General features: G+C 38.0%; 1 protein-coding gene and 2 non-coding genes across 3 annotated transcripts; 1 reads left to right on the top strand and 2 right to left on the bottom strand.

Annotated features, from left to right (window-relative positions):
• Positions 1-27,082: 27,082 nt before the first annotated feature.
• LOC148555435 (small nucleolar RNA R71) lies at positions 27,083-27,186 on the bottom strand. The gene has a single exon (XR_015886743.1). It is a non-coding gene; the product is annotated as a small nucleolar RNA R71 (small nucleolar RNA).
• A 10,712-nt stretch (positions 27,187-37,898) lies between these two features.
• LOC107646745 (protein ANTAGONIST OF LIKE HETEROCHROMATIN PROTEIN 1-like) lies at positions 37,899-39,281 on the top strand. Its single transcript, XM_021105794.2, has 3 exons — positions 37,899-38,411; positions 38,498-38,723; positions 38,818-39,281. Exons 1-3 carry the CDS (start codon positions 37,899-37,901, stop codon positions 39,279-39,281), a joined length of 1,203 nt encoding a protein of 400 aa, XP_020961453.2.
• Positions 39,282-52,819: 13,538 nt separating this feature from the next.
• On the bottom strand, positions 52,820-52,927 carry LOC148555434 (small nucleolar RNA R71). Its single transcript, XR_015888248.1, has one exon. It is a non-coding gene; the product is annotated as a small nucleolar RNA R71 (small nucleolar RNA).
• Positions 52,928-72,089: the final 19,162 nt, after the last annotated feature.

Raw genomic sequence — 72,089 nt, 5'->3', positions numbered from 1 at the left:
ATTTTTCCGAGTCGGAAGACATAATTTTCTGCGTAAAAGCGCGCAGTAGAATTTTGACCGGCAGTACCGGCTGAGACCTGTCTGGTACTGCAGCTGAGAAAATTGATTATGAGTAAGTAGGATTAAGAAATGAGGAATTATAATTAGGGGAGGAAGAAATATTTGAAATGCGATTTAGAGCGCTAATCTTAAAGGTTTTGGTCCAAAATTGGGCCAACGGACAAAAATAAGTGAACCGGGCCTAAGTGGGCCCAAGACCCAACATATATAAACATTAGTTATGAGCATTTCAGCTCATTTTGCCCTAAAGAAGGGGTGTTGGGCGCTGAAATTGGGAAGAGAGAAGAGAAGAGAGAAAACCTAACTCTCTTTGATCTTCAAACCACCATAACTTGAGCTACGGAGCTCCGATTGACGAGCCGTTTGTGGCCACGCGTCGCTCTTCTCATCCTCTACAATTCTATCTAAGTTTGGTGGTGAGTATTTCATTCATCTCTGTCCAGTTTTCGAAATTTCCCACTATTACACGTTTTTGGGTAGTTAGTGTTGAAATCTTGTGATTTTGGGTGTTTAGGGATACTCCAACATGGATTCTAAGTGGGTTCTATCCCTACTTCATATGGGCTAAGTGTATTTGGTGATGTTGGTGCACAATTGGGAGATTGGTATTGCTTGAGGAGCTTTGGTAAGGCTTGGAGCTAAGGTTGGTGAAGAATTCCAAAGAAGAGGCTCAATTGGTTTGGCTACAAGAGGTACGGTTTAAGTTTCATTTAAATACCGTGTGTTGTGATGAGAATTCCTAGGCTAGATGCCCCTAGGATTAAGTTTGGATTGTGTAAATGGTTGGTGCTAATATGCATAGTTGATATGTAATGTGGATTAATGATTGGGTTGAGAATTGTGTGACCTTGTATGCTTGGTGTATTGAGAATTTGATGTATTGGGTAATGAGTATTGATTTGTGGTTTATGCATTTAAATTGTGAAAATTGGGCCGGAGGCCGTGAATTTTGGGCCGGAGGCCGGAAAGAGGTAAGAAAGGTAAGTCGATGTGTGCATTGTATGATGGCACAAGTGATTGGATGAATTTCAGATAATGAATATATGAATGATTAGGTTGGTTATTGAATAATAAGGTTTGAGAAGTTGAAGTGTGGAATTTGGTAATTTTGGGTGAAATTATGTAGACGAGGTATGTTTGGTTCGGTTGAGATATATTATGTGATCATATATGTGATTATGATTATTGATGCCTTGATGGTATGATGATGCATTAGAGATATGTAGTTGTGATATATGCTTGGGGAATGATTAAGGTTGATTTGTGGGTGAAATCACGTGATAGTGAGTATGATATTGATTACGTATAATGATGGTTGATTGGAAATGGTATTATTGGAAATTGGGAAGAGGAAGGATGTATGACATGATATTGTGTTTGTCCTTTAGCCATTTGATTGAAAAGTGTTAAAATGGTTAGATGTGGTTTTGGGAATTTTTGGTAAAGTGTCAATGTGTGAGTTGAGGATGGCTTGATGTGGATTTTGGTACATTTTGATTGATTTCAAAAAGGGTTGAAATTGGCATGTTTTGGTTGATTTTGAAAAGAGTTGAAAATGGCTTGTTTTGAAAATGGCACCTAGTGGTTTTGTATGAAAACATGGTTTTTGGGCATACTTTGACGGGACATAACTTGGACTACGGATCTCTGTTTTGTACCAAATCTGTTTAGAAATAAAATTGGATCCGGGATGTCCATGCCGTTTGAAGAACAGGTGAAAAATGATTTAAAATGAGAAAGTTATGTCCATCGGAAGATTGGGGGTTGAATTTGTAAATTCTGCAGCTTTTAACTTAGAAAATTTTTAGCTGAATGACCCTTCACGCGTAGGCGCACTTGGCGCGTACGCGTCGTTCTTCAAGAAGGCACTATCCACGCGTGCGCGTGGTGTGCACGGGCGCGTCGATGCGCTGCACCAAATGCCCAGCTATTTTCCCGAGAGTTGTGCCAGTTTTGTGCCTGGGGCGCAAGAGCACCCACGCGTACGCGTGGCTGACGCTTGCGCGTCGTTTGGCTATTTTTCAACCCGCGCGTCCGCGCGTATGACGCTTGCGCGTTGATGAGTTTTGTGGCCATCCACGCGTGCGCGTGGAGTGCGCGTACGCGTGGCCCTGTTTTCATGCCAAAGTTGATTTTTGAGTTTTAAAAGCCAAATCTCATACTTCTAAGCCTCCGATCTCACCTCTTATGTATTAAATCATTCTGATATGCCTAGCAATGAGCTAGGGGATGTGGTAACTTGCGAGTGAAGCAAGGGGAAAAGTTATGATCAATGATGATCAAAGATGATTATATGAGATATGGAGGATGACGGTGGAAGTACCGTGTATGCCATGAGCCGGAGGGCTATATTTATTGATAAATGGCCCGTTCTTGATTGGACCATGATCCGGATGGCTGAGTTATTGCCGGGTTACGGCAAAGCCATTATTGTTTATGGCTGAGTATAAATGCATATATGATTAATGAATGAATATGTTAAATGGATAATAATGAAAAAATATTGAAATGTGATGTGCGACCCCGGGTAGTAGGCAGTGGCGTTGTCCACTTGCTCCGGGTATGAGACGGGAAAGGAGGATTATGATAAACGAGTTTAATCGTGGGGTTTTGAATAAATGTGTATTTGTGATACCTGGGTAGTAGCAAGGGTCGTGGTTCGTCCCGCTTGCTCCGGGTCATTGTCTGAGGATTGATAATAATGAAGGGTGATTATGAATAAATGTTTATTTGTGATACTTGGGTAGTAGCAAGGGTTGTGGTTCATCCCACTTGCTCCAAGTTAATGTTTGAGATTTGGTAACAATGAATGTTGATAATATGAATTGAGATTGAATGAATATATGTTTGAGATGCCTGGGCAGTAGCAAGGGTTGTGGTTCGTCCCACTTGCTCCGGGCCAATGCTTGAGATACCTGGGTAGTAGCAAGGGTTGTGGTTTGTCCCACTTGCTCCAGGTTAGAGATTGCGACGCCTGGGTAGTAGCGGCAGTAGTGGTGAATCCACCGCTCCAGGTTGAGCTTTTAGACACCCGCCTGGGTAGTAGCCGCAGTAGTGATTATTTCACTGGCTCTGGGTTGAGCGGGCAGTAGCAAGGGGGTTGTAGCTCAAACCTACTTGCTCCGCAAGGGGTGTTTCTGTCCAATGGTTAGCTACCAGGACATGTCGGGTTGGCTATATAATCGACAGATGATATCATCAGCCATAGGGCAGGCATTCATCATTTGCATATGTTTGAATTGTTTGGGTTTTCCATTTGTCTTGGATTTCTACATCATATATGCCATGTTACCTGACTATATGCTACTTGTTCTACTTGTATCATGTTTGTGTATTACCTGCCTGTATTGCTTGTGTTTGTACAACTGAGAGGCCCCTCATGCTGGTGTCGGTGGGTGTGAGGGTTGTTCTTGATGGGATGAATTGATGATGCGATTGCATGATGATGTATTGATATAGAACTGCTGAGGCAGAACAACTGGTAATGGTTTTGCTTATGATTCTGAGTCTGATTCGTGGAAGAGTCAGCGAGTTGGGAAACATGTGAAACATGAATTGAATTTAGCACTCCCTTATGACAGTTGCCTATTCATGGATTAGCGAGAACCTAGGATGAATAATTGGTGAAGAAGTTTAGGATGCTTAGTGAGTTTTTGTTGCAGTACATTGAATTTATTTGGCACTTTTACCGTACTGGGAACCCATGGGCCCGGGGTTCTCATTCCGTATATATCTCTTGTTTTTCAGATACAGGTCCAGATGCTCAGAAGTGAGTTGTGGGTCGTCTGAGAGACGGCGAAGATCTTTATTTCCTCTACTTTGTGTTTTGATTAGAATCTCTCCACCTTTGTTTTGGAAAGTTTATATTATGTATTGAACTCTTTGAATTTGTCTATAGAGGCTCTTATGTTTCCTTCGGGAGAGATTAGGATATACTGTTGTCAACTAATTTCATAATGTACTCTAGCCGACCTAAACTTCGCGGGTCGCGACTAGTAGCTATTTACTTATGTTATATATATCTATCTGTTATCTATCTCTTAATCTCCTCTACGCCTTGTCCGTATATCGTTTTCGGCTTCACGGTTTATCTTTTGTTGTCGAAACGTGAGAGATACGTCTTCGGGATTTTATTTCTACTCTTTTCAGGCTTCTCGATTAATACTCCTTTCGAAATTACCTATATTTATTTATTAAAAATCCACCCGAGAGTCGTACCACCGTAATATCATTGACTTATGACTCGAGCATAAGGATTTGAATATTAGGGTGTTACAACAAACGTAGCAGCAGTAGCCGCAAAATCCCCTTCCTCCCAAAAGACGCAGACACACACACTATTCCTTGAGAAACAAAGAAACAAAGAACAAAGAACGGGAAAATCAGAAATGGAGACTGGGCCAGAAGGAGAGAAGGAGGGGGGAAAGGATCGGCGCTACCGGCTGGGTACTGCCGCCGTGACCAACGGACTGCAGCACGCGAGGAGGACCGCCGTCGAAGCCGCCCCGTTCATCCCTGCCCAGTCGCGGTTCTGCCACCCATCACCCCATTACGTCGCCTGAGGAGTGTCACGAAGGCGAGAGAGAGAGCTCGTGCACGCAGAGGAAAGGAAGGAGGTGCTGGTTGGCCGCCGCACCTAGCCGCCGTCACTGGAGATCTCGGAGCCGCCGCGCCTTCACCACCACCGCGTCCACGCCGTGCGCCGTCACTGCCAGCTCCCACCTCCATCATGGTTGACTATGGATGAGGGTGGAGGAAACTGCCTCCCTCTCTGCCGCCGAGGTCCTCCGCCGCTGTGTACAGAGAAGAGCAGCGCCGCGCGGATCAGGGAAAGGAGATGCCTTTCGGCCTCTGCTCCTGGGTTTTGGTATCCGACTAAACGCTGCTGCCGCTGTTGGAGTTGATGTTGCCCTGGCCTTGCCCTGGCTCCATCTTGAACCGTGAGAACCGCTACTGTGGGGTAAGCTTTACCCTGTTTCTGATTTCCTCTTGTTCCATCAATCCATTTCTATCTAGAAGCATTGTTGCTGACACTAGTTATATCGACTAAAATGGTTGTAGTAAGTTGCATTGCCACTGCCCTTACCGGAGGTAGTTGCTGGCTGCGTTTAAAGATTTCAGTTGCAACTAGCGTTCATTCTGGGACTGCTTCATCTGTTGCTAGAACCACTAACTGAACAGGCTGAGTCACGGTGATTCTAGCTGCCAAGGGCGGTTCTGTGGCTGTCGGAACCACCGCTGAGGCTTCTGTTATTTGGTTCAGACGATATTCTTTAGTTACAGTAAGTATCTTTGTATTGAAACTTCTCCGTTCATATCCCGTTATGTGTTTTAAGGCTTTCGCTATAATAATGTTTTCTAGGATTAAGTTATCGGAGCCGCGTGTTACGCGTAAGGGTTGTCCTTGTTGCGGCGAAAGTGAACAAAGCTGTGATGTAAGCTGCCGTTAGTTCGGGTTGAGGCGTAAAGGGCTCTGTGAGATGCTGGGGTTATGGAATTTGCGTTGAGGTAGGGGCGCTTTCCGAGAACTATAGTTTATTATTGGAATTATTACATATGGGTACTGATGTGAGATATTGTGTATTTGGTGATTGTATCTGCCTTATGTATTATTTGATTGACTCGAATGACTATGGATGTTGGTTTGGCTGAATTGTTGTGTGGCTTATGAAATGTAATGTTTGAAGTTGGTTCTTTAAAGATTTGAAATGAGTTTAATCTATCGAGGATTGGTTTGAATTGAGTTAATTATTTTGATGATGTGAAAGATAGAATACTCTTGAAATTCAGCCTGGGTTGCTTTAACTAATTTGGTTTTGATAAATGATTTATTGCTGAACCGATTCTTTAAAGCTTTAGAAATGAGTTAAATCGGTTGATATTGAGTTGATTTCTGAAATGGTTTCCTTGAGATATGCCACTGAGGCGACTGTTGGATTTAGCTTGCTTTTGAATTGATTTCTGGTTTTGAACTGTTGAAAAGGAATGAGAAACGGTTTAGTTGGGACCCGAACCGGGTGGCAAAAGTCCAAGTTTTAGGGGAGGTGCTGCCAAAATTTCTATAAAATCCGAGTCTTTATTGAAATGTTGCCTGGAAAATGATGAGTTAAAGACTTCTACTATTTTATTTGAATTATCGAGAAAAGGATGATTCATGCTTTCGAAATGAATTAATAAAGAGGAAATTGTGATTTAGTCTTGCTTCTTAAGAAAGGCATTGTATCTCTTTCAGGAGAAGGTTATTTAGATGAAACTTGTGTTTTAAAGCTGTTTGGATGTGAAAAGGGTTTATGTCTTTAATTTGACTTGGGGGTTTCAATTAAAGAAGTTTCAATGACTTTGAAAGAACCTGAATGTCTATTGACAAGTTTCATTTTGAAATGTTTTGAGAAAGGTTTTAAGTACTCTTTGAATTCTGAATTCTTGCAAGACTAAAACAATTTTGAACAGTTGAAACGTTCTAGAATTTATCATGGGGGTTGAAGTTGGTTTTGCCTAAGTAAAGGAAACAGCTTTGAAAGAAGTAAATGATTACATGACTCGGTTTGGCTTAGATCCTATTTGCTTACTCAAATCAGAAAGCCAATGTTTTAATGATTTTAAATGAATTTGGCGAAATGAGTTATGTTATTCTCCCCTAAAGACTTGGGACTCTGCCGAGAAACTTTTGTTATGAAATCCCATTGTTGTATGGGTGATTTTGAATACTTTGAAATAAATCCTTAACTTGCCATGGTTTTGGAAGTTTTGGAAAGAGAATGCCGAGAGTGGCTTTGTTTTAAAAAGGGAACTCACTTTGAGTAAATTTGGCTTATGAGCCTGAGATGATTTGAGAAACGAGATTTCTAAAGCCAAGGCTGAAAAGAGTTGAAACTTGATTTCAAAGTGAAGCGATTTGAGAAAAAGTGATTTATGGCTTAAATGCCGGTTTTATGAATTTGATGATGTTGGATGGAGGATGTGCTGTTTTGTTATGGGTCGGAATGGCTGTGTATGATTATGAATATTGACTGGTTCTGGATTGAACCGTGAGCCGGAATGGCTGTGTATGATATTGATTTATGGCTGATTGCCGAATGAGTTATGGGCCGTATGGCTGACTATGAATTATGAATTTAAGCCGGATGGCTAAGATGGATGTTGATCCACGGTTGGGACTGAATGAATATATGCTTGAGATACCTGGGTAGTAGCAAGGGTTGTAGTTCGTCCCACTTGCTCCAGGTCAGAGATTGTGACGCCTGGGTAGTAGCGGTAGTAGTGGTGATTCCACTCGCTCCAGGTTGAGCTTTTAAACACCCGCCTGGGTAGTAGCCGCAGTAGTGGTTGTTCCACTGGCTCTGGGTTGAGCGGGTAGTAGCAATGGGGTTGTAGCTCAAACCTACTTGCTCCGCGAGGGGTGTTTCTATCCATGGTTAGCTACCAGGACGTGTCGGGTTGGCTATATAACCGACAGATGATATCATCAGCCACTAGGGACAGGCATGCATCATATGCATTTATGTGACATCGTTTGGGTGTGCATATTATACTTGGTTTGCCTATATGACTAATTGCTAATTGTTCTACTTGCAATAACTATTTGTTTGTGCCTGCATCCTTCTATTTGTGTTTGCATCTGGGACTCTGTTGGATTGTGGTGATTTGGTTGATGGTTGGATTGTTTGGGCCTAGCGCCGTGGTTGGATTGTTTGGGCCTAGGGCCGTGGTTGGATTGTTTGGGCCTAGGGCCGTGGTTGAATTGAGATGGACCGATGGTTGGTTTTGGTTTGGTGTTTCTGTTTGGAAAAATATGAAAGTTTATTTTGGTTCAGCATAGATAAACCTTTCTGAAAGGCTTTTGAGTTTTTGAGAATTGAACAGTTCCTCTTTCAGAAAAGATTTTCGACTTTACTTTTATTGTAAACTGCTGTTTTTGAAAAGAGGCATAAGACGGTTATTAATCACTGGTGCGGTTATCTTCACATATCCTATTACAGTAATTCCTAAAACCCCTCTACTGAGAACCCTTTCGAGGATGATGTTCTCATCCCCCCTACATTTTTCCCCTTTCAGGATATGGGCGCAGAAGTTATGAAGAGTTTATTTAGTTATTGAAATGTTCTGTATTGATGTAGATTATTTATTGTACCCTCGCCTTTATCTTGATATATTTCTGTAAGAGGGATAGGGATTGTATTGGTTAATGCTTGTAATAATACTTATATATATGTATGTACTCTTTATGAGTTTCTGTAAGTTGTATGGTATGTATTGATGTACGTTGTATAGCAAAAGTATTTTTGGGAGCGGTATTATGGTATAAAGTTTCAAACAGGCTCATATTTTAGTATTAAATAGTATAAAAGTCATCGTAATGTCCGAGCTATCAGAGTCGCGCAGCCGGAAGCGTGAGCTTTGGTAGTTAGGGTGTTACAAAGTTCATAGACAATCTTCAACAAGATGAAGAACATGCCACTGATGCTGAAGAGGAAGCTGATTTGAAGGGAACTGGTTCAGATACCTAGATTTGTCTCATGATGCTACTACTGTCTGCTCATTTTTTGTCTCATGAATACTGTCTCTTTTGTTGCCTTTGAACTACTTGTGATATTTCGGATGACTATAATACCTTAACAACTGCTGCACTTATTTTAAATTAATCTGGTGTTTTTAGGCTATGCATTAACATTTTTTGCAGGTTATATGGTGCGGTTTTTTGCTTGAATTTGCCTATTTCCACCCTTGATGACAAAAGGGGGAGTAATAGCGCATGAGTAGCAGGATTGTGAATCTTTGAAATTGTTGCTGCTATTTTGAATGTTTGAATGTCAATTGCTGCTGCTATAATATTGTGTGATTTCTTGGCATAAGATCTGGAAATTGAGTTTATGTTATATTAATGCTAGTCTTAATGTCATATCTTGATCAAAGCATGATCATTTTCTGAAATAATCTTTGTCAAAAAGTGCTGACATGACATGTTGTATTTTGGGCTGGTTTGGTGTTGCTGGTTACATAAACTCCCTTAGTCAAAGTTGAATTATATGCAGATCTTTATTGTTCACTCTATAAGTATAATGTAAATAGGAACAAAAAGAAGAGCATAAATCTAGGGGGAGCTACCCTTGAAAAGGAAAGGGGGAGCAACACAAAAGCAAGCAATATCATTCAAAGGGAAGTTTCTTAACCTTACTAAAATTCATTTCCTTTGATCAGTGTTTAATTATGTTTGTCATCAAGGGGGAGATTGTTGAGTTAAGAAATTAACTAACATAATTGATGATGACAAACATTAGATTATTGGGTTAATTACCCAATTAGTTTTTGATTATTTTGGTTTAGTGATGCAGGCCAAAAATCAATACAACAGCAGCCCAATTGGATGGAAAATAAGAAACAAGGCTGGTGGGCTATAAATTATTAAATAGCCCAAAAGGATTCAAAGCAAATAAAACTAGCTGAGCCAAAGAAATCAATCGGGTTGCTTGATGGATATTCGATCCAAGCCCATTAGCAAGAAAATCCCTCCAAGTTGCTTCTCTCATAGCAACGTTCACTTTTTCTTGTCTCAGTTAGAAATCAGAGAAAGAGAGAGAGAAAGCTTAGGCCCTAAGTTGTTAACCAAAGAAGCAAGAAAGAGAAGGTTTAAGCAAAAATGTTAAAGTCTAATCACCCATATCAACCTGTATCAAGAAGAGGTCAGAAGCTAAGGGTGATTTTATTTCCTTCTACATGCATCTCATTTTTTTCTCTTCATCTTCAACTCTCTGCCACTCCATATTAGGATACATGGGAAAGATAATCTCTGCTCTTCACTGCTGTGCATCCACGGTCACAAGTGTATCTTGGGGACCAAGTTAGTTTTAAATGGCTGAGATAGGGTTTTATCATTGGAAAGATTTGTTTATGATGACTTGTGGCTTTCGGTCAATTAAGGAGGTCAGAACCAAAGTTCCTAATTTGAGAAAAAATGGAAGACAGTGAAAAAGTGAGTTGGTGAAGCACAATGCTCAAGGTTTGACCTTGGAGAGAGCAATTGAGCAACATGCAAGGAGATACAAAAGAAGATTTCTCACCATTCAGAAGCTAAGAAGAGATAACCAGTGTTCTTGAGGTGTATGTTCTGAGAAGAGCTCTCTGAAGAAGTTCATCTACTTGGACAGTGCTTCCTAGTCAAAGGAGCATTCTGCCAGAATGAAGAACTGAATCAGAAGAGGCTAGCAAATCTGGTTTATCACAGAGCAAAGAGGCTGTTGTAGAGTCAATCTCCTTCATGTTTAGCATATTGTAATTTACTTTTCAATGTTTATATTTCTGTAATTTCCTGAGGTTAAAAGGCTGAATGAGAGAATTATTGAAAGAGCCAAGAGAGAAAAAGGCAGAGAGATACACATGAGTGAAAAAGCCTAGAGTTATTTCAGATTTCTTTAGGTTAAGTTCGTGTCTTGTATCTTGTACCTGTGAGGTACCCCTTTCTTAGTTGGGTTAACACTAAGAGGAAGAGTTAGGTATTAGCATAACCAAGTCAAGTTAGGTTAGAACTTGAGTGTGAAGGGATTGTGTTAATCCTGTGGAATTGGTGTTTGTAATACTTTAACTATAGTGGAAATTCCACCATTATTGTGGTGGAGACTAGACGTAGGTTGCATTGCACAAGGGCAACCGAACCAGGATACATGATGGTGTCAGTTTTTCTCTTCCCTGGTCTGTTATGTTTTCTGATATTTATGTGACAAAACGAAATTGTCTCATAAATTTTCTGCTGCTGAGTTCAAACAAAATCAGAATTGAAAGCTTGCATTAAAGGGTTATTTCAGTAATATAAAAGAAGGTTATAGATTTAACCCCCCCTTCTCTAAGCCTTCTACAACCTTCAATTGGTATCTAGAGCCAAGGTCTCAAGAATCAAGCTTCACCGCTTGGAGCAAAGGTCCAATGGTGAACAACTTGGGTACAACCACAGTTGCCTATACTCTAACTGAAGGCCAGTCAAACAACAGGCCACCCTTCTTCAATGGGAAGAACTATGCCTACTGGAAAGAGAGGATGAGGATCTTCATCCAATCCATTGACTACAACATATAGAAGATTATTGTGAGCGGCCCCAAGATTCCAACAAAAACAAGTGCTGATGGAGTGGTGACTCCAAAAGAAAAAGCTGAGTGGAATGAAGACGATAAGAAAAAAAATGGAACTGAATGCTAAAGCAATCAACCTTCTTCATTATGTTATCAGCTTTGAAGAGTACCAAAAGGTGTTTAGATGCAAGATAGCCAAAGAAATTTGGGAGAAACTCCAGGTTACACACGAAGGCACTAAACAGGTCAAAGAAATGAGGATTGATATGCTGCGAAAAGAGTACGAGATGTTTAATATGAAGAATGGAGAAAGCATTGATGAAGTTTTTAAGAGATTCTCAATCATAATCAACAACCTTGATGCTTTTGGTTAAAACTACTCAGAACAAACCCTAGTGAGAAAACTCCTTAGAAGCCTCACAAAAGAATGGGAAACCACTGCCACTGTCCTAGCTGAGAGCAATAACCTAAGCCCTATAACCTATGATGAGCTGAGAGGAAAATTTCTTGCCTATGAAACCACACACACAAATCCAGACTCAAACAAAAAGGGAATAGCCCTCAAGTCAAAAATAGAATCAAAAGAGAGTGAGTCTAGTGATGGTATTTCAGATGATGAGCTTATGTTTTTTGTTAGGAGATTTAGAAGAATGATGAAAAACAAGGGCAAGTACAAGGGTTCAAGCTCAAAGGAACACAAGATGGACTTGAGGAAAGTGACGTGTCACCATTGCAAGGAGGCTGGACACTTCAAGCTAAACTGTCCAAAGCTCAAGAAGGAGGACAAAGGAAAGAAAGAAAAGAAGAGAGTGCTCATGGCAGCTTAGGAGGATCTTGAGAACGACTCTAATGAGGAAGAATATTCTAAAGGTGAAGATAAAACCTGCTTCATGGCTGGAAATAATCATCTTGATGAGGTAAATTACTATGACTTGTCTATAGATGATTTACATGCTATTATTGATGATCTTACTCTAAACACCTCAAAACTGCTAGATAAGTACAATAAATGCATATCTAAAAAAGATGTGTTAAAAGCTGAAAATAATTTTTTAAAAGAAAAAGTGAAGGAAACTAAATATTCTTTGGACATTATTGAAGAAAACATATTTCTAAAATATAAACTTGAAAAATTAAAAGGAAAGTACATTGTGGATCCTTCTCAAGAGTTAATTGCTGAAAATGAAAGATTAAATGATATGATTAAAAGGCTGAATGGTGACTTAGCAAAATTTGCTCAAAGTTCTAATAACTTGGACAAATTACTTTCAAGCCAAAGACCATTGTTTGAAAAATCTGGTTTAGGTTATATAACCAAGGAAAGTGTAGCTTTTAATGATTCCTCTATAAAATTTCTGGCTTCTTCATCAAATACTAAATCCACATCCAACAAATCTGGTATTGGATATGTTCTCACATTTGAGGAGAAATTTGATGAAGTTTACTCCTGCATTTTTACAATAACTATAAAAAAAGTGGTTATAACCTTTTAACAATTTGTGGTAGTATAAAAGATGTTTATTTATACTAGATTAAGGCACAGTCAAAGAAAGATTGAGAGTAGATGGATTATATATTTTTTGCATTCATATGGTTTACATAGAAAATTAAGAATGAAGCAATTTTTAAGGGGAAAAAAGTATACTTTAGAAGGAATGAAGACAAGGAAAAAAATAGTCTTAATTTATATGGTTTAGTACTCACTACGTATTCTGACTTGTGATTCGCCCTCAACTTTTAAAAAATGATATTATGAAATAATAAATTAAAATTTTATTTATAATATTATTTAATTGATATATATCATTAATCATTTCTTTTGTAACTTTTTTACATGGGCTACTTCACTGGTACAGTAGATAGTTAAGAAAGAGAGCTTAAGGTGCTAACATCTAATCTCTTCTATGTAATGTAAAGGCGTTAGCTCCCCTCGCTTCGCTCGAGGACTTTACGGGCTTAGATGAGAGTGGAGTTGAAGTAAGTTCGGCTGGATCGAGAAAATATGGATAGGCATGATCGAAATAGGGGACAACTCCAAGATAGTTGGAAAGAACTGGCTCTCTGGCTTTGTTGTAAGGAGCACGAGATTGCCGACTATCGAGCTCCCCTAAACACAAAGGAGCCGGAGTAGTCCTCAACATCTCGTATCACATAAACAACACTCCATAACGGTTTGGTTTTCATATATAATATATTTAAAGATAAATTCAAAGTGTTCCATACAATATTAATTGGTAACATCTTTTATTCATAACATCTTTTATTTTGTTAGGTCACATTCAATTTTACATGATTTTTTATTCTATTATTTGACCACAAATTAGTCATTTTTTTTGTTTTGTTTTAAATCTTAGTTTAGAATCTTAATTTTTGTAATTTTTGTTTACTTTATTTTTAACTAAACTTGATTTATTTATTTATGCTAAAGTATTGTTATTATATTTTTAAAATTCTTATATGTAGTTGATTTTTGTAGTAGCTAGGATTATGGTACTAATGTTTGAAAATAAAAATGTAGCGAGGAGAAGGAGAGAAGGAATTGTAGCAAAAAATCAATATCAAGGATTAAGTTGTAATTTCAATCAAAGTTTTATTTTTTTTAATGTCTTTTTTTTTGCATAAATAACAGTTAAAAATTGTAAAAATGTAATTTAAATTTTTTAAATGAGTAACTAAGTCTAATATTTCAACTGAGAGTTTTCTTCTCCTCGCATTTTTTCTCTGTAACCTACTTTTATATTTTTGTTAAATACAACCAAATCACAACATTTATAAAGTGAAACCGTGCAGGTATATTTATATTTATTTTTAAAAAAAATAATTGTTGATTGGTTTTATGTAGGTTATAAATCAAGATATTGTAACATTTGATTGTTTTACTAGAATTATTTTAATATTTTTCTGTTAATACTTAATTTGTTATTTTTTTATATTTAAAATAACAAATCATATTACTTCTTTATTCATGTGTAAAATTATTTTTATTTTAGGTTCTTTACATATTGAAATGACAATTTTATTATTATGTCTATACTTCAGCATATGTTTGAGGGTAATAATCTATTTCTTCTCGGTGACATAACATAATTATGAATAAATAACTTCAATTTTAAAAAGTGATTTTTGATTACTTACTTGCATTTCATCTGTTTAATTTTTATTTAATTGTTTTTAATATTATTTGTTTATTTATTCGAGGATTCTCTTCAAAAACTATCAATTTAGTATTCAAATTGTGTTTAATTTTGTCTTTACATTTTTTCAATTCTATCATATTCAAGAGGAATAACCCAATAAATATCTAACTTTTTCTTCCTCATTTTTTTTACTATTTCAACTTTTAGAATTTACAATTATTTTTTATTCTTCCGTAATTACTTGTTAACTATCCTAATGTTCATAGTTATCTTCACATAAGATTTTTGAATTTTTTTTAGTTATTTTTAAGTGTTATTCACTTTTAAGTGTAACTAAGATTAATAATTTAATATAAATTGATAAATTATTTTACTTTATTAATTAAATTTATGATGTGATCGTTATTATTTCTCCATTTAACTAATTATAATAATACAAAAAGGTAGCGTTTGTTTTGAGGTACTGAGACGGAGATTGGGGGACTCCGTCTCAGTATCATGTTTGTTGGCCTAGAGACTGGTACTAAAATTTCAGTCTCTGTTTTAAAAATTTCAGTATTTCAGTACTTCCAAAAAGTAGGGACACAGAGATAGAGACGGAGACAGAAATTTAAATAACAATTTATGTCCAAAATACCCTCATTCTAATTATCTAATTCCTAATTTGCCCTTTTGACCAAATTAAATAATCAGGGTTGAGTTCTTCTAATATCATGTCAATCAGACCTTGAAGCTAACCCTGAAGCTGTTTCCGCTGCCCATCGCCGCCTGCAAGACCACTACTTCGTCGTCGAAATCGTTGAACCACCGTGAGCAAGGTTAGTCGCCGTCACACCTTCATCTTCGTAGGCATGTTTTTCAATTCATGGTACCCTAGTGAAGCTTCTATTTCTCTTCTCTTCTCCTCCATATTTGCATTTTGTTTGTCGTCTCTTCGTGTATCTTAAGCATTTGTGTTACTTTTTATTGCAGTTTTATAGTTGTATGGAGTTATATGATTTTTTATTCAAAATTTCTGCTGCTCTGCTTGTTGAAAATTTTGGTAAATTTCAGCGCCTTCTGCAGATTATCTTCTATTTCAATATTTTCTCTTTTTGTTAAATGTATTTGGGAAGTGTGTTTTATGTGATATGTGTATTTAGTTCATAAACCATGATCTGTGGAGTGTGGACCAGTCATGATTTTTTCTTATCTTATTTAGAACTGATTTTGTATTTTCTCTAACCTATATGTTAGTGAAATCAAATGCAATGTGTGAAGTATTATCAGAAAAGTGTGCTGAATCTTGTTCTCTGGTACTATATATATTGCCGTGGATCATATGTGTTGTTGTAAATTGGGTTGGTGCTACTGAAAGGGTTAGTTAATTCGTTCATATAATAATAGAGTTGAATTGCTTGAATAGGACAAATTTATTTTCCTCCATTTAATAATGCCAATGCCTTGCATGTATAAAATAAAATCTTTTCTGATTAATACATCTCTTAATTATTGTGTTATATAATCTGCATTCAACATTTGCCTCAACTTTATTTTAGCATATATAATGAAATGAAAATTAAATGATTCTGCATTTAATTTTTAATATCTAGCTCGTATGGTACTCGATTTACATCTCACAAATTATTCTGCATTTATTTGCAAGTTGGAAACTTTTCTGTAATAACCAACGAAAATTTTTGAAGCTAACTTTTTTATTTCAGATCTAGAATTGCAATGCACAGGGTATCTAATTAATTCATGGTCTATGCAAACTGCAAATGCATGAATTTTTCTAAACTGTGTTGCTTCTGATTTTGTTTTTTATTTTTATTTTTCCCCTTTTGACCCTTTTTGATAATAAAGCTGGCTTTATTTGCGGGGGACAATGTTTTGATGCTCAAGGGGAGCACCATAGTAATGACCCATTTGAGTATATTACAATTCAGAACTTGAAAAAGTAGACAGCTGCAAAATATGCATCAAATATTAGAGGATGTTTGCAGTTGATGGCACTTATTTATTTATTTAACATCTTTTACCAACAAAAGAACCAAATATATGAGTTTTATGATTTGGTAGGTTACTTACTTTTTGAGCTGAATTTGTGCTCTATGATATTCCAATCTTCACTCTCTGATCTTTGGAGCCAGAAATGCTAGTTGTGTTTGTCTTTAGCAGAAAAGTAAGTTGGTAGTTCATATAAATATTGGGAAGATGGTGCACGAATTGTGAATCACACTTTTCACAACTCGTACCACTAACCAGCAAGTGCACTGGGTCGTCCAAGTAATACCTTACGTGAGTAAGGGTCGAATCCTACGGAGATTGTTGGTTTGAAGCAATCTATGGTTATCTTGTAAATCTTAGTAAGGAAGTCAACTATGTTTATCAATTGAATTGTGAGTAACCAGTAGAGCATAAATTAAAAGTTACTTGTTGTGCAGTAATGGAGAATATGTTGGAGTTTTGGAGATGCTTTGTCTTCTGAATCTCTGCTTTCCTCTGTCTTCTTGTTCACGCACGCACGTCCCCCTATGGCAAGCTGTGTGTTGGTGGATCACCGTTGTCAATGGCTACCTTCCATCCTTCCAGTGAAAACTACGCTCACGTGCTCTGTCACAGCACGGCTAATCACCGGTTGGTTCTCGATCCGGTTGGAATAGGATTTACTATTCTTTTGCGTCTGTCACTAACGCCCAGCCTTCAGGAGTTTGAAGCTCGTCACAGTCATTCAATCCTTGAATCCTACTCGGAATACCACAGACAAGGTTTAGACTTTCCGGATTCTCATGAATGCTGCCATCAGTTCTAGCTTATACCACGAAGATTCTGATTAAGGAATCTAAGAGATACTCATTCAATCGTATATAGAACGGAGGTGATTGTCAGGCACGCGTTCATGGTTTGAAGAAGGTGATGAATGTCACGGATCATCACCTCCATCACAGTTAAGCGCGAATGAACATCTTAGATAGGAGCAAGCGTGTTTGAATGGAAAACAGAAATACTTGCATTAATTCATCGAGACACAGCAGAGCTCCTCACCCCCAACAATGGGGTTTAGAGACTCATGCCGTCAGAGAATACAAAGTTTAGATCTGAAATGTCATGAGATACAAAATAAGTCTCTAAAAGTTGTTTAAATACTAAACCAGTAGCCTAGGGTTACAAAATATGAGTGGACTATGATGGATGATGCAGAGATCCACTTCTGGGGCCCACTTGGTGTGCTGGGGCCCACTTGGTGTGTGCTGGGGCTGAGACTTTAAGCAATTCACGTGCAGAGGCCATTTGTGGAGTTGAACGCCAGTTTTTGTGCCAGTTTGGGCGTTCAACTCCAGTTTTTGATCCTTTTCTGGCGCTGGACGCCAGAATTGGGCAGAGGATTGGCGTTGAACGCCAGTTTACGTCATCTATCCTTGTGCAAAGTATGGACTATTATATATTGCTGGAAAGCCCTGGATGTCTACTTTCCAATGCAATTAGAAGCATGCCATTTTGAGTTCTGTAGCTCCAGAAAATCCAATTTGAGTGCAGGGAAGTCAGAATCCAACAGCATTAGCAGTCCTTTTTCAGCCTGAATCAGATTTTTGCTCAGCTCCTTCAATTTCAGCCAAAAAAATACCTGAAATTACAGAAAAACACACAACTCATAGTAAAGTCTAGAAATATGAATTTTTCCTAAAAACTACTAGAAATAGACTAAAACCTAACTAAAACATACTCTAAACTATATGAAATTATCCCCAAAAAGCGTATAAAATATCCGCTCATCACAACACCAAACTTAAACTGTTGCTTGTCCTCAAGCAACTAGACAAATAAAATAGAAGACTAATAGGTTGAGAAGCAATAATATCTCAGAGTTTTTGATTGAAGCTCAGATTCTAATTAGATGAGCGGGACTAGTAGCTTTTTGCTTCTGAACAGTTTTGGCATCTCACTTTATCCATTGAAGCTCAGAGTGATTGGCATCTATAGGAACTCAGAATTCAGATAGTGTTATTGATTCTCTTAGTTCAGTGTGATGATTCTTGAACACAGCTTCTTTATGAGTCTTGGCCGTGGCCCTAAGCACTTTGTTTTCCAGTATTACTACCGGATACATAAATGCCACAGACACATAACTGGGTGAACCTTTTCAGATTGTGACTCAGCTTTGCTAAAGTCCCCAATTAGAGGTGTCCAGAGTTCTTAAGCACACTCTTCTTTTTGCTTTGGACCTTGACTTTAACCGCTCAGTCTCAAGTTTTCACTTGACACCTGCACGCCACAAGCACATGGTTAGGGATAGCTTGGTTTAGCCGCTTAGACCAGGATTTCAGTCCTTTAGGCCCTCCTATCCACTGATGCTCAAAGCCTTGGGATCCTTTTTAATTGCCCTTGCCTTTTGGTTTTAAGGGTTATTGGCTTTTTCTGCTTTTTTTTTTTTTTCTGCAAGCTTTGTTCTTTGCTGCTTTTTCTTGCTTCAAGAATCATTTTTATGATTTTTCAGATTATCAATAACATGTCTCATGTTCATTATTCTTTCAAGAGCCAACATATTTAACAGTCTTAAACAACAAATTCAAAAGACATATGCACTGTTCAAGCATTCATTCAGAAGACAGAAAGCATTGCCACCACATTTAACCAATTAGAATTTGTTTTATTTAAACTCGAAATTTTATTGCTTCTTATTCAAAAGATCTACTATTTTATTCATGTTTAATGATGATGAGAAAAATAAACTATAGCTTAATTGGAGATAAAATCAAAATAGATACTAATTACTACTATATGACTTCTAAGGTACTTTTATAAGGACACTGTCACAGAGTTAAGGCAGAAATTGGAAATTAACAACCTTTATTCTGGGGGTATGGGGGTTCCTCTGATCCTTGGGAGGCTTGGTATCACAGAAGATTTTTGGCGCTTCAGTTCCCTTAAGTCACGTCCCTGCTCCTCTTGTTCTTTAAGCATATGGGTCAGCATTTGACTGTGTTCCTTCTGTTGTTTTATTATTTTCTCCATAGCTTCCTGTATCTTGGTGACAGACGTCTCAAGATATTCCCAATATTCCACTTGAGGAATCTCTGGGAGGAATTCCTGTGCTCTCTTCTTGATATGTTCCTCCTGTGCTTGTTGTCTCTCCATTGATGCTTTGGTGATTGACTTTTCAATTAGGATATATTCAGTTATTCCCATCTTGACTCCAGCGTCCTTGCAGAGCAGAGAAATCATGCTTGGATAAGCCAACCTGGCCTCTCTTGAATTTTTGTTAGCAATCTTATAGAGCTCTGTTGATATCAGCTGATGAACCTCCACTTCCTTTCCCATCATGATGCAATGAATCATCACTGCTCTTTTAACTGTGACTTCAGAACGGTTGCTGGTGGGCAACAGAGAACGCCCAATGAAGTCCAGCCATCCTCTGGCAACTGGTTTGAGATCCTCCCTCTTGAGTTGATTTGGGACGCCCTTTGTGTTGGTGGTCCACTGGCTCCAGGGATACAGATGTCCTCTAGAATCTTATCCAGGCCAATGTCTGCTCTCATCATCCTCCTGTTGAAGGAGTCTGGATCATCCTTTAGCTGAGGTAGCTTTAGTATCTCTCTGATCTTATCAGGGGTGGTATGAATAATTTTTCCCCTGACCATGGTCCGAAATTCGTAGCAAGCAGTTCCAGATAGTCTTTGCTTGTCCGTCTGCCACATATTAGCATAGAACTCTTGGACCATGTTCCTTCCTACTTTCGTTTCAGGATTAGCTAGGACTTCCCAGTTTCTGATTCGAATTTGCTCCTGGATCTCCGGATATTCGTCTTCTTTCAGATCGAATCTAACTTCCGGGATCACTAATCTCAGACCCATTACCTTAAGATAATGGTCTGAATGTTCTTTAGATAAGAACTTCCCTTGATTCCAAAGTGGTTTTGGAACGCTCTCTTTCTTGCCTCTTGGAGTGTATTGTTTCCCTTTGAGAGCCATAATCTTAGTAGTGATCTCGGATAAACACACCAAACTTAGAGGTTTGCTTGTCCTCAAGCAAAAGAAAAGAAAGGAGAGGGATAGAAGGAGATTGAGGTGCACTTGTTGATGGAGGAGGGGGGAGGCCGAACCCAATTTAAAGGGGTGGGGGGTGGATTTTCGAAAAATTGGAAGAGATAAGATAAAAAGATTGAGTTGAAAAAGATAAGATAGAAGATATAGTTTGATTTTGAAAAGATAGGATAGATTTTTGAAAAAGATAAATCTGGGTTTTTGAAAAAGATAATATGAAAAAGATATTGAAAAGATTTTAGAGTGAAAAAGATAAGATAGAAGATATAGTTAGATTTTGAAAAGATAGGATAGATTTTTGAAAAAGATAAATCTGGGTTTTTGAAAAAGATAATATGAAAAAGATATTGAAAAGATTTTAGGGTGAAAAAGATAGATTTGTTTTTGGAAAAGATTTGAAAAGAGTTGGATTGATTTTGCAAAGAGGGTGTGTGCTTATGAATTAAGATACATTTGATATTTTGAGGGTAGGATTTTTAGAAATCAGGGTTCTTGACATGTTTATGTAAATAAAATCATGTATTGAATCATAAAATTATAAATTAGAATGGAAATACGTGTGGGATTACTGGATTTGGCTCCTCCCTGTCCTCCTGGCGTTTGAACGCCCAAACACTGCCTGTTTTGGGCGTTCAGCGCCCAAATGCTGATCTCCTGGGCGTTCAGCACCCAGTTGCTGCCATTCCTAGCATTCAACGCCCAGTGGGTGGCCATTTCAGGTGTTGAACGCCCAAATGCTGCCATTACTGGCGTTCAGCGCCCAGTGGATGCCCATTTTGGGCGCTGAACGCCCAAAATGCCCCTTTACTGGCGTTTTCTTGCCATTGAGCTCTTTTACTCTGTTTTGTGTGCCGAGGTCTTCTGTAAATGATTATTTACCTTGTTGTCAATAAACTCTATATAAAAAATAAAGATAGAAATAGGGCAAAATGCTTAGAGGATTGTTGCCCCACGGCTGAGTTGCCTCCCAGCAAGCGCTTCTTTATTGTCTTTAGCTGGACCTTGCTGAGCTTTTAATCTAGCTTCAGCCTTGAGCATTCTTGCTCAGTGTTGCCTTCAAGATAATGCTTGATTCTCTGTCCATTGACAATGAACTTCTTATCAGAATCAATATCTTGAAGCTCCACATAACCATATGGTGACACACTTGTAATCACGTATGGTCCCCTCCACCGGGATTTCAGTTTCCCGGGGAATAGCCTGAGTCTAGAGTTAAACAACAGGACTTTTTGTCCTGGTTCAAAGATTCTAGATGACAGCTTTCTGTCATGCCATTTTTTTTATTTTTCTTTATAAAGCTTGGCATTTTCGAAAGCTGTGAATCTAAATTCCTCTAGCTCATTTAGCTGGAGCAATCGTTTTTCTCCTGCTAATTTGGCATCTAAGTTTAGGAATCTGGTTGCCCAGTAGGCCTTATGTTCCAGTTCCACGGGCAAGTGGCATGCCTTACCATACACGAGTTGATATGGAGAGGTCCCTATAGGGGTCTTGAATGCTATTCTGTAAGCCCACAGAGCATCATCCAAGCTCCTTGCCCAATCCTTTCTACGGGTATTTACTGTCCATTCCAGGATTCTCTTTAATTCTCTGTTAGAGACTTCAGCTTGCTCGTTGGTTTGTGGATGATATGGAGTGGCTACTTTGTGGCGAATTCCATACCGAACCATGGCAGAGTAAAGCTGTTTATTACAGAAGTGAGTGCCCCCATCGCTGATTAACACTCTAGGGACACCAAACCTGCTAAAGATATGTTTCTGGAGGAATTTCAGCACTGTTTTAGTATCATTGGAGGGTGTGGCGATAGCCTCAACCCATTTTGATACATAGTCAACTGCCACCAGAATATAAGTGTTTGAGTATGAGGTGGGAAAGGTCCCATGAAGTCAATTCCCCATACATCAAACAACTCTATTTCCAAGATCCCTTGTTGAGGCATGGCGTAACCATGAGGCAGGTTACCAGCTCTTTGGCAACTGTCACAATTACGTACAAACTCTCGGGAATCTTTATAGAGTGTGGGCCAATAGAAGCCACATTGGAGGACCTTGGTGGCTGTTCGTTCACCTCCGAAATGGCCTCCATATTGAGATCCGTGGCAATGTCATAGGATTCTCTGTGCTTCCTCTCTGGGGACACACCTACGGATAATTCCGTCCGCACATCTCTTAAAGAGATAGGGTTCATCCCACAAGTAGTACTTTGCATCAGTAACTAATTTCTTCTTTTGTATTCTATTGTACTCCTTGGGTATGAACCTTGCAGCTTTATAGTTTGCAATATCGGCAAACCATGGTGCTTCCTGAATGGCAAATAGATGCTCATCAGGGAACGTCTCAGAGATCTCAAGAAAGGGGAGGGACGTCCCTTTCACTGGCTCTATCCGGGACAGATGATCAGCCACTTGGTTCTCTGTCCCTTTTCTGTCTCTTATTTCTATATCAAACTCTTGCAGAAGCAATACCCATCTGATGAGCCTGGGTTTTGAATCCTGCTTTGTGAGTAGATATTTAAGAGCAGCATGGTCAGTATACACAATCACTTTTGATCCTACTAAGTATGATCTGAACTTGTCAATGGCGTAAACCACTGCAAGTAGTTCTTTTTCTGTGGTTGTGTAATTTTTCTGGGCATCATTTAGAATGCGACTGGCATAATAAATGACATGCAGAAGCTTGTCATGCCTCTGTCCCAATACTGCACCAATGGCATGATCACTGGCATCACACATTAACTCAAATGGCAATGTCCAGTCTGGGGTAGAAATGACTGGTGCTGTGACCAACTTAGCTTTCAGCGTTTTAAACGCCTGCAGGCATGCTGTGTCAAACACAAATGGCGTGTCAGCAGCTAGCAGATTGCTTAGAGGTTTTGCGATTTTTGAAAAATCCTTTATAAACCTCCTATAGAATCCTGCATGCCCCAGAAAGCTTCTGATTGCCTTAACATTGGCAGGTGGTGGTAATTTTTCAATTACCTCTATTTTTGCTTGATCCACCTCTATTCCCTTGTTTGAGATTTTATGCCCAAGAACAATTCCTTCAGTCACCATGAAGTGACACTTTTCCCAGTTTAAAACTAGGTTGGTTTCTTGGCATCTTTTCAGAACAAGTTTCAGGTGATCAAGACAGGAGCTAAATGAGTCTCCATATACTAAGAAGTCATCCATGAAGACTTCCAGAAATTTTTCCACCATATCAGAGAAAATAGAGAGCATGCATCTCTGGAAGGTTGCAGGTGCATTGCATAGCCCAAAGGGCATCCTTCTATAAGCAAACACTCCGGATGGACATGTGAATGCTGTTTTTTCTTGATCCTGGAGATCTACTGCAATCTGGTTATAGCCTGAGTAGCCATCCAAAAAGCAGTAATAATCATGACCTGCTAGTCTCTCTAGCATCTGGTCTATGAATGGTAAAGCAAAATGATCCTTTCTGGTGGCTGTATTGAGCCTTCTGTAGTCAATACACATGCGCCACCCTGTAACTGTTCTTGTAGGAACCAGTTCATTTTTTTCATTATGAATCACTGTCATGCCTCCCTTTTTTGGGACGACTTGAACAGGGCTCACCCAGGGGCTATCAGAAATGGGATAAATAATCCCAGCCTCTAGTAATTTGGTGACCTCTTTCTGCACCACTTCCTTCATGGCTGGATTTAGCCGCCTCTGTGGTTGAACCACTGGTTTGGCATTATCCTCCAGTAGGATTCTGTGCATGCATCTAGCTGGGCTTATGCCCTTAAGGTCACCTATGGACCACCCAAGAGCTGTCTTGTGTGTCCTTAGCACTTGAATAAGTGCTTCCTCTTCCTGTGAATTTAAAGCAGAGCTTATGATCACTGGAAAGGTGTCACCTTCTCCTAGAAATGCATATTTCAAGGATGGTGGCAGTGGCTTGAGCTCTGGTTTAGGAGGTTTTTCCTCTTTCAGAAGAAAGTTCAGAGGCTCTTTCATGTCCCCTGAATCCTCCAAATCAGGCTGAACATCTTTAAAGATGTCTTCCAACTCTGATTCGAGACTCTCAGCCATGTTGATCTCTTCTACCAAAGAGTCAATAAGGTCAACTTTCATGCAGTCTGTTGATGTGTCTGGATGCTGCATGGCTTTGACAGCGTTCAACTTGAACTCGTCATCGTTGACTCTCAGGGTTATTTCCCCCTGTTGGACGTCAATGAGGGATCGTCCAGTTGCTAGGAAGGGTCTTCCTAGAATGAGAGTGGCACTCTTGTGCTCCTCCATTTCCAGCACAACAAAGTCAGTGGGAAAGGCAAATGGTCCAACTCTGACAATCATGTCCTCAATCACGCCTGATGGGTATTTAGTGGAACCATCAGCAAGTTGGAGACATATCCGGGTTGGTTTAACTTCTTCAGTTAAGCCAAGCTTCCTGATAGTGGATGCAGGTATTAGGTTGATGCTTGCCCCAAGATCGCATAAAGCTGTCTTGGTGCAATTACCTTCTAATATGCATGGTATCAGAAAACTCCCAGGGTCTTTAAGCTTTTCAGGAAAGCTTTTCAGAATGACTGCACTGCATTCTTCAGTGAGGAGAACTCTTTCTGTTTCTCTCCACTCCTTTTTATGACTCAAGATCTCTTTCATGAACTTGGCATAAGAAGGTATTTGCTCAAGTGCCTCTGCAAATGGAATCTTTATTTCAAGAGTCCTTAGATAATCTGCAAAGCGAGCAAATTGCTTATCCTGCTCCTTGATGCACATAAACTAGTTATGCTACGATTTAGGAAATTGCACGATCGGCAAAATTCCTTCCGGCAAGTGCACCGGTTATCGTCAAGTAAAAACTCACAATAGAGTGAGGTCGAATCCCACAAGGATTGGTTGAGTGAACAATTCGGATTAGAAGTGTGTTCTAGTTGAGCGGAATCAAGATTTGAGATGAGAATTGCGGAATGTAAAATTGGCGGGAAAAGTAAATGACAAGAAAATTAAATGGCGGAATCTTAAATTGCATGAATTAAAGAGCAGAAACTAAATTGCTGAAATTAAAAGGGAATGGGGGTTGATTGCATGAATTGAGTTGCAGAATGTAAAGAGAAGATGGAAATTAGAATTGGGGGATTCATTGGGTTATAGGAGATATTGAGATCTCCGAATCAAAACATGTTTATCTCTTCCTCAAGCAATGCGTTCATTGAATTTTGCTTGGCAATCTTATATGATTGGATCCCAATCCCTTGGCTCACCAATTCTCTCTAAAAATGAACAAATTCCCAATCCCTTGGTTTAAATGTTCATAAGAAGAGATGATGCTCGATCACTGATTATACCACACAGTTTCATGAACCACAATTTGGTAGGATTACATGTCACAATATCCATCCAAACCCCAATCCAATTCACTGTGAGAAAGCTTCTCTAGCATGAATCCTCCATTCCTTTCCCAAGGTTCCGAAGGATTCCAATTATGGGTAGTTTCTTTCCCAAGACAACTACCCAATGGAATTAGAACGAGAAGCTTTCTAACAAAATTCAAGAGAAAAGATTGAAGAAGAAGATAAACTATTATTGATTCATTGAATTACAATAGAGCTCCCTAACCCAATGAATCCCCCAATTCTAATTTCCATCTTCTCTTTACATTCTGCAACTCAATTCATGCAATCAACCCCCATTCCCTTTTAATTTCAGCAATTTAGTTTCTGCTCTTTAATTCATGCAATTTAAGATTCCGCCATTTAATTTTCTTGTCATTTACTTTTCCCGCCAATTTTACATTCCGCAATTCTCATCTCAAATCTTGATTCCGCTCAACTAGAACACACTTCTAATCCGAATTGTTCACTCAACCAATCCTTGTGGGATTCGACCTCACTCTATTGTGAGTTTTTACTTGACGATAACCGGTGCACTTTCCGGAAGGAATTTTGCCGATCGTGCAATTTCCTAAATCGTAGCATAACTAGTTTATGTGCATCAAGTTTATGGCGCCGTTGCCAGGGATTGGTTTTCGATTGACAATTCTCAAATTGAAAGTTAACTAGATTGAGCATTTTTTTTGTTTTGATTAATTCAGTACAAGTTACTTGTTGAATTTTAATTTCTGTGCTCGGTTACATGCTTTCTTTCTTTATGCCTTTAAATTCAAGCAACTAACTCACTGACTCACTAACTGTTTGAATTAATTCCTCAATTGCTCTAACCATACTCTTCCATTAACCAAGAGTATTTCACTTGTTTGTGCCTGTGCTGTGTTCGTGTATGACAGGTAGGAGAGGAGAGACATCAACTCCTCCATATACCGAACCAGAGAGGACCCTTCATAGACTGAGAAGGCAAGCAAGAGGGAAGAGAGTAGTGGGAGAAGAGGAATCTGAAGGAGAATCTGAGGACAATTTTGAGGAAGCTTTAGATCTCAACATGGATAGAGAAGTTCACAACCATGAGAGAGCTGATGGAAACAATGCCATTCCTGAGAGGAGGGTTCTTAGTTCATACATAAACCCAACCTCTGGGAATTGTGGTAGTAGCATCCAGAAACCACCCATTCAGGCCAACAATTTTGAGCTCAAGCCACAGCTAATATCACTTGTGGAGAATCATTGTTCATTTGGTGGGAGTGCTAATGAAGACCCAAACCAACATCTCACAAAATTCCTGAGAATTTGTGACACTGTGAAGTCCAATGGAGTCCAGGAAGATGCATATAAACTGCTTTTGTTCCCATTTTCACTTAGGGACAAGGCAGCAAAATGGCTGGAATCATTCCCAAGGGGGAGTCTAACAACATGGGATGAGGTGGAAAGTAAGTTTCTGGCACGTTTCTACCCCCCACAAAAGGTCAATAGGCTTCGATCTGAGGTTCAGACTTTTAGACAACAAGATGGTGAGACTCTCTACGAGGCATGGGAGAGATTCAAGGACTTGACAAGGAAATGCCCACCAGACATGTTCCATGATTGGGTGCAATTGCATATTTTCTATGATGGACTCTCTTATGAATCAAGGAAGGCTGTAGACCATTCATCAGGAGGTTCATTGAACAGGAAAAAGACTGTGGAAGAAGCCATTGAAGTGATTGAGACAGTGGCTGAGAATGAGTACTACTATGCATCAGAGAGGCACAACACTAAGGGAGTCATGGAGCTGAACCATGTTGATACAATTCTAGCCCAAAACAAGGTGTTTGCCAAGCAACTAGCCGAGCTTACCAGGCAATTAGAAACAAAGCAAGTGGCTGCAATACACACACAAGATCAAGAGGAAGTAAGCATTGAAGGAGGTGATTGGGAAGAGGCCAATTATGTGGGAAACCAACAAAGGCAATCATATGATCCACATTCCAACACTTACAACCCAGGCTGGAGAAACCACCCAAACTTTGGGTGGGGAAACCAACAAACCCAACCACAAAACCACAAACCTTACAACCACAACCAACATAACAATTCCACATACCAAAACTCCAACCAAAGATCATACCAAGCCACACAAAACACTTACCCCCAACCATCATATCATGGCCAAAATAATCAACCTACCCAACTTAATCCGAACCAACAATTTCAAGATCAATTAAACCGGATAGAAGGAATGATGGCAACCATGAGTCAAGACATAACCGAATTGAAAAGCTTCAGGGATGATGTGAGAGCTACCTTAAGAAACCATGGTGAAAAACTCAAGAGGATGGAGTCTCAAGTAGGAGAGCTATCTCAACAGGCCGTCAAATCAACTGCAGTGTTCCCTAGTGACACAGAAAAGAATCCTAAAGGGGAACAAAAGAGAGTGAGATGGGAAGAATGCAAGGCCATTACCATATTGAAGGAAGTTTCAAAAGAAGAAGGAATCAGGCCCTCAGAGCAGGAGCCAGAAATCTTGAAGGAAGGTGTGGAAGAAGTTAAGCAGGAAAGTGGAACTGAGCAAGCCAAGGAACTGCAAAAAGGCATGATGGAAATATACCAACCAAAAGCACCATTTCCTCAGAGGTTAGGAGGAGGTGAAAAAGAGAAAACCTATTCAAGGTTTTTAGAGACATTTAACTCTCTTCATGTCAATATTCCCTTTCTTGAGATTCTCCATCAAATGCCTACACACATCAAGTATTTAAAGGAATTGTTAAGCAAGAAAAGAGTTTTGAAGGGAGGACAAACGGTAACAATGAACAAAGAATGCAGTGCTCTCATCAAGAAGGACACACTCTCTAAGAAAACGGACCCAGGAAGTTTTCATATCCCTTGCATCATAGGGGAAACAAAAATTGACAGAGGATTCTGTGATCTAGGAGCTAGCATAAATGTGATGCCTCTAACTCTTATGAAGAGGCTACAACTGAATGAGGTGAGATCCACTGATGTAATCATACAACTGGCTGACAAAACTCAGAAGCAAGCTGAAGGGGTAGTTGAAAATGTGCTGGTGAAAGTGGGGGATTATTACCTCCCCACAGACTTTGTCATTGTGGACATGGAGGAAAGCTACTTACACCCTATAATTCTGGGCAGACCATTTCTAGCCACTACTAGAGCGCTCATAGATGTAGAACAAGGAGAGCTAATTCTGAGAATACATGATGAACAGCTCATTTTCAAAGTTTTCAAACCTGCATCTGAGCCTGAACCAGAACCTGAAAAGCCTAAGGATGATAGTAGCCATCTGTGTTTGGAGGAAAGTAATCCAGCAGCTGAAACTCTAAAACAGTTCTTGGAAGGCAAACAAGAGTTGCAAGAGTTAAAGCCACAAGAATCAGTGGAAACAGATCAGAAGGATCCTCCTGAGATAAGGGTCAATGAAGAAATCCTCAAGAGAAAGGGAAGAGTGATAGGGAGATTGCCAAGAGGGTGGAGAAACAAGAAAATTCCCACTGAAGGTTTTTCTCCGGGAGATAACGTGATATCAAGTCATTATCTGCAAATCCCACCTGACCTCAAAACCATTCCTTCCCAGCTCCCTCAAGTGTTCACAGTCAGGAAAGTTCTTTCTATGGAACATTTAGAGGTCATGAATGAATCAAGTGGGGACGTTTTCATAGTAAGAGGAGAAGATGTCAAGCACTACAATCCACCCTAACAAGGGACAACCGTCAAGCTAGTGACGTTAAAGAAGAGCTTCATGGGAGGCAACCCATGTTTTGATATCCGTACTTTTTTTGTTTTGTTGTGCATCTAATAAAGCATGGTTTCTTATGCATGAACTTGAATCCTTAGGACAACTGCTGAAAGAGTGCACTAAACATTGCATGTAAAATGCAATTTGTCTCTAAGTTTGGTGTGCCTGAAGGCACCCCAAATTTTATTCAAAATGCATTCAATTTTTAGTGCACAACCAAAGATTAAGTTTGGTGTTCCTCTTTGAACACGGTTCATGAAAAGCACGAAGTTCCTCTGGATTTCAAAATTCATGACAAGTATACCACTCGCATGTTTTAATGCTTTGGTTTCAATTACTTAGGGTAGTAAATTTGTTTAGAATGGAAGAGCCAAGGTGACTATGATTTATTAGAATTAAGCACACTTATTATTGATTTACATGTAGAAGTGTGCATGCATGTAGAAGTCACGGCTATAAGCTCATAAAGACAATCATTGATTTACATGTGCAAGTACTATTCATAATTCACATGGACCGAAAAATGATAGCAAACTTGTTTGTTTGTGCAGGTACAAAAGAAAAGACAAAAATGGAGGAAAAAGACAAAGGGAGGTACGGTGCTTGGTCAAAAAGAAAATTCACAAGTCTTTGAAACTAACACATGGGAAAAGGAAGTTCTGCAAGAAAAGATAGCTACATGTACAACCTAATGCACCCAGAATACTTCTAAGAAAATGAAAAGCAATTCGTCCTTCTCCCTAATTCATATATTTACCATCAAGCCACCCTTCACAAATCACCCTAGCCGTCCATTTTGCACTTACGGGCACTATAAAGAACCATTTGGGGAACAAGTTCAACACTACCAAATCTCCTTCATGCACATTTCCTTCATCATAGCATAAACTATCTCTTGCCGAAAACAACTTCCCCACACTTCCAACAACACTTCTTGTTTCACCTTGTCAACTTTAGCTTGTCACTTACCAAAACTAAAGAACCAATGGCAGCTTCATCTAGCCACAAAAGAAGAAAAGACAAGCAGCCAATGGAGGAAAACAGGGAACTCGATGCATGGAGATACAGATCAGTTTTCCATGAGATTCAAGCCGAATGGATGAGACCTAAAACGGTACTAGCTGAGGTTCCCTTTGACCTTGAAAAGGATGAGTTCCCAGGTGTTTGGGAAAAGATCAAAAAGAGGAAGTGGGAGCTCCTGACTAAGCCAATCACTAAAATCAACATCAACCTGGTGAAAGAGTTTTATGCAAATGCAGTAAGGGAGGATCCAACCAAGAAACCCACATACAAAAGCTATGTGAGAGGGGTGGAAGTTGACTTCAGTCCCAAAGCAATCATGAAAACCCTTGGCCTGAAAAACATACATTTCAGCCAAGCAAGTTATGAAGAAAGGATGATAGGAGAACCTGACTATGCAACTATTGCTGAAGACCTTTGTGCCATCAGAGCTGAATGGGTGAGAAAAACAAGAGGGGCTCCAAGAGTCTTGAGAAGGGGAGACCTAACACCTGAAGCTAAAGGGTGGTATGCAATAGTTAGGAGATCCATCCTACCCACTGCAAACTCTTCAGAAATAGTCCCTAAAAGAGCCATCTTGCTACATTGCATTATGGTGGGAGGGGAGATCAAAGTTCATAAACTCATTGCTGAACAGATACAAGAGTTTAGTGAGAAAAGTGACCCTGAATCCTGGCTCCACTTCCCTAGCACTATCATTAGACTATGCATCGATGCCCAAGTACCACTTGAGGATGAAAGACCTAATTGGCTATATCCTGGATTGGCCATAACTGCGTACAGAATGACTCTTGGCCCAACTCCTCCAAGACATACAAGAAGAAGAAATGAAGAAGGGCAACAAGTGGAAGCCGAGCAAGAAGCAGAACAAGAAAGACAGGAAGGAGAAGACAGAGAAGAAGAGCAAGAAGAGCAAGCAAGTCCAGAAAGAAGACAACGAATTCCCAGAGACCCCATGGATATGAGCAGAATGCAGGAAATCATGGAAGGAATGTCTCAACAATACATGAGGTCTCAGGAGAGACAAGAGGACTTTCACCTAAAAATGATGGATATGCAAAGGAACTTTGAATCAAGATTCTTCGATCTGCAAAGGGAACAGAATTTACACTTACAGGAATCCTTCAGCCACATATGCCAACACCAAGATGCCAATGTCTTGGCAATCAAGGAAGCCACCACTTTACAGAATGCAAGATACTCAGTCCAAGCTGATTACAACATCAGTTCGCAAATCAAGCTTAACTACATAGGGGAACATCTACACAAGATGGACCCAGCATTCCCAGCTTTTGATGAGTATTTCAAAGGGAGGAAAGAAGGAGAAATAAACAAGGCAATGATCCTTGAAAAAGGAGTGGAAGAAACGATGAAAAAGGCTGGATTCTGGAAAAAGCTCATAAGAAAAGACAAGGGAAGCACAAGTGGTCAAAAAGAGGCAGGAAGCAAGAAGAAGCAGGATCCCAAGAATTAAGAAGAACCAAGCAATAAATAAGAGGTGGTCTCGTTCCTTAATAATCAAATGATCATTGGTGGATTGTCTTTATGAGCTTTCTTTCATCATAAGTCATTTAAGTGTTATGTGGAGTTTTTTTTTTAGTATGAGTGTCTGTTTATTGCTTTGAATAAAGTGAATGCCTAGATGTTTGGATATAACTTCACCTTCTTAAACGAGTGCTTGCCATGCTTGTTCTGTTTCCAAAAATAAAAGAAAAGTTTGAACAAAAGTAACTTGGCTAAATTAGTGACAAATCAAGTAGAATTAAGTGGTGGTATGCATGCTTGATTGTTGAGTCAGATCACTGGAATTAGAGTGTAGAATTATCATTCTTTGTGTAGAAATTGAAAACAGTCTATGGATCTTGATGAATAAATGTCTTTGGCCATGAAAAAGAAAGAAAAAGAAGAAGAAAAAGCCACTGAAAAAGGGCAACCAAAAAGCAAAAAAAATTGAGAAAATAAGCTAGGTACCAATAGTTTGAACTTCTGAGACAAATGCCTGTGGTGTTTATGTATTAAGGATATGCTTGGATGAATAGGTTCTGAGGAGTGTTTCAACACTTGGTAACTTGGGTTAACTAACCCGGGATTATCAACCAAAAGTCCATTATCAAGAGCAACCTAAATACAAAACATTTAGTCACACAAAGAGGTGCTGGGCACCAATGTCTCAAGAAGAAATGTGAACTAAAATGCCTAAAGTGGATATGTGTAGTGCACTGATAAGAAAAAGAAAATGCCAAAGGCTTGTGCAACACATGACACTAAGCAAACAAGGAGCAAAAGAAGCTCTAAGAAAAAGAAAAGAAAAACAAAGAAGAGAAAAGTGCCAAGGACATAAGAATAACAAGAGGCCATAGCAGTGTTTGATGGATGCAATGAAAAAGTGATAATCTTACCTGATAAGAATGAAAAAGTGATGCTGCAACTTTCTGCATAAAACCCTTCTGAGGAACTTCAAATGCTTGCTAATATAGCCAATGTAATTGCTTTCTGTTTCATACTTTCTTCTTAAATAACTCAGGACTTGCTTAGGGACAAGCAAGTATTAAGTTTGGTGTTGTGATGCCAAGGCATCTTAGGCTAGTTTCACTAGTGTTTTTCTGTTAGTTTTAGTGGTTTTATGCATTTTCTTGAGCTTAAAGTAACCAAGAATGGTTAAAAGAATAACAAAGCAATGAACCATCCAAACAATATGATTTTGATGCAAATTCCATGAGTTTTAGTTATATTACTTGAATGCTATGAATGGAAGATTTCTCATGAAATTTTGCAAGACTTTGATGCATTTGTTTGGATGATTTCAGGGAAGAAGAGGCTAAGCAAGGAAGCAACAAAATATATAACTAAAACTCATGGAATTTGCATCAAAATCATATTGTTTGGATGGTTCATTGCTTTGTTATTCTTTTAACCATTCTTGGTTACTTTAAGCTCAAGAAAATGCATAAAACCACTAAAACTAACAGAAAAATACTAGTGAAACTAGCCTAAGATGCCTTGGCATCACTCCTCTTTCCGGAGTTTTTGAGGATAAGGTATCTTGACTTTATATTCCTCAACCTTAGTGGTTAAAGAAGCCTTTTTAGAGGGGTTGTTGTCAGCACTTGTGTGTGTCTAATCCCTCACTGGCAATTGAATGCCAGAGTCAGAAGCTGGAGTGACGTTAGACGCCAGCTCACTGTCTGTTCCTGGCACCTGAACGCCAGAAATGTGCCCCTGTTGGGCGTTCAACGCTGGATTCTGCCCCATTTGGGCGTTCAACGCCAGATTCTTGCCCATTTCTGGCGTTGAACGCCAATCCTGCCTTGTTTCTGGCGCTGAACGCCAGTTTTGGGCATGGTCTGGGCGTTCAGCGCTAGCCTTCCACCCATTTTCTGGCGTTTTAGTGCCAGAATTATTTTTCCCTGGGCTCTTACTGTCCTCAGGGGAATCTTTGGTGGGTTGCTCATTTCTTGAATTTTTGATGCCTTGAGGTGGGGTATTTAATGTTTTCCCACTTCTTAATTGAACTGCTTGGCATTCTTCTGCTATTTGCTTTGATAGCTGCTACTTTGTTTGCTTAAACTGTTCTTCCATATGTATATTAGCTATCCTTGTCTCCTGTAACCTGTCTTTGAATTCAGCTAGTTGTTTTGTTAGAAAATCTAATTGCTGATTGAATTCAGCAGCTTGTTTTACAGTACTGAATTCAGCAGTTACTGTTTTAACCTCTTCATTCATGGAAGGGTTGCTGCTTAGATACAGATGCTGATTCCTGGCAACTGTATCAATGAGCTCTTGAGCTTCTTCAATTGTCTTTCTCATATGGATAGATCCACCAGCTGAGTAATCTAAAGACATCTGAGCTCCTTCTGCAAGCCCATAGTAGAAGATGTCTAACTGAACCCACTCTGAAAACATTTCAGAGGGGCATTTTTGTAGCATCTCTCTGTATCTCTCCCAGGCATCATAAAGAGATTCATTATCTCCTTGTTTAAAGCCTTGTATGTCCAGCCTTAGCTGTGTCATCCTTTTTGGAGGGAAATATTGATTCAGGAATTTTTCTGTCAGCTGTTTCCATGTTCTTATGCTGGCCTTAGGTTGGTTATTTAACCACCTCTTAGCTTGATCTTTTACAGCAAATGGAAACAGTAATAGTCTGTAGACATCCTGATCTATTTCCTTATCATGTACTGTGTCAGCAATTTGTAAAAATTGTGCTAGAAACTCTGTAGGTTCTTCCTGTGGAAGACCGGAATACTGGCAACTTTGCTGCACCATGATAATGAGCTGAGGATTCAACTCAAAGCTACTGACTCCAATGGAGGGTATGCAGATGCTACTCCCATATGAAGCAGTAGAGGGGTTAGAATATGACCCCAGAGTCCTCCTGGACTGTTCATTTCCACTTATGTCCATGATGGATCTATGGATATAACTTGGACTGATTTACCTTTTTATTTATTTTATTTTATAAGAAGTAAATACTTAAATAAAATAAAATAACTAAAAAGAATTTGAATTTTTGAAGTAAAAAAAAATATTTTTTTTTCGTTTATAAAAAAAAAGAAATTAATTAGTTAAAAAAAAAAGAAATTTTTGAAAAAGAGGGAAGATATTTTCGAAAATTAGAGAGAGGGAGAGTTAGTTGGGTAGTTTTGAAAAAGTTAAGAAACAAACAAAAAGTTAGTTAGTTAGTTGAAACAAATTTTGAAAAGATAAGAAGTTAGGAAGTTAGAAGAGATATTTTGAAAAGATATTTTTGAATTTAGTGAGGAGAGAGAAAAACAATAAGATAGTACAAGATTTAAAATTTTTAGATCTAATGCTCCTTGTTTTCGAAAAATTTGGAGGGAAAACACCAAGGAACACCAAACTTAAAAATTTTAAGATCAAGACACAAGGAAAACTCAAGAACACTTTGAAGACTCACAAGAACACAAGAACATGAAGAAAGAACACCAAACTTAAAATTTTTTTTTTTAGAAAACCACCAAAATTTTCGAAAACAAAGGGGGATTCAACAAGAAAACACCAAACTTAAAGTTTGGCACACAATTTAATAGAGAAAATATTATTTATGAAAAAGAAGGTTTCGAAAAGAGTATAAAAGATTCTAACCCAATTACCAAGAACACAGATTAACGCTCTAGCCAAATGAGTTATGGGACCTTCAAAAATTTTAAGAAAGATTATTTTTGAAAACACCAAACTTAAAGTTTGGCACAGGATTTAATAGAAAAATTATTTTTGAAAAAGGTTTTTAAAAAAATATGATAGCCAATTATCATGAACATAAACACCACGTTCTAAATAACTGAGCTATAAGTTTAAAGTATTTTAACAAGGGATAAATAATGAAAGACTCTAAACCAAAAAAAAAGAAAGATTTTTCCTAATCTAAGCAACAGAATAATCCGTCAGTTGTTCAAACACGAACAACCCCCGGCAACGGCGCCAAAAACTTGGTGCACGAATTGTGAATCACACTTTTCACAACTCGTACCACTAACCAGCAAGTGCACTGGGTCGTCCAAGTAATACCTTACGTGAGTAAGGGTCGAATCCCACGGAGATTGTTGGTTTGAAGCAATCTATGGTTATCTTGTAAATCTTAGTCAGGAAGTCAACTATGTTTATCAATTGAATTGTGAGTAACCAGTAGAGCATAAATTAAAAGTTACTTGTTGTGCAGTAATGGAGAATATGTTGGAGTTTTGGAGATGCTTTGTCTTCTGAATCTCTGCTTTCCTCTGTCTTCTTGTTCACGCACGCACGTCCCCCTATGGCAAGCTGTGTGTTGGTGGATCACCGTTGTCAATGGCTACCTTCCATCCTTCCAGTGAAAACTACGCTCACGTGCTCTGTCACAGCACGGCTAATCACCAGTTGGTTCTCGATCCGGTTGGAATAGGATTTACTATCCTTTTGCGTCTCTCACTAACGCCCAGCCTTCAGGAGTTTGAAGCTCGTCACAGTCATTCAATCCTTGAATCCTACTCGGAATACCACAGACAAGGTTTAGACTTTCCGGATTCTCATGAATGCTGCCATCAGTTCTAGCTTATACCACGAAGATTCTGATTAAGGAATCTAAGAGATACTCATTCAATCGTATATAGAACGGAGGTGGTTGTCAGGCACGCGTTCATGGTTTGAGGAAGGTGATGAATGTCACGGATCATCACCTCCATCACAGTTAAGCGCGAATGAACATCTTAGATAGGAACAAGCGTGTTTGAATGGAAAACAGAAATACTTGCATTAATTCATCGAGACACAGCAGAGCTCCACACCCCCAACAATGGGGTTTACAGACTCATGCCGTCAGAGAATACAAAGTTTAGATCTGAAATGTCATGAGATACAAAATAAGTCTCTAAAAGTTGTTTAAATACTAAACCAGTAGCCTAGGGTTACAAAATATGAGTGGACTATGATGGATGATGCAGAGATCCACTTCTGGGGCCCACTTGGTGTGCTGGGGCCCACTTGGTGTGTGCTGGGGCTGAGACTTTCACGTGCAGAGGCCATTTGTGGAGTTGAACGCCAGTTTTTGTGCCAGTTTGGGCGTTCAACTCCAGTTTTTTATCCTTTTCTGGCGCTGGACGCCAGAATTGGGCAGAGGACTGGCGTTGAACGCCAGTTTACGTCGTCTATCCTTGTGCAAAGTATGGACTATTATATATTTCTGGAAAGCCCTGGATGTCTACTTTCCAATGCAATTGGAAGCATGCCATTTCGAGTTCTGTAGCTCCAGAAAATCCAATTTGAGTGCAGGGAAGTCAGAATCCAACAGCATTAGCAGTCCTTTTTCAGCCTGAATCAGATTTTTGCTCAGCTCCTTCAATTTCAGCCAGAAAAATACCTGAAATTACAGAAAAACACACAACTCATAGTAAAGTCCAGAAATATGAATTTTTCCTAAAAAATACTAGAAATAGACTAAAAACTAACTAAAACATAGTCTAAACTATATGAAATTATCCCCAAAAAGGGTATAAAATATCCGCTCATCAGAAGAAAATTAGTGTTCTAAATAAAGTTATTAACTTTTGTTGTACAAATAATATTACTCCTAATTTCTTAGGAGTATGGAATTATTTGATTATTTTTTCGATACATGGGAGATTGTAAAGAGGTACAGCATGCAAAACAAGGGTGATAAGGTTGATGTGGGTATGGTACTAACCATATATTAAATAAATCAATGTTACTGGTTTATTGAATTGATTTTGACTTGGTTGGTTTGAAATTTGAATATCAATGTTTTTAATTATGAGAGTTGCCCCTGCCTCTATGCTGAAATGAAGACACGTTTCAAGTCACATGAAATTGACATGGACAAAAATGACAATAGCATGTATTAAGTAACTAATTCCATTGCTATAAATTGAACTACTTTGGCTATTTGGCTATTTGGCTATTGACCTGTTCTTATTTCAAGTACATGTGACAAAATACATTGAATGATTATATCTAGTTTAGATTTTGATTTGAGTAAATTGAATGTTTATGCTTATTTTGTATGAAATGATTTTGTTAAGAAGGAATGGAGCAGACGGAGATTATTAAACGATGTGTTTCTTTTTATGAAACGATGAGATCGAAGCAAGATAATTTGATATTGAACTTTGTTCTTACATTATTTGTGTACTTTAGAAATAGAAGTAGTGGGGAAGTGTCATTAGGCGGAAGAATGAATAGTAGAATTAGACGTGATGCTTTAGAGCGTATTATTGGTGAGGGTGATAGGAATTGTATTTGGGAGTTAAGAATGAACACAAATGCCTTTGCTAATTTGTGCGAGTTGCTTCAAGTCCAAGGAGGACTTTGTGAGGATGGTCAAGTAAGCTTGCCGGAACAAGTTGTAACTTTTTTAATTATCTTAGCTCATCACAAGAAAAACCGTAGTCTACAAGTTAGATTTTGTAGGTCTGGGGAAACAGTTAGTAAGTATTTCAATAAGGTTTTAAAGGCTATTATACGTATGCAAAACTTGTTATTCGCCAAGGCCTCAACAGTTGAAGAGGATTGCATAGACCCAACATGGAGAATGTTTAAGGTAAACCTAAATGGATTATGTATGTAATTTGTTTTAAGCCTGGAAGGAATGTCTATCTAAAAGTTGTATTTTTTTGTGAATTATAGGGTTGCTTGGGAGCATTAGATGGCACTTATATAGAGGTGACAGTCCCCGAGTCTGATAAGTCAAGATATCGAACAAGGAAGGGTAAAATATGTACTAATGTCCTAGGAGTGTGTAATCGAGATATGAGCTTTGTTTATGTACTTAGTGGATGGGAGGGATCGGCATCTGACTCAAGAATACTTCGAGATGCAATCACTCGTGGTAATAGTCTCAAGATACCTCATGGTAATATCTAATTTATAAGTCATAAGTTAGATTTTGACATTAAGCTTGACTGCACAGTTGTAGAGCTTATTTTGTTTGTATGTAATATTTATAGGTAATTACTATTTAGTGGATGCGGGTTACACAAATGGTCCTGGGTTCCTAGCACCATATAGAGGCACTCGCTATCATGTTAGAGAGTGGGCTCAAGGAACACGTGCACCTCGCAACTACCAGGAGTATTTTAATAGAAAGCATTCTTCTGCTAGGAATATCATAGAGCGATGCTTTGGATTGCTTAAGAAGAGATGGTCAATTTTAAGAAGTCCTAGCTTTTACCCTATAAAAACACAAAATCAGATCATAATTGCTTGTTGTCTGTTGCAAAATTTTATTCGGAAGAACATGGATATGGATCTGGAAGAGCAAACTAGCTTCTTAGATGAATTTCTACCCGTCGAAGAGGAAGCACCAGATGAGTTGATCGATGTGGTTGAAAATACGAATGAGTGGACACAATGGCGTGACAACATTACAATTGAGATGTACGAAGAGTGGCGAACTAGTCGTACGGAGTAGGATAGATTATAGGCCTAACTTGAATCTCCAGGTTTAATTTGGCATGAAACTTGTGATGTAATTGCTAAATTTGTATGCGAAAGACATTCCATTGTTTTGTTGGATTTTTTGTCATTGAAATGTTTAAAAGGTTATTGTAAGCCTTGTTTGTAATATTCATAATTATTAATATGACTAATTATTGCATTGTTAGATTTCTATTATCATAGGTGATGTTTGATTTTAATGGATTGTACAACTTATTGCATGTTACATTTCTTCTTAGATGACAATGGACAAACGCATGTGGACTGATGAAGAAACTGAAGCATTTGTTGGTTTCATGGAGGAGTGTGTTGTTGATGGTTTGAAAGCTGATTGTGGACAATTTAGACCAGGAACTTTTGAAAAATTAGCCTTGAAGATGTTGGAAGCATTCCCAACTTGTACGGTAACTGCCAAGCATTGCAAGAATAAGCATAAGCGACTGAAGGAGAAGTATCAATATGCCTCTGAGATGCTGGCATGCAGTGAATTTGGGTGGAATTCTGAAAAATAGTGCGTAGATGTTGATAGTAGAGACGTTCTTCATGCGTGGATGAAGGTTGTTAACAAACTTACTTGAAATTATTTTATTAGTGACTTTAGAATATGTATACTAACTTCTGTATTCTTCATCACAGGCACACCCAACCAAATTTTATACTCCTGGTAAGCCATTCCCTTTGTTCCACCGATTAGTTCGGAAAGGATCGAGCCATGGGTGCAGGTGCAGTCAGTGGTTTTGACGCACAGGAGCAAATTCAAGAGGAGGAGGAAGATCATTGTCCAAGTTTGGACGATTTTGGAATGTCAGCAAATGTAAGTTTTCATGAAGGACAAGGAGCAGGTTCACACTCTGATGCTTGTGCAGCTAGCGGAAGTTCGGGAAAGAAGTGGAAGCAAAATGATATTCTAGAGAGGATGGTTGAACAGGTGCAATTTTCGACTTCTGAACAAGGAAGGAATGCCCAAGTTCTTGCTGATGCCATATCTGGGGTGAATGAGAAGTTCATGGTCAGTGAGAAGCTTGAACAGCTTGGATTCGATAACGATGAGGTGGTACAGGTTGCAGTGAAGTTTGCTAATAATGCACAGATGGAAAAGGTTTTCTGGGGTTTGAAGGATTCTGAGAAAAGTGGTTATGTGCGATCCATTCTCAACTAGAATAAGTGGTTATAGTTAATGAATTTTGTTGAACATAGTTAGGATGATTTAGTTATTTTTATGTAGTTATTTTTATGAATTCATTAACTTATTAGGATGATTTAGTTATTTTTATGAATTCAATAAATTATTAGGTGAAATGTCCTAATTCACAAGTTATTATTAGATTCTAACTTTTCAAATTATTGCTTCATAAACTTTCAAGGTAATGTTAGATACTAAATATTCAAACTAATGCTTCATGAATTTATGTTAATGAGTTCAATATGCTAAATTCAATGTCCTTCCATCTATGTTATTAGTAAGTTGTTATTCCCATCTATATAAAGTGCTTTGTATGATATTATGATAATATAACTTTTTAGTTGGATCAGATTTTGCAGTGTTTTGTTTAGAATTAGGTAAAGAATACAAGAATTTCCCAAAACAACCAATCTAATTTCAAGAATTTAATGTCAACAAATCAGTCAATCTAATTCATTCATATACATGCTTTTACAACATGTTTACTAATACAAACAAATTACACAGAAATACTCCTGCTGCAATTTAAAACCCAACACTATAACTTAATATGTAGTTCCTTTTGCCTTCAACTGCTTTTGTGATGCATAAGTTATGTATCCTTTTGCCTTCATCTACTTACTCCATGTTTGAAATCACAGCTTGAGGTCGGTGTGCCATGGCAATTCAATCTCCGGTAGCCACCTTCGATAACAAAAAGATAAACAAGTTAAATTAAAAGAAATAAGACCATAAAATGCAGGTCATGCACTATAAGCAAGTCAACATATTAAGTGTGCAACCAGAATAAGATGGATCACTTCACTGCCATCAATTAACACTTACAAGGACAAAGAAAACCACTTAATCAATCAACAATTTCAGCTTAAACTAGACCTTATTAATTCTGTTTATATTTTAATCATGCTATTTCTAACTTTATAGTGTATCGTCAGAATAAATTAATAAGATGTTGCAAATGAGTAAGTAACAATAATCAGTAGTTTATTTGTAAACTTTAGTTTTCAAGATATAACTATCTTATTAATAGAAAAGAGGTCTACCAGAGGATTTGTAGTTTTGGGATAAATATGTCCAGCTCTACCAGATGCAAGCAAAGTCACCTTTGAAAGGAATCTTACCACCTAAAAACTAAAAAGATGAAAATTCAGAAATATATTCAACAATAGCAATAACATCTTTCTCAAGCAATTGCACAAAATCACTTTCCCCACCTCTAATGTTTCAGTATTCAGAGTGTCAATACCAACACAAGTGATATCAGATCCATCCTGCAACACCAGTGGCATGTTTTAGATTTTTAGTTAGAACGCACTGAGACATTCAAAATGTACCTAGTAAAATTTGAACAGCAACAATTTCAAGTGAATGGAGCACATGAATTTAAAACTTCAAATGTTTGACAAATACCAACATGCTTGGAGAGAGGTACCAGCAAGGTATACGGTACAAAACCATTAGTATAAAAATAAAATAATATCAGAGAAAGCAAACCTGACAAGTGAGAAGATCTATAGCGAAATGGTGTTCAAACACAAAAAATATTAGTTTTATTAACAACTGACTTCAGCAGAGCCCTTTCAATTTCTTTTTCAGTCATATCAACAGCATGAAAAATTCGACGATGTGAATGACCCCCTTCCCTCACTAGATGCAAGTTACCATCTTCTCCATGATCAAATGAAGCGCCTATGGCAATTAATTCTCTGACTCTGTTTGGTCCTTCAGTACAGACAACCTGGAAAAGGAAGGGTCATACTTAGTACAAAACTTGACGCAATAGTCAGAGAAACCAGTGATTGCTTACAAGTATATATGTAATTCTATCATACTCAAAATAATCATCTCTATAATAAGAACAGTTCTATTCAAATTTTTACATGTGCCCTTTGTTGAAATTTTTACCCTTTTGCAAAGACAAGGAAACATCAGAAATTTGGTATCAAAATGATCATAATCATCAACTTACATACCTTATTCGGAGGATAGCCCCTGTTTCCAGCATGACTAGCAACCAAATTGCCCCTGCAAACCAACAGAAGAAAGTGAGAGAGAGCAAGAGAGAAAGAGAGAGACAGATGGAGAGAACCGTAAACGACAGAATTGATGAAACGGTGGCAAGGCTTCCTCGTCGATGGCGAACTCGACGCCAAGCAAGAGATTGACGCGGCGAAATTGGGTGAACTGACGGGAGATTAGGGATTGAGAAAGGAGGACAGGGAAATGGTTGTCTGAAGGATTGGATTTGGTTTTTTTTTTTTAAATTAGTAGGGATAATTTGGTCATTTCATTTATTTTAGTCTCTGTATTTTATTTGGAATGATATTTTATACCAAACACAATACTGTGACTTATTTTAATTCTTGTCTCTCTGTCTCTGTCTCTCAGTCTCTGTCTCTCTGCCAAACGCACAGAAAGTGTTTATTTTTTTGAAATTTTAAAAAATCCAATGATCTTTGAATTACATGACTTAGGATTTAAAGATAATTTTTTAAATGCATATTGATTAGAACTGAAAAAATATTGTAAAAATATTGCATAACTAATAGAAAATATGTTGATCATATACATGCTAATTTAAATAGCCAAAATAAAATAAAATAAGTAACAAAAAAGATATAAAGTTTTACCTTTTATTTTGTTGTACAAAAATAATATATAATAATATAATAAACCGTAATGCTTTGATATAAAAAAAATATGAAACTTTTAAGATAAAATGAAAATATGTGATATTTTATGCATTAGATAATTTAAAAAATACCTATTATAGAGGAAGTTAACAATATTTTGACCTAAAAAAACTATTTAATAAAATTAAGAAACCAAGAGAGAGAGAGGGGGTGTTAAAATTTTTTAACTAATAAAAAGAATCACCACCATCAACCTATTAAATTTGAGTAATATCAAGTGAGAATTAAGAAACAAACCCGAATGATTAATTCAAAAGTTTCCTATCTTTCTTTATATAGTATTTTACTTTAAGTAATTATTTTTTATGAATAGTATTTAAATGACAAATAAAATAGTAAAAAGATTAATATTAGTTATAAAAACTAATGTCATCCTTATATTACGGTCGCATTATTTCAAAATATACAAAATAAAATAATAAAGTATAGTTTAATTAATGTGCACAATAAAGCAAACATGAAATTTATATAATAGCAGTCAAATATGAAAAGTAATGACAACCATCTGTTTTAAGGTATTATATTAAATTTTAATTTAAATTTATAATTATTAGTTAAAAACTTACAATAATATACTATTTTTATTATATTAGTTAAAATTAATATATTTTGATATTAGTTTTTCGGATTACTAACATTAAATTTTGATAATTTGAACAAAATTTTTTAATGCTTTATGTCTTAAATTTTTTATTAATAGAACAATAAAATTACTTAACACGCACGTCAATAAAAAATTATTATTTTTATACATCTAGATATTCAAAAGAGACAAAAGCAAATTCTTTTAATAACACTTTAACAACTCATAAAAGTTAACATAATGGATGGTTATAGATCAAAGTGATAGATCAGATTGAAAATTGTGATAATAGTACTTGGTGATAAATAATTACAATTCGGTGAAGAAAAAGTGGGAGGAGAAAAAAAAGACAAAGGAGAACAAGGTAATATAACAGTTACGCTGAGACAATGACAGATATGTGTATAAAGAATAATAGTAAGAGAAATAATAGTGTGTGATACAATGAAGGAATATAATAAAAGTATAAATTAATAATTTGGAAAAAGTAATAAAATTAAAGATGATTTAATAAATTGAATATAAGATTTAGAATTATTCATGAAGAAAAAGAATGCTTTGAATATAATGTATCTTTGCTTCATAACTCGAATGACATAGTCTCCCCATTCTCACCTAGAAGTTTTGGATTCGAATCTCAATTCTAACTGTTGAAAAAATAAATAAATAAACTTATACATGACAAGAAATTATCGGAATAGCGACGGATTTAGCTACCGATTTTTCTTGAAAATCACTTGCCATCAGCTTCGCGACCGATTTAGCGACCAATTCTGGTAGTCACTAAAACCTTGGTCGCTAAATTCAAAATAGCGACTGATGTTGGTTGCTAATATTTAGTGACCAATTTTAGCGACCGATTTTCAAACAAGGCCACCTAACCATAAAAATAATTTTGGTCGCTAAATCGGTCGCTAATAAGATCGGTCGCTAAATAGCAACCAATATTTCGGTCACTAAATCGGTTGCTGAGGTATTGGGTCGCTAAATGGAAACTGATATTTTGGTTACTAAATCGGTCGCTAATTTTTCAGTCGCTAAATCGGTCGCTAACAGCTAACTTCAAAATTCTAAAATCGGTTGCTAAATCAGTCGCTACTGCTGCTTTCTAATTATAAATTTTAACTAAATTTCACATATATCACTATTAAAATTTAATTTTTAAATATAACTCTAATTCAATAAAATATATGAATAATCAAAGATAGATAACTATTTATTAAAATCGAATGTCAATAATTATTGAAAATCATATAAAGATGAAATGGAAAATGGATTCTAATACAAATAAATTTATATTTATGTATATTACATATATGTATTGAAAAAAATGAAGGCAAAAACAACATGCCACATCAAATGAAAAGCAGATACAACAAGAACTCTTCTAATCAAGGTGGGAAAAACGGTAACTACATATACAATGATAAGAGAAGAGTGGCCTTCTCTCTTGAGAACCGGCAATTCAACTGTATCTTTCCTCAATTCTGAAAATATTCTGAAGGTATTGAGGGAGAGCAATACTTCTTGGCCACATTTTTGTACCAAAAACACAAATTCAACATATCTATGAGTTAAGAGGAAATTATTAGACAAGGGAACAACAAATCATAGCAGCACCCACTCAAGAAGCAAAGATGTTTATGTTTATACCTTGTGCTGACTACACTTTTCCCTAATTGCAGGCAAATTGGAGTTAGGATTGTTGCAACAAAGTTGATAGAGATCCATTACATAACTACACAAGTCAAAAGGCTGGTATTGTGTATAGTGCTTCAATGTAGCATTCTGTTTAAGAAGAAAAAATAATATCAAGCACAAGCATATATACCCTTAAAATAAATACATTAAAAATCTTAAAATGATCATAGGATTTGTTGATAGTACTGTACCCATTGTAACAACCCCGGTTTTTGAGTACGCGAGATCTTTTCTTAAAGTACAGATTTCTCCAGAAGGTCAGTAAGGGGAAAACCTTTGATATATCATCAAGTATCTCAATCCTCATTGTCATTATGTCATCTTTAAGCTAGAACCTTTTCCGAGGCAAGCTCGATAATGCAGTCACGAAGAACCTAGTTTTTGAACCGTATCGGTTAGGAGTTTTGATTCTATTTTTCGTAAATAGTCTCAGTTTAACGAACCAGACTTGATTCATGAGAGAAGAGAGGTAATAGGATAATATTATCATTATATTAGTATTAGAATCTTCTTGAATGATATTATAAGGTTACCTAGTTAGTTTTAGTTAAAAACAGAAAATCGGTTTAACCGGGTTCACAGTTTACTGGTGTAGCTTAGCACCAGCACTCTCTGATGACTTTAGCAATGCTAAGGCATCATTATACATGTTTTAATCTCATAATAAATATGTTACTAGTGTCATTTATGCTAGTATCTCATAAAATAATTTTTAGAGATATTTTTACAAGTGTTCCAATACATCTAGTTTTAGTAGTTATACACCTGAAATATTTTAATATTATTTTAATCCACCTCCAAGCCAACCAATCACAACTCACCCTACACCCCCAAAACCCCCCAAGGCTTCCTCATTTGCTCATTGTGGCCGAAAATCATCAAGAGAGAAAAGAGAGAAACTTTCATGAACACTTAATCTTCAAAGCTTGATTTCTTCTGAACTAAAACTCAAATCAAAACTCCGATTTCACCAAAATGATCCTCTCTTCTTCCTCTACATAACCATGTAACTTATCAAGTCTAGAAATAAGGTGAGATGACTGTCTCCCTCCCTCTTCAATTCGTTTTTCAAGGAAACATGCTTAAACATGTGTTTTCTTGATGTTCTTCCTTAGGAATCATGCTTAACTTGACTTGAGGGACAAGAAACGTTAATTTCCAACAAGTCTAAGGTGAGATATCCCTTCCTAATGTGCTGAGCAAGATTTGGTCAGTTGAGGGTTTTTGGATTTAAAGTTGTTCTTGATGTGATTTAGGAGGAAAAAGTGCTTAAGGACCACCTGAAAGTATAACCGAATTAGGAGCAGCAAAACTAGGTAGGGTTTGACGAATTCAATCTTGATTGATTGTGTTTGAGTTGTGTAATTATGATATGGTTTGGCTGTGCTTGAAATTGATGATTTATATGAGTGATTCTTGTTGAGATTTTGGTGCAAATATGATGAAATTTGATGAAATTCAAGCTTTGAGTTTGTGTTCTTGGAGCTGCTGGAAAAATGAACCCTAGAGCTTAAATTGGGGTTCAATTTGTGTTGAAATCTTGTGGAAAAGATGGGGTTTTGGTGGCTGCAAATTTATTATGAATTATAGTAAAAATCGGTTGCTGAAAAGACTGGAAAACGGGTAAAAACAGAGAAAGAATTTGAAGAATATACCAAGAACATGAAGAACACTTTGAATGAGATGAAGAACATGGAAGAACAGGCTTTAGATCTTAAAAAGGGCAAGGAAGTAAAATTTTTGGTGGTTGGGGGGTTATTTGGTAATTTCTGAAAGTTAGGGTGGTTAAAGTAGAAATATTAAAAGTTACGAGTGGTAAAAAGTGAATTTTAAAGGTTAAAAGTTAAAGTAGGGTAATTTTCGAAAATATATTAATAAAATAATAAATAATAATAGAATATTAAATAATAATATTTAATTAAAAATAATATTTAAATAAAAATAATAAAATAATGCAAAAAAGGCAGTTTTCTGTAAAAACTTTAGAAAAACAACCTTAAGCGCAGAATCTCATAATTACCTTCATAAAACACTTAGGGAGTGGTAATAACATATTAGTGAGGCAAAGATAAAAGAAAGATAAAAAGTTAAAGAAAAGATAAAAAAAACAAAGAAAAGTCTGTAAAGTTTTAACGACAGAAAAACAGACAGAGACTAGTGAACGAACTAAGGCAACATAGTTAGTCCTTGAGTTGCGACTAGGGTTAGGTATTATATGAAAAGTTAAACTGTTTCAGTATAGACTTAATGAACCTATACTTGGGACAGGCTAACTATTCATACCGAAATTTACATAAGCTTTAAATACATACGTTAAGCAAAGAAATCAGAGCAGAATAAAGTAACACAGAGAACAGAGTAACCAGAGTAGAGTAAAGAGATAAAGAGAAAAAGAGTGATATAGATACAAAAGAAAGAGTAATCAGAGAAAAGTAAAGAGATACAGAGAAAAGAGAAACCAGAACAGAGTAAAGAGATACAAAGGGAAAAGAGTAATATGATAAAGAGAAATGGTTTGAGCCGACATATTGTAAAAGTGGAAGATGTAAAGTTTGTACAATATGATTGAACAGAGAAAGAAAGAGGTACTGCATAAGAATGTGAAAGTGACGATGAATAATGAGAATGATAATGAATGATGGTAATGAGAATGATTATATGATGATCTGCTGCGTGAAGGTAGTTAGATAGATAGTGGTACGACCACAGAGCGTTTTCCAGTGCTACACAGCTATTGAGAGCTATACCTGCAACTGATAACCTGGGATCACTTGCAGAGGATATTAATTCATACACGGCTAGAATGCCGCACCTATAATGCAAGAATTGCTTATAGAGGATATGATTTCATACACGGCTGGAATGCCGCCACCTGTAAGGCAGAGTCTGCTTACAGAGGATATGACGCATACGTCGGTTAGTGAGAACTGTACCTATGCTGACTGAAAAATCATACCCGTTTCAGCTGCTTCGGGTTACGTCGGGAGCAGGTAGAAACCGACAAATGAGCTCATTACCTGCACTAGGGCTAGACATGCATCATACTTGGTTGCGCATTTACTCTGTTATGGTTGTTGTTTGAATGTATGCTTTCTTTGTTTGTATTCTATTCACTGTGTCTGTGTTTTGTTTTCTTGTATTCTTTTGTTTGTGTTTTGCTTTCTATTTTCTTTATTTTCTCTAGTTATCTATTTCTTCTATTTGCTGCTTCTCGGTATTCTGCTATTTATCTGCTAAACAACACAGAATTAATGAATGATGAGCAGATAATTTATACGCTTTTTGGCATTATTTTTACATAATTTTTAGTATGATTTAGTTAGTTTTTAGTACATTTTTATTAGTTTTTGATAAAAAATCACATTTCTGGACTTTACTATGAGTTTGTGTTTTTCTGTGATTTCAGGTATTTTCTGGCTGAAATTGAGGGACTTGAGCAAAAATCAGATTCAGAGGCTGAAGAAGGATTGCAGATGCTGCTGGATTTTGACCTCCCTGCACTCAACGTGAATTTTCTGGAGCTACAGAACTCCAAATGGCGCGCTCTCAATTGCGTTGGAAAGTATACATCCAAGGCTTTCCATCAATATATAATAGTCCATACTTTTCTCGAGTTTAGACGACGCAAACTGGCGTTCAACGCCAGTTCCATGTTGCATTTTGGAGTTAAACGCCAGAAACAGGTTGCAAAGTGGAGTTAAACGCCAGAAACAGGTTACAAACTGGCGTTCAACTCCAAGAGATGCCTCTACACGTGTAAAGCTCAATGCTTAGCCCAAGCACACACCAAGTGGGCCCCATAAGTGGATTTCTGCATCATTTACTCATTTCTGTAAACCCTAGTAACTAGTCTGATATAAATAGGACCTTTTACTATTGTATTAGACATCTTTGATCAGTTTTATGCTATCTTAGACCTTTATGGGGGCTGGCCACTCGGCCATGCCTGGACCTTGTTCTTATGTATTTTCAACGGTAGAGTTTCTACACACCATAGATTAAGGTGTGGAGCTATGCTGTTCCTCATGAATTAATACAAAGTACTATTGTTTTTCTATTCAATTCAAGCTTATTCCGATTCTAAGATATTCATTCGCACCTTAATATGAATGTGATGATTGTGACAGTCATCATCATTCCCAACCTATGAACGCGTGCCTGACAACCACTTCTGTTCTACCTTAGATTGAATGAGTATCTCTGGGATTCCTTAATCAGAGTCTTCGTGGTATAAGTTAGAATCCATGGAAGGCCATTCTTGAGATCCGGAAAGTCTAAACCTTGTCTATGGTATTTCGAGTAGGATCTGGGAAGGGATGGCTGCGAAGAGCTTCAAACCCGCGAGTGTTGGGCGTAGTGATAGACGCAAAAGGATCAATGGATCCTATTCCAGTATGATCGAGAACCGACAGATGATTAGCCATGCAGTGACAACGCATTGGACCATTTTCACTGAGAGGACAGGATGTAGCCATTGACAACGGTGATGCCTAGCATACAGCTTTCCATAGAAAGGAGTATGAATGATTGGATGAAGACAATAGGAAGGCAGAGGTTCAGGAGGAGCAAGCATCTTCATACGCTTATCTGAAACTCTCACCAATGAATTACATAAGTATCTCTATCTTTAATTTACATTTTATTTATATTTTAATTATATTTTAATTATATATTAATTATCAAATATCCATAACCATATGAATCTGCCTGACTGAGATTTGCAAGATGACCATAGCTTGCTTCAAGCTGACAATCTCCGTGGGATCGACCCTTACTCACGTAAGGTTTATTACTTGGACGACCCAGTGCACTTGCTGGTTAGTTGTGCGAAGTTTTTAGTGCCATTACCAAGGAATGAACCGTCACGATTTCTGTGCACCAAGTTTTTGGCGCCATTGCCGGGGATTGTTCGAGTTTGGACAACTGACGGTTCATCTTGTTGCTTAGATTAGGTAATTTTATTTTATTTTCAAGCTTTTTATTTCTTATTTTCGAAAATAATACAAAAAAAATTCAAAAATTAATTATTCTATGTTCTTCAGAATTTTTAAGAATGAATTCTAGTGTTTCATGATGATCTATTGAATCCTGGCTGGCTGTAAGTCATGTCTAATCTTTTGGACCGGGGTTTCAACTTATCATCACAAGAGCTTGTTGATCTTCACCCATTTGGCAGTTACACACATAGTTGTTGTATACATGGGAGGTATCAATATCTGCTGAAGCTTGGCTGGCCATTGGCCATGTCTAGTGTTTTGGACTGGAGCTTTCACTGAAAGCTTGGCTGGCTAGTAAGTCATGTCTAATTCCTGGACCGGAGCTTTAGACTAACATTGCAAGATTCCTGGAATTCCTATTAAAAATTTTGAAATCCTTATTTTCTTTTTCAAAAGAATTTTCGAAAAAAAAAATTTAATAAAATCATAAAACCAAAAATAATTTTGTGTTTCTTGTTTGAGTCTTGTGTCAATTTTTAAGTTTGGTGTCAATTGCATGTTTTTATAATTTTCTTGCACTTTTTGAAAACTCATGCATGGTGTTCTTCATGATCTTCAAGTTGTTCTCGGTAAGTCTCCTTGTTTGATCTTTAAAATTTCTTGTTTGGTGTCTTTTCTTGTTTTCCATATGCATTTTTAATTTGTTAGTGTCTAATTATTGAAAATTTCTAAGTTTGGTGTCTTGCATATTTTTCTTTTCTTCAAAATTTTCAAGAATAAGTTCTTGGTGTTCATCTTGACATTCAAAGTGTTCTTGGTGTTCATCTTGACATTCATAGTGTTCTTGCATGCATCATTTGTTTTGATCCAAAATTTTCGTGCATTGAGTCTTTTTGATGCTTTTCTCTCTCATCATTAAAAATTCAAAAATCAAAAAAATATCTTTCTCTTTTTCTTCTCATAAAATTCGAAAATTTGAGTTGACTTTTTCAAAAATTTTTAAAATCTAGTTGTTTCTTATGATTCAAATCAAATTTTCAATTTAAAAATCTTATCTTTTTCAAATATTTTTCAAAAATCAAATCTTTTTCATTTTTTTCTTTCATATTTTCGAAAATTTCAAATTGATTTTCAAAAATTTTTTTCTTATTTTGTTTCATAATTTCAAAATCTTTACTAACAATTAAATGTGATTGATTCAAAAAATTTCAAGTTGTTACTTGCCTATTAAGAAAGGTTCAATCTTTAAATTTCAAAATCATATCTTTTTGTTTCTTGTTAGTCAAGTAATCAACTTTAATTTTTAAAATCAAATCTTTTTAAATTTCTTTTTAAAATCTTTTTCAAAATAAGTTTCAATCACATTTTTTAAAAAATCAATTTCAAAATCTTTTCTAACTTCTTTTCTAACTTCTTATCTTTTTAAAATTGATTTTCAAATCTTTTTCAAACTAATCCTATCTTTTTGTTTCAATCATATCTTTTTCAAAACTACCTAACTAATTCTCTCTCTAATTTTCGAAAATCACCTTCCTCTTTTTCAAAATTCCTTTTTAAATTAACTAATTGTTTTAAATTTAATTTAATTTGATTCAATTTTCCTTTCTTAATTTTCGAATTTTAATTTTAATTTTAAATTAAAAACAAAAATAATTTTTTTATTTTAATTTATTTAATTTTCGAAAATTCTTCTCTCTCACCTCCTTCTAATTATGTATTTATCTACTAACACCCCTCTTTCACCCAAGAATTCAAACCCATTCCTCTCCCATGTGTTTGGATTCTTATCTTTTCCTTCATCTATTCTTCTCTTCTTATACTCACATAAAGGAATCTTTATACTGTGACATAGAGGATTTCATATTTTCTGTTCTCTTCTTTTTCATATGTGCAGGAACAAGGACAAGAACATTCTTGTTGAAGCTAATCCTGAACCTGAAAGAACTCTGAAGAGGAAGCTAACGGAAGCTAAAGCACAACTCTCTGGAGAAAATTTGACAGAAATTTTTAAAAAAGAAGGAAACATGGCCGAAAATAATAACAATGCAAGGAAGATGCTTGGTGACTTTACTGCACCAAATTCCAATTTACATGGAAGAAGCATCTCAATCCCTGCCATTGGAGCAAACAATTTTGAGCTAAAGCCTTAATTAGTTTCTCTGATGACAGAACTGCAAGTTTCATGGACTTCCATCAGAAGATCCTTTCCAGTTCTTAACTGAATTCTTGCAGATCTGTGATACTGTTAAGACCAATGGAGTTGATCCCGAGGTCTACAGGCTTATGCTTTTCCCATTTGCTGTAAGAGACAGAGCTAGAATATGGTTAGACTCTCAACCTAAAGACAGCCTGAACTCTTGGGATAAGCTGGTCACGGCTTTCTTAGCCAAGTTCTTTCCTCCTCAAAAGCTTAGCAAGCTTAGAGTGGATGTTCAAACCTTCAGACAAAAGAAAGGTAAATCCCTCTATGAAGCTTGGGAGAGATATAAAGAACTGACCAAAAAGTGTCCTTCTGACATGCTTTCAGAATGGACCATCCTGGATATATTCTATGATGGTCTGTCTGAATTATCTAAGATGTCATTGGACCATTCTGCAGGTGGATCCATTCACCTAAAGAAAACGCCTGCAGAAGCTCAAGAACTCATTGACATGGTTATAAATAACCAGTTCATGTACACTTCTGAAAGGAATTCTGTGAGTAATGGGACGCCTCAAAGGAAGGGAGTTCTTGAAATTGATACTCTGAATGCCATATTGGCTCAGAATAAAATATTGACTCAACAAGTCAATATGATCTCTCAGAGTCTGAATGGATTGAAGGAATCATCCAACAGTACTAAAGAGGCATCTTCTGAAGAAGAAGCTTATGATCCTGAGAACCCTGCAATAGCAGAGGTGAATTACATGGGTGAACCCTATGGAAACACCTATAATCCTTCATGGAGAAATCATCCAAATTTCTCATGGAAGGATCAACAAAAGCCTCAACAAGGCTTTAATAATGGTGGAAGAAATAGGTTTAGCAATAGCAAACCTTTTACATCATCCACTCAGCAACAGACAGAGAATTCTGAGCAGAATCCATCCAGCTTAGCAAATATAGTCTCTGATCTATCTAAGGCCATTGTAAGTTTCATGAATGAAACAAGGTCCTCCATTAGAAATTTGGAGGCACAAGTGGGCCAGCTGAGTAAAAGAGTCACTGAAACTCCTCCTAGTACTCTCCCAAGCAATACAGAAGAAAATCCAAAAAGAGAGTGCAAGGCCATTGATTTGACCATCATGGCCGAACCTACAAGGGAAGAGGAGGACGTGAATCCTAGTGAGGAAGACCTCCTGGGACCTCCTGAGGCTCAATTAGAGACCATAGAGATTCCATTGAACCTCCTTCTGCCCTTCATGAGCTCTGATGAGTATTCGTCCTCTGAAGAGGATGAAGAAATTACTGAAGAGCAAGTTGCTAAGTACCTTGGTGCAATCATGAAGCTGAATGCCAAATTATTTGGTAATGAGACTTGGGAGGATGAACCTCCCTTGCTCACCAATGAAATGAATGCATTGGATAGGCAGAAATTACCTCAAAAGAAACAGGATCCTGGCAAATTCTTAATACCCTGTACCATAGGCACCATGACCTTTAAGAAGGCTCTGTGTGACCTGGGGTCAGGAATAAACTTAATGCCACTCTCTGTAATGGAGAAACTTGGGATCTTTGAGGTGCAAGCTGCTAGAATCTCATTATAGATGGCAGACAACTCAAGAAAACAGGCTTATGGACAAGTAGAGGACGTGTTAGTAAAGGTTGAAGGCCTTTACATCCCTGCTGATTTCATAATCCTAGACACTGGGAAGGAAGAGGATGAGTCCATCATCCTTGGAAGACCCTTCCTAGCCACAGCAAGAGCTGTGATTGATGTGGACAGAGGAGAACTAGTCCTTCAACTGAATGAGGACAACCTTGTGTTTAAGACTCAAGGATCTCCTTCTGTAACCATAGAGAGGAACCATGAAAAGCTTCTCTCATTGCAGAGTCAACCAAAGTCCCCACAATCAAACTCTAAGTTTGGTGTTGGGAGGCCACAACCAAACTCTAAGCTTGGTGTTGAACCCCCGCAGTCAAACTCTAAGTTTGGTGTTGGGAGGTTCCAACAATGCTCTGAACATCTGTAAGGCTCCATGAGAGCTCACTGTCAAGCTATTGACGTTAAAGAAGCGCTTATTGGGAGACAACCCAATGTTATTTAATTATATCTATTTTATTTTCCTTGTGTTATTTCATGTTTTATTAGGTTGATAATCATGTGGAGTCACAAAAACTATTGAAAAATCAAAAACAGAATGAAAAACAGCATTAAAAATAGCACACCCTGGAGGAGAGCAGTCTGGCGTTTAAACGCCAGAAACAGGTACCAAGCTGGCGTTTAACGCCAGAAACAAGCATCTGCCTGGCGTTAAACGCCAGAAACAAGCAGCAATCTGGCGTTAAACGCTAGGATTGCACAGCAAGGGCGTTTTACACGCCTAATTGGAGCAGGGATGTTAGGTCCTTGGCCCCACTGGATCTGTGGACCCCACAGGATCCCCACCACCTTCTTCTCTCCTTTTCACACCATTTTCATATCTCTCTTCCCCAAATACCCTTCACCAATCACCTCAATCACTCTTCCCCATCACCTCGTCACCATTCACATCCATCCACTCTTCCTCATAAACCCCACATACCTACAAAATTCAAAATCTCTTCCCTCCCAAACCCAACCCTAATGGCCGAACCCTAAATTCCATCCCACCCCTATATAAAGCCCTCTTTCCTTCTTCATTTTCACACAACACAACCCTCTCTTCTTACCCTTGGCCGAATACACCTTCTCCCTCCATCTCCTCCATTCTTTTTCTTCTTCTCCTTCTTTCTTTCTTCTTTTGCTCGGGGACGAGCAAAAATTTTAAGTTTGGTGTGGTAAAAGCATAGCTTTTTGTTTTTCCATAACCATTTATGCCACCTAAGGCCAGATAAACCTCTAGAAAGAGGAAAGGGAAGGCAATTGCTTCCACCTCTGAGTCATGGGAGATGGAGAGATTCATCTCAAAGGTCCATCAAGACCACTTCTATGAAGTTGTGGCTAAGAAAAAGGTAATCCCTGAGGTTCCTTTCAAGCTCAAAAAGAATGAGTATCCGGAGATCCGACATGAGCTTTAATAATGGTGGAAGAAACAGGTTTAGCAATAGCAAACCTTTTCCATCATCCACTCAGCAACAGAAAGAGAATTCTGAGGAGAATCCATCTAGCTTAGCAAATATAGTCTCTAATCTATTTAAGGCCACTATAAGTTTCATGAATGAAACAAGGTCCTCCATTAGAAATTTGGAGGCACAAGTGGGCCAGCTGAGTAAAAGAGTCACTGAAACTCCTCCTAGTACTCTCCCAAGCAATACAGAAGAAAATCCAAAAAGAGAGTGCAAGGCCATTGATTTGACCATCATGTCCGAACCTACAAGGGAAGAGGAGGACGTGAATCCTAGTGAGGAAGACCTCCTGGGACGTCCAGTGACCACTAAGGAGTTTCCCTTCGAGGAACCAAAGGAATATGAGGCTCAATTAGAGACCATAGAGATTCCATTGAACTTCCTTTTGCCCTTCATGAGCTCTGATGAGTATTTGTCCTCTGAAGAGGATGAAGAAATTACTGAAGAGCAAGTTGCTAAGTACCTTGGTGCAATCATGAAGCTGAATGCCAAATTATTTGGTAATGAGACTTGGGAAGATGAACCTCCCTTGCTCACCAATGAACTGAATGCATTGGATAGGCAGAAATTACCTCAAAAGAAACAGGATCCTGGCCAATTCTTAATACCATGTACCATAGGCACCATGACCTTTAAGAAGGCTCTATGTGACCTGGGGTCAGGAATAAACTTAATGCCACTCTCTGTAATGGAGAAAGTTGGGATCTTTGAGGTGCAAGCTGCCAGAATCTCATTAGAGATGGCAGACAACTCAAGAAAACAGGCCTATGGACAAGTAGAGGACGTGTTAGTTAAGGTTGAAGGCCTTTACATCCCTGCTGATTTCATAATCCTAGACACTGGGAAGGAAGAGGATGAGTCCATCATCCTTGGAAGACCCTTCCTAGCCACAGCAAGAGCTGTGATTGATGTGGACAGAGGAGAACTTGTCCTTCAACTGAATGAGGAAAACCTTGTGTTTAAGACTCAAGGATCTCCTTCTGTAACCATGGAGAGGAAGCATGAAAAGCTTCTCTCACTGCAGAGTCAACCAAAGCCCCCACAATCAAACTCTAAGTTTGGTGTTGGGAGGCCACAACCAAACTCTAAGCTTGGTGTTGATCCCCCACAGTCAAACTCTAAGTTTTGTGTTGGGAGGTTCCAACAATGCTCTGAACATCTGTGAGGCTCCATGAGAGCTCATTGTCAAGCTATTGACGTTAAAGAAGCGCTTATTGGGAGGCAACCCAATGTTATTTAATTATATCTATTTTATTTTCCTTGTGTTATTTCGTGTTTTAATAGGTTGATGATCATGTGGAGTCACAAAAACTACTGAAAAATCAAACACAGAATGAAAAACAGCATTAAAAATAGCACACCCTGGAGGAGAGCAGTCTGGCGTTTAAACGCCAGAAACAAGCATCTGTCTGGCGTTTAATGCCAGAAACAGGCACCAAGCTGGCATTTAACGCCAAAAACAAGCATTTGTCTGCCATTAAACACCAGAAACAGGCTACATTTGGGCGTTTAACGCCAGAAACAAGCAGCAATCTGGCGTTAAACGCTACGATTGCACAGCAAGGGCGTTTTACACGCCTAATTGGAGCAGGGATGTTAAGTCCTTGGCCCCACTGGATCTGTGAATCCCACAGGATCTCATAGGATCTGTGGACCCCACAGGATCCCCACCACCTTCTTCTCTCCTTTTCACACCTTCTTCATATCTCTCTTCCCCAAATACCCTTCACCAATCACCTCAATCACTCTTCCCCATCACCTCTTCACCATTCACATCCATCCACTCTTCCCCACAAACCCCACCTACCTACAAAATTCAAAATCTTTTCCCTCCCAAACCCATCCCTAATGGCCGAACCCTAAATCCCATCCCACCCCTATATAAACCCTTCTTTCCTTCTTCATTTTCACACAACACAACCCTCTCTTCTTACCCTTGGCCAAATACACCTTCTCTCTCCATCTCCTCCATTCTTTTTCTTCTTCTCCTTCTTTCTTTCTTCTTTTGCTCGGGAACGAGCAAACATTTTAAGTTTGGTGTGGTAAAAGCATAGCTTTTTATTTTTCCATAACCATTTATGGCACCTAAGGCCAGAGAAACCTCTAGAAAGAGGAAAGGGAAGGCAATTGCTTCCACATCTGAGTCATGGGAGATGAAGAGATTCATCTCAAAGGTCCATCAAGACCACTTCTATGAAGTTGTGGCTAAGAAAAAAGTGATCCCTGATGTTCCTTTCAAGCTCAAAATGAATGAGTATCCGGAGATCCGACATGAGCTTTAATAATGGTGGAAGAAACAGGTTTAGCAATAGCAAACCTTCTCCATCATCCACTCAGCAACAGACAAAGAATTCTGAGCAGAATCCATCTAGCTTAGCGAATATAGTCTCTGATCTATCTAAGGCCACTGTAAGTTTCATGAATGAAACAAGGTCCTCCATTAGAAATTTGGAGGCACAAGTGGGCCAGCTGAGTAAAAGAGTCACTAAAACTCCTCCTAGTACTCTCCCAAGCAATACAGAAGAAAATCCAAAGAGAGAGTGCAAGGCCATTGATTTGACCATCATGGCCGAACCTACAAGGGAAGAGGAAGAAGTGAATCCTAGTGAGGAAGACCTCCTGGGACGTCCAGTGACCACTAAGGAGTTTCCCTTCGAGGAACCAAAGGAATCTGAGGCTCAATTAGAGACCATAGAATTTCCATTGAACCTCCTTCTACCCTTCATGAGCTCTGATGAGTATTTATCCTCTGAAGAGGATGAAGAAATTACTGAAGAGCAAGTTGCTAAGTACCTTGGTGCAATCATGAAGCTGAATGCCAAATTATTTGGTAATGAGACTTGGGAAGATAAACCTCCCTTGCTCACCAATGAACTGAATGCATTGGATAGATAGAAATTACCTCAAAAGAAACAGGATCCTGGCAAATTCTTAATACCCTGTACCAAAGGCACCATGACCTTTAAGAAGGCTCTGTGTGACCTGGGGTCTGGAATAAACTTAATGCCACTCTCTGTAATGGAGAAACTTGGGATCTTTAAGGTGCAAGCTGCCAGAATCTCATTAGAGATGGCAGACAACTCAAGAAAACAGGCTTATGGACAAGTAGAGTACGTGTTAGTAAAGGTTGAAGGCCTTTACATCCCTGCTGATTTCATAATCCTAGACACTGGGAAGGAAGAGGATGAGTCCATCATCCTTGGAAGACCCTTCCTAGCCACAACAAGAGCTGTGATTGATGTGGACAAAGGAGAACTAGTCCTTCAACTGAATGAGGGCAACCTTGTGTTTAAGACTCAAGGATCTCCTTCTGTAACCATGGAGAGGAAGCAGGTAGAAACCGACAAATGAGCTCATTACCTACACTAGGGCTAGACATGCATCATACTTGGTTGCGCATTTACTCTGTTATGGTTGTTGTTTGAATGTATGCTTTCTTTGTTTGTATTCTATTCACAGTGTCTGTGTTTTGTTTTCTTGTATTCTTTTGTTTGTGTTTTACTTTCTATTTTCTCTGTTTTCTCTAGTTATCTATTTCTTCTATTTGCTGCTTCTCGGTATTCTGCTATTTATCTACTAAATAACACGGAATTAATGAATGATGAGTGGATAATTTATACGTTTTTTGGCATTATTTTTACATAGTTTTTAGTATGATTTAGTTAGTTTTTAGTATATATTTATTAGTTTTTAATAAAAAATCACATTTTTGGAATTTACTATAAGTTTGTGTGTTTTTCTGTGATTTCAGGTATTTTCTGGCTGAAATTGAGGGACTTGAGCAAAAATCACATTCAGATGCTGAAGAAGGATTGCAGATGTTGCTGGATTCTGACCTCCCTGCACTCAAAGTGGATTTTCTAGAGCTAAAAAACTCCAAATGGCGCGTTCTCAATTGTGTTGGAAAGTAGACATCCAAGGCTTTCAATCAATATATAATAGTCCATACTTTTCTCGAGTTTAGATGATGCAAACTGGCATTCAACGCCAGTTCCATGTTACATTCTGGAATTAAATGGCAGAAACAGGTTGCAAAGTGGAGTTAAACGCCAGAAATAGGTTAAAAACTGGCGTTCGACTCCAAGAGATGCCTCTACACGTGTAAAGCTCAATGCTCAGCCCAAGCACACACCAAGTGGGCTCCATAAGTGGATTTCTGCATCATTTACTCATTTCTGTAAACCCTAGTAACTAGTCTGATATAAATAGGACCTTTTACTATTGTATTAGACATCTTTGATCAGTTTTATGCTATCTTAGACCTTTATGGGGGCTGGCCACTCGGCCATGCCTGGACCTTGTTCTTATGTATTTTCAACGGTAGAGTTTCTACACATCATAGATTAAGGTGTGGATCTCTGCTGTTCCTCACGAATTAATACAAAGTACTATTATTTTTCTATTCAATTGAAGCTTATTCCGATTCTAAGATATTCATTCGCACCTCAATATGAATGTGATGATCGTGACAGTCATCATCATTCCCAACCTATGAACGCGTGCCTGACAACCACTTCCGTTCTACCTTAGATTGAATGAGTATCTATAGAATTCCTTAATCAGAGTCTTCGTGGTATAAGTTAGAATCTATGTACGGCCATTCTTGAGATCCAGAAAGTCTAAACCTTGTCTGTGGTATTCCGAGTAGGATCTGGGAAGGGATGGCTGCAAAGAGCTTCAAACTCGCAAGTGCTGGGCGTAGTGACAGACGCAAAAAGATCAATGGATCCTATTCCAGTATGATCGAGAACTGACAGATGATTAGCCATGCAGTGACAGCGCATTGGACCATTTTCACTGAGAGGACAGGATGTAGCCATTGACAACGGTGATGCCTAGCATACAGCTTGCCATAGAAAGGAGTATGAATGATTGGATGAAGACAATAGGAAGGCAGAGGTTCAGGAGGAACAAGCATCTTCATACGCTTATCTGAAACTCTCACCAATGAATTACATAAGTATCTCTATCTTTAATTTACGTTTTATTTATATTTTAATTATATTTTAATTATAAAATATCCATAACCATATGAATCTGCCTGACTGAGATTTGCAAGATGACCATAGCTTGCTTCAAGCCGACAATCTCCGTGAGATCGACCCTTACTCACGTAAGGTTTATTACTTGGATGACCCAGTGCACTTGCTGGTTAGTTGTGCGAAGTTGTGACAAAGAACTAAGATTATGAACGTGCGTATTAAGTTTTTAGCGCCGTTACCAAGGAATGAACCATCACGATTTCTGTGCACCAATGAACTTAACTAAGAACTCCCCAGTTCTTACCCTCTTCTCTCTTCTCCCCCATCAAATGGAAACGGGCGTGATATTCTATGAATTTGAAGACCTATACATTTACGAGGATCCAGTGTACTATGGTTACTACATTTTGAGTGCGGAGACTCGTATGAGACGTTACGTTTTACAAAACCGTCCCTTCCAACATCCTCTGTCTAGCCCGCATTTTGACCTCGATGCTCCTTACGACTTTCCCTTATCCTAGTTACACCTTGACGCACCTGGGCATCCTTTTCCCGATGGTCCCGAACACCCTATACCAGCTCAACCTTTGAATGTGGTGGAACCTGAGCCTATCGTTCCTGGTGAGCCGGAGTTAGCTGGTGACTATATACCTGTAATACCACCAGAGTAGGACTTTTCCCCTGAGCCGATCCCTGACTTTCCACATCCTGATGAGCCGGCACTACCGGACGATGGGGTGGCTCCTATTTACGCGAACGGACCTGTGCTCGTGAATGGTTTTGTACATAGTGACAGTAGTATTTCTGGTGGATCTGAGGGTACAGCTGTAGCTGCGGATGATGATGAGGAGGAAGATCCTGAGATAGAGATAGAGCAGGATGAGGAGATGGACGAGCCTCATGACGATTCTCCGAACGGCCACGTGTAGATATAGTTTGACAGCTGTGGGGGCATTCTTTTGATGACACTCTAGTCTGACATTATCTATTAGTTAATCTCTCATTTGTGTTAGTACACCCGAGAGCTAGGAGCTGTAGAGTGGTTAGGCTAGCCTGGGCGCCAGTTTAGCGGCTTTTTGTTTGGGCCAGGCCCTAGGAGTGTCGTGTAAATATTAGCTACGTAGGATGACGAGGATGTAAACTAACTTGATCTTGTGTAAACGCTACATGTTTTGTTATAGTGTACATGATGTATATTATCAGTTGTGTCTCTATGTTTCTTTATGCTTCCTTTCTATTTCTCTCAATGTATGCCTGTTTATTTTACCATGTTATCCGCAACGATATAATAAAAAAAAGAAAAAAAAAGTTACTCGTAAAACTGGCATCGCTCTAACATGGAACACTTAGCTTCTTGTATGACCATGGCATATTGGGAGTTGGGTTGTTACAATTTGGTATCAAAGCAGTTCGTTCCCAGTAGAGCCTGGGGAGTGGACTGACTATGCTTCATTGCATACTCTGCTTGTGTGTCTCATGCTGTTAGGGTATCTTCAAGATACATTTGGCATGAATGTCTATGAGTGCTCATTTTGGGAATGTTCGTGCTTAACTTGAGATATTAAGACTGATCACCTTAATATTGATTGTTTGGTACGGATATGACCTTAATGACTGCGAATAGGCATAGTTTAATCGAGCTCCGAATGACAAATCGATGCGAGGTACAGCTATCCTCATAGCTGTTATGATATCCATGGCTATGGCTATGTTAGATTTGGATGCTGTAAGGAACGAACGCTTGTTTTTCTTGTGAGGAATCTAGACACACAGCTAGGATCTACTCAAGAAAGTTTGTTCGGAATCCTGTTGATTTTGAAGAATGGAAGTGCTTGAAGTTCGAAGGGGGCCTTCGTGAGGATCTGATGAGTTCATTAGTTCCATTAGAGATACAAAATTTTGCTGAGCTGGTTAATAAGTGTAAGTTAATGGAAGAATTTGCTAAGAATGTAACTGCATCTAAAGCAAGTCGTCAAGGATTTCCACCAAGGAACTATAATAGTTATAATTGGCAACCACGAAGGACAAACTTCAAGACACCTGGTGTGCCACAGCGAAGGAATTCACAAGCTGGTAATGTTCCTGCTCGCCTTACGGGTGGAAACGGAGGTAGACAAAGGGAGGATAATGGTAAACGACCCCAACAGGCACAGGTGAATATTGTATGTAGGCAGTGTGGGAAAGATCATGGTAATAGACCCTACTTGTTTGGAACATCCAAGTGTTATATTTGTAACGAACGAGGACATATGGCTAAGAATTGCCTAAAGAGGTTTACTCAGAATCCAACGCGAACCCAACAACAAGGTCAAGTGTTTGCCATGACTGCTGATGATGTTATGCAATCAGACGCCCTGATCCAAGGTCAGTGTTCTGTCAAAAATCGATTTCTAACTATACTGTATGATTCGGGTGCATCACATTCCTTTATCTCTTTAACTGTTGCTTGTGAGTTGGGACTAGATTTCTCTTAGTCAAATTTTGATTTCTATACACCTGCATCCCAAAATGCTTTGACCAATTTAGTGTGCCTGTAAGTACCATTTAATATTAGGAACAAGACTTTCATACATATTTTAATCTGTTTGCCTCTATGTGGTTTAGAAGTTATTCTAGGGCTAGATTGGTCATCTAAATATCATGTTTTCCATGATTGCTTTGAAAGAACTGCTGTTATTCCATCTGATAGTTCACATACTAAACCATTTCTGTCTCATACCTTATATCTAAATTCTGTAAGAGTTACCTTAGACGGGAGTGATTGTGAGGGGTACGTTCTGTTAGCGGCTAGCTCGAATGACAGTGAACTAAGCTTAGAACGAATCCGAGTGGTGAAGGAATTTCCTGATGTTTTCTCGGATGACATACCTGAGTTTCTTCCTCAGCGAGAGATAGAATTCAGCATTGAACTATTACCTGGAACCGGACCGATTTCCATAGCACCGTACTGGATGTCACCATTGGAACTTGCAGAGTTGAAGAAGTAGTTGGATGAGCTACTTGGAAAGAAATTTATTCATCCCAGTGCGTCACCTTGGGGAGCTCCGATATTATTATTAAAAAGAAAGACGGTGGAATGAGACTTTGCGTAGATTATCGACAGTTAAATAAAGTCACTATCAAGAGCAACTACCCACTTCCATGGATTGATGATTTGATGGATCAGTTGAAAGGTGCAACTATGTTCTCAAAGATTTATTTACGACTGGGTCATCACCAAATTTAAGTAGCCAGATATACCAAACACTGTGTTCAGAATTCAGAAATGATGACGATGCTGAAACATATGGGAGCAGAAGAACCAGAAGTTGTGAGACAAGATCGTAGCGGTCTCTGGAGATACAAGAATAGAATTTGTGTGCCTAGCTCTGGAGATTTGTGACAAGGGATTCTTGCAGAAGCTCATAAAAATAGATTTTCTATGCATCCTGGAGTGACAAAGATGTATCAAGATTTGAAACGAATGTTCTGGTGGCAGGGCTTAAAGAAAGAGGTAGCTAATTGTGTCTCAAAATGTTTAACCTGCCAGAAGGTGAAGGTGGAACATTAGAAGCCGTCAAGACACGATGCCATCTGGGTAATTATGGACAGGTTGACAAAGTCAGTGCACTTCCTTCCAATTCGAGTTGACTATACTTTAGAAAGGCTAGTACGGATATATATTCAAGAAATCATACAATTGCACGGGATACTTTCGTCAATTGTTTTAGATCGAGATCCGAGGTTTACCTCTAGATTCTGGGGAGCTTTTCAAAAAGCATTGGGGACAGAATTGCACATGAGTACAGCATACCATCAACAGACAGACGGACAATCCGAGCAGACAATCCAGACATTAGAAGACATGCTAAGATCTTGTGTGATGGATAACCAAGGCAGTTGGGATAAATATTTGTCGTTGATCGAGTTCGTCTACAACAACAGTTACCAACAAAATATCGGGATGGCACCATATGAAGCTCTCTACGGAAGAAGATGTCAGACACCATTGTGTTGGAATGATGACGGAGAAGCTAGTGTCTTAGGTCCAGACTTAGTACAAGAAACTACTGAGAATATAAAGGGGATTCGTCAGAAGATCCAGACAGCACAAAGCCATCAAAAGAGCTATGCCGATAATAGACGTAGACCCTTAGAGTTTAGTGAGGGAGACCATGTCTTTCTAAAATTAACCCCGACTACTGGGATAGGTAGAGCCCTTAAGACTAAAAAGCTTAACCCTCGATACATATGACCTTTCCAAATACTTAAAAGAGTTAGTCTAGTAGCTTATCAAGTAGCCCTTCCTCCATACCTGTCAAACCTTCATGATGTTTTACATGTCTCGTAACTTAAGAAATATATTCCCGACGAGAGTTACATTCTACAACCAGAAATAGTACAGTTACAAAATGATTTGACATATCAAGCATCACCAGTTCAGATCGTAGTAAAAAGTAATAAGCAGCTAAGAGGTAAGACTGTTCGTTTAGTTAAAGTTGTTTGGGGACAGAGAGGAGAAGATGAGCACACTTGGGAACTGGAAGATAAGATGAAAGCTGATTACCCACATCTATTCTCAGGTAACTGAAATTTTGAGGGTAAAATTTTCTTTTAGGAGGGTAGAATGTAACAACCCCGGTTTTCGAGTACGCGAGATCTTTTCTGAAAGTACAGATTTCTTCGGAAGGTCAGTAAGGGGAAAACCTTTGATATATCATCAAGTATCTCAATCCTCATTGTCATTATGTCATCTTTAAGCTAGAACATTTTCCGAGGCAAGCTCGATAATGTAGTCACGAAGAACCTAGTTTTTGAACCGTATCAGTTAGGAGTTTTGATTATGTTTTTTTGTAAATAGTCTCAGTTTAATGAACCTGACTTGATTCATGAGAGAAGAGAGGTAATAGGATAATATTATCATTATATTAGTATTAGAAGCTTCTTGAATGATATTATAAGGTTACCTGGTTAGTTTTAGTTAAAAACAGAAAATCGGTTTAACTGGGTTCACAGTTTACTAGTGCAGCTTAGCACCAGCACTCTCTGATGACTTTAGCAATGCTAAGGCCTCATTATACATGTTTTACTCTCATAATAAATATGTTACTAGTGTCATTTATGCTAGTAGCTCAGAAAATAATTTTTAGAGATATTTTTACAAGTGTTCCAATACATCTAGTTTTAGTAGTTATACACCTGAAATATTTTAATATTATTTTAATTCACCTCCAAGCCAACCAATCACAACTCACCCTATACCCCCAAAACCCCCAAGTCTGCCTCATTTTCTCATTGTGGTCGAAAATCATCAAGAGAGAAAAGAGATAGAGAAACTTTCATGAACACTTAATCTTCACTCCGATTTCACCAAAAGGATCCTCTCTTCTTCCTCTACATAACCATGTAACTTATCAAGTCTAGAAATAAGGTGAGATTGCTGTCTCCCTCCCTCTTCAATTCGGTTTTCAAGGAAACATGCTTAAACATGTGTTTTCTTGATGTTCTTCCTTAGGAATCATGCTTAATTTGACTTGAGGGTCAAGAAACATTAATTTCCATCAAGTCTAACGTGAGATATTCCTTCCTAACATGCTGAACAAGATTTGGTCAGTTGAGGGTTTTTGGATTTAAAGTTGTTCTTGAAGTGATTTAGGAGGAACAAGTGCTTAAGGACCACTTGAAAGTATAACCGAATTAGGAGCAGCAAAACCAGGTAGGGTTTGACGAATTCAATCTTGATTGATTGTGTTTGAGTTGTGTAATTATGATATGGATTGGCTGTACTTGAAATTGATGATTTATATGAGTGATTCTTGTTGAGATTTTGGTGCAAATTTGATGAAATTTGATGAAATTCAAGCTTTGAGTTTGTGTTCTTGGAACTGCTGGAGAAACGAACCCTAGAGCTTAAATTGGGTTTCAATTTGTGTTGAAATCATGTGGAAAAGATGGGGTTTTGGTGGCTGCAAATTTATTATGAATTATAGTAAAAACCGGTTGCTGAAAAGACTGAAAAAGTGATAAAAACAGAGAAAGAATTTGAAGAATTTACCAAGTACATGAAGAACACTTTGAATGTGATGAAGAACATGGAAGAACAGGCTTTAGATCTTAAAAAGGGCAAGGAAGTAAAATTTTTGGTGTTTGGGGAGTTATTTGGTAATTTCTGAAAGTTAGGGTGGTTAAAGTAGAAATATTAAAAGTTACGGGTGGTAACAAGTGAATTTTAAAGGTTAAAAGTTAAAGTAGGGTAATTTTCGAAAATATATTAATAAAATAATAAATAATAATAAAATATTAAATAATAATAATATTTAATTAAAAATAATATTTTAATAAAAATAATAAAATAATGCGAAAAAGGCAGTTTTCTGTAAAAGCTTTAGAAAGACAACTTTAAGCGCAGAATCTCATAATTACCTTCGTAAAACACTTAGGGAGTGGTAAGAACATATTAGTGAGGCAAATATAAAAGAAAGATAAAAAGCTGAAGAAAAGATAAAAAAACAAAGAAAAGTCAGTAAAGTTTTAACGACAGAAAAACAGACAGAGACTAGTGAACGAACTAAGGCAACATAGTTAGTCCTTGAGTTGCGACTAGGGTTAGGTATTATATGAAAATTTAAACTGTTTCAGTATAGACTTAATGAACCTATACTTGGGACAGGCTAACTATTCATACCGAAATTTACATAAGCTTTAAATACATACATTAAGCAGAGAAATCAGAGCAGAATAAAGTAACACAGAGAACAGAGTAACCAGAGTAGAGTAAAGAGATAAAGAGAAAAAAAGTGATATAGATACAGAAGAAAGAGTAATCAGAGAAAAGTAAAGAGATACAGAGAAAAGAGAAACCAGAACAGAGTAAAGAGATACAAAGAGAAAAGAGTAATATGATAAAGAGAAATAGTTTGAGTCGAGATATTGTAAAAGTGAAAGATGTAAAGTTTGTACAATATGATTGAACAGAGAAAGAAAGAGGTACTGCATAAGAATGTGAAAGTGATGATTAATAATGAGAATGATAATGAATGATGGTAATGAGAATGATTATGTGATGATCTGCTGCGTGAAGGCAGTTAGATAGATAGTGGTACGACCACAGAGCGTTTTCCAGTGCTACACAGCTATTGAGAGCTATACCTGCAACTGATAACCTGGGATCACTTGCAGAGGATATTAATTCATACACGGCTAGAATGCTGCACCTGTAACACAAGGATTGCTTACAGAGGATATGATTTCATACACGGCTGGAATGCTGCCACCTGTAAGACAGAGTCTGCTTACAGAGGATATGACGCATACGTCGGTTAGTGAGATCTGTACCTATGCTGACTAGAAAACCATACCCATTTTAGCTGCTTCAGGTTACGTCGGGAGCGTATAGAAGCCGACAAATGAGCTCATTACCTGCACTAGGGCTAGACATGCATCATACTTGGTTGCGCATTTACTCTGTTATGGTTGTTGTTTGAATGTATGCTTTCTTTGTTTGTATTCTATTCATTGTGTCTGTGTTTTGTTTTCTTGTATTCTTTTGTTTGTGTTTTGCTTTCTGTTTTCTCTATTTTCTCTCGTTATCTATTTCTTCTATTTGCTGCTTCTCAGTATTCTGCTATTTATCTGCTAAACAACACGAAATTAATGAACTTAACTAATAACCCCGGCCCTACTAAGAACTCCCCAGTTCTTACCCCCTTCTCTCTCCTCCCCCATCAGATGAAAACGGGCGTGATATTCTATGAAGTCGAAGACCTATACATTTACGAGGATCCAGTGTACTATGGTTACTACATTTTGAGTGCGGAGACTCGTATGAGACGTTACGCATTACAAAACCGTCCCTTCCAACATCCTCTATCTAGCTCGCATTTTGACCCCGATGCTCCTTACGACTTTCCCTTATCCTAGTTACACCCTGACGCACCTGGACATCCTTTTCCCGATGGTCCCAAACACCCTATACCAGCTCAACCTTTGAATGTGGTGGAACCTGAGCCTATCATTCCTGATGAGCCCGAGTTAGCTGGTGACTACGTACCTGTGATACCACAAGAGTAGGACTTCCCCCTGAGCCGATCCCTGACTTTCCACAGCCTGATGAGCTCGCACTACCGGACGATGGGGTAGCTCCTATTTACGCGAACGGACCTGTGCTCGCGAATGGTTTGTACATAGTGACAACAGTATTTCTGGTGGATCTGAGGGTATAGCTATAGCTGTGGACGATCAGGAGGAGGAGGATCCTGAGATAGAGATAGAGCAGGATGAGGAGATGGACGAGCCTCACGACGATTCTCCGAACGGCCATGTGTAGATATAGTTTGATAGTAGTGGGTGCATTCTTTTGATGACACTCTAGTCTGACATTATCTGTTAGTTAATCTCTTATTTGTGTTAGTACACTCGAGAGCTAGGAGCTGTAGAGTGGCTAGGCTAGCCTGGGCGCCAGTTTAGCGGGTTTTTGTATGGGCCAGGCCGTAGGAATGTCATGTAAATATTAGCTACGTAGGATGACGAGGATGTAAACTAACTTGATCTTGTGTAAACGCTACATGTTTTGTTATAGTGTACATGATGTATATTATCAGTTGTGTCCCTATGTTTCTTTATGCTTCCTTTCTATTTCTCTCAATGTATGCCTGTTTATTTTACCTTGTTATCCGCAATGATATAATAAAAAAAGAAAAAAAAGTTACTCGTAATACTGGCATCGCTCTAACAAGGAACATGCTCATATATTAAATAATAGATAATAATTAGGAGGGAAAAGTTAGTAACACTTAGCTTCTTGTATGACCATGGCATACTTGGAGTGGTGTTGTTACACCCATGGTTTGGTTGAGGGGGAGAGTATAAACTTGGCTAGAAAATTGCAGAAGCAGCTATTAGTGACGGAGCATAACAAAGCATATTGTACTCTGATGCACGGAAACTTGTCTCTCAACAAATTTTCATTTGGCAAGTATACCGAATTATCGTCAAGTAAAAACTCATAATAGAGTGAGGCCGAATCCCACAGGGATTGATTGGTCAAGCAACTTTAATTAGATGAATGTTCTAGTCGAGCTAAGCAGAAATTGAGTTGAGGAATTGTAGAAAATTAAATGGCGGGAAAGTAAATAACAGAAAAAGTAAATACTGGAAATAAATGGCAGAATGTAAATGGTGGAAAGTAAATTACAGAATCTTAAATGGGGATTTGGGAAGATGAGCATAAAAGTAAAAGGTAGAAATTAAAGAGAATGGGTAAGATCAGAAATGGGGGATTCATTGGGCTTAGGAGATATTGCATTCTCCGGATCAAGTTCATTCTCATCTCTTCCTCAATAAATGCATTCATTGATCTCCTTGGCAATCTTAAGTGATTGGATTCCAATTCTTTGGCAACCCAATCTCTCTAAGCTTGAACAATTGCCCAATTCCTTGATTTAATTGCTCATGGGAAGAGATGAAGTTTGGTCACTGATTATACCACATGCATTCCTAAATCAAAGTGTTGGTAGGATTATATGTCACTATATCCATCCAAACCCCAATTTGGTCCAGCATGAGAAAGCATTTCTAGCATGATCTCCTCATTCCTCTTCCAAGGTTCCGAGGAGATCCAATTATGGAGAGCTTCTCTTCCAAGATAGCTAACCAATTGGATGAAGAACAAAAGCTTTCTAGTAAATTCAAGAGAAAAGAAAGAGGAAGAATAATGAAAACTATTATTGATCCATCAAATTACAACAGAGCTTCCTAACCCAATGAAAAGGGGTTTAGTTGTTCATAGCTCTGGAAGTGGAAATCAAAAATGAAAAGTGCATTCTGAATCTCAAACTAGAAGTTGCAGAGAAAGTAAAATATACAGAGTGTAGTTCTCAAGTTCCAAATCTCCCTTTTTAATTCAAAACTATCCCTATATATACTACTCTTCTGATCTTCTAGTTAGCTCTTCAAGTCTTGGATATGGGCCCTTGATCTTTAGTTGAAGCATCTACAGTCTTTAGTGGGCTCAGCTTTGCTTGCAAAGAAAGTGTGAGTTAGGCATGATGGGAAGTTAGTTAGGACGTTAGTGGCGTTAACGTTAAGTGTAAAATTGGGTTCGAGAGCGTTAGTGACGATAACTTTGTCACTAACTTTTCAAACTAGTTGATCCACGTTAACTTCAATGTTAGTGGTACTAACATAGCCACTAACGTAGCCTCTTAGCCCTTCGCAAATGTTATTGGCACTCACCTATACCAATAACGTTGCTCTTTGTCCCTTTCTTCCACGTTAATGGTCCATGTTAGTGTAACTAACGTGGCCTTTAACGTGGGCATCCCAAGGCTCGAGAGCGTTAGTGACACTTACCTTTGTCACTAACGCTTCAAAACGCCCCTTCCTTCCACGTTAGTGCTTCACGTTAATGGCATTAACGTGACCACTAACGTGGGTGTATATGCCATCTCCAACGTTAGTGACAAAGGTGAGTGTCACTAACGTTGGCCTATCATTTATTGCTCCATGTTACCCTTCACGTTAGTAGTCTTAATGTGACCACTAACGTAGGCAATTTAGCTTTGGTCTAGCATTAGTGACAAAGGTGATTGTCACTAATGCTTACGACTTCCTCTTCACTCCACGTTAGAGTCAACGTTAATTGGATTAACGTGGCTTAGTGTGGCATTTTGGAATGTTAGTGGTGTTCACTTTCACCACTAATGTTGGAGCTCCCCCTTTCTTCCACGTTAGTGTAACTAACGTGGCAACTAATGTGGGTTATGATGGCATTCGAAGGCATTATTGGTGGTAACTTTACCACTAACGTTGCAAGCTTGCTCCCATTCCATGTTAGTGGTCACGTTAGTGAAGCTAACGTGGCTGCTAACGTGGTTCTTCTTTGCTTCCTTTGTCCTGAAATCAAACAAACAAGGTGCATCAAAGCTTTGTTTCAAGTCATGAGATCATGGATCATCCATATTATCATTCAATTCATGCATAATTCTCATGAAATCATGTAAAGTTCACAATGTTTGCTTGAATCAAGATGTAAGTGTATATTCACCCAAAACTTGCTTATTTACTAAGAAAATGCATGAAACTATCCTAAAATAGTAAAGAAAAAGGTCAGTAAAACTGGACAAAATGCCCTGGCATCACAACACCAAACTTAAAGCTTGCTTGTCCCTAAGCAAGTACTGAAACATAAGAATGACGAATGAAAGAACAAAAGAAACAAGTTCTTATTATAGAAGTAAAGTTCTTGGTTTATGGGGTTTCATGCATAGCAACTTAGGTTCATTCCTTTACTGGTTTCCAGGTCCTTGTCATACTTTTGAATACTTGCTTGATTGCATCTTCTGAGATCTTTATTCCTTGATCTCCCCCTTCTTTTCAGGGTTTATTGCATTCTTAGGCTAAGTGCTCTGTGAGGGGGCGATTCTTTAAAATAAGCTTTCAGCCAACACTCCCGAACCAGTTGGTTCAAGGTGCTAGG

Source organism: Arachis ipaensis, chromosome B6 (genome assembly GCF_059453495.1).
Source record: "Arachis ipaensis isolate K30076 ecotype BB chromosome B6, ASM5945349v1, whole genome shotgun sequence".
NCBI classification, from domain to species: domain Eukaryota; kingdom Viridiplantae; phylum Streptophyta; class Magnoliopsida; order Fabales; family Fabaceae; genus Arachis; species Arachis ipaensis.
The sequence above is the reverse complement of the archived record's forward strand: the minus strand, read 5'-3'. Positions and strand labels throughout refer to the sequence as shown.

Bases quoted from the DNA above. Each gene is read 5' to 3' on its own strand.
- LOC107646745 (XM_021105794.2), top strand. From the start codon at position 37,899: ATGGAGCAGACGGAGATTATTAAACGATGTGTTTCTTTTTATGAAACG. The intron at 38,412-38,497 runs GTAAACCTAAAT...TGTGAATTATAG, and splicing joins CAACATGGAGAATGTTTAAG to GGTTGCTTGGGAGCATTAGA. The intron at 38,724-38,817 runs GTAATATCTAAT...TAATATTTATAG, and splicing joins TAGTCTCAAGATACCTCATG to GTAATTACTATTTAGTGGAT.